The sequence below is a fragment of the Oncorhynchus mykiss genome, chromosome Y (genome assembly GCF_013265735.2).
Source record: "Oncorhynchus mykiss isolate Arlee chromosome Y, USDA_OmykA_1.1, whole genome shotgun sequence".
Lineage (NCBI taxonomy): Eukaryota > Metazoa > Chordata > Actinopteri > Salmoniformes > Salmonidae > Oncorhynchus > Oncorhynchus mykiss.
In genome coordinates, this window is record NC_048593.1 from 29579095 (window position 1) to 29638040 (window position 58946).

Consider the following 58946-nt stretch of genomic DNA (forward strand, 5'->3'; position numbering starts at 1 on the left):
TGTTGGCATGACACAGGACTGATGGTAGCGCTCACCTGGTCTTCTCCGGATAAGCTGTATTCCAGATGCCCCAAACAATCGGAAACGGGATTCATCAGAGAAAATGACTTTCCCCCTGTCCTCAGCAGTCCAATCCCTGTACCTTTTGCAGAATATCAGTCTGTCCCTGATGTTTTTCCTGGAGAGAAGTGGCTTCTTTGCTGCCCTTCTTGACACCGGACATCCTCCAAAAGTCTTTGCCTCACTGTGCGTGCAGATGCACACACCTGCCTGCTGCCATTCCTGAGCGATCTCTGTACTGGTGGTGCCCCGATCCCGCAGCTAAATCAACTTTAGGAGACATTCCTGGAGTTTGCTGGACTTTCTTGGGCGCTCTGAAGCCTTCTTCACAACAACTGAACCGCTCTCCTTGAAGTTCTTGATGATCCGATAAATAGTCGATTTAGGTGTAATCTTACTGGCAGCAATATCCTTACCTGTGAAGCCCTTTTTGTGCAAAGCAATGATGACGGCACGTGTTTCCTTGCAGGCAATCATGGTTGACAGAGGAAGAACAATGATTCCAAGCACTATCCTCCTTTTGAAGCTTCCAGTCTGTTATTCCAACTCAATCAGCATGACAGAGTGATCTCAAGCCTTGTCCTTGTCAACACTCACACCTGGTTGTTTTGTGGCAGGGCTGAAATGCAGTGGAAATGTTTTTTGGCGATTCAGTTCATTTGCATGGCAAAGAGGGACTTTGCAATTAATTGCAAATCATCGGATCACTCTTCATAACATTCTGGAGTATATGCAAATTGCCATCATACAAACTGAGGCAGCAGACTTTGTGAAAATTAATATTTGTGTCATTCTCAAAACTTTTGGCCACGACTGTATAAATGATCAGCAGGCTTACGTGATGTGATTTTCTTCTATTTACTTGGAGCATGCACTTTCAGATCAGTGCAGAAAAACAGTAGTGGAGGAGTGAAAGCCACATGTAGTGACTCCATAAGTTTCTCAATGTAAAGTTCTTCCTCTTATTTTTCAACAGCACTGTAAAATATTTTACAGGTATGAAAAAGCAATATGAAGAAGCCCCATCATTAGGCTAGCTTTCACCAGTCCTGGGGTGTTATTTCGTGAAGAGAAACGTTCTGAACTTTGCAGATGGAAATGTCAAAAATAGGATCTCTATACTGTAGCAAAAGATCTGCAATAAAGTGAAAATAATTAGTCTCACTCATAAACAAGTGCAATTGTTCAGTGCATTTTCTTCATTCGTCAGCAATATGTGGGCAAATTAAGCAGGCTGGAGTTCCTTCCCATCCATGACTTACAGTTGAAGTCGGAAGTTTACGTACACCTTAACCAAATACATTTAAACTCAGTTTTTCACAATTCCTGACATTTAATCCTAGTAAAAATTCCCTGTCTTCGATCAGTTAGGATGACCACTTTATTTTAAAAATGTGAAATAATAGTTGAGAGAATTTATTTCAGCTTTTTTTTCTTTCATCACATTCCCAGTGGGTCAGAAGTTAACATACACTCAATTAGTATTTGGTAGCATTGCCTTTAAATTAATGTTTCAGGTAGCCTTCCACAAGCTTCCCACAATAAGTTGGGTGAATTTTGTCCCATTCCTCCTGGCAAAGCTGGTGTAACAGAGTCAGGTCTGTAGGCCTCCTTGCTCGCACACGCTTTTTCAGTTCTGCCCACACATTTTCTATAGAATTGAGGTAAGGGCTTTGTGATGGCCACTCCAATACCTTGACTTTGTCCTTAAGCCAGTTTGCCACAACTATGAAAGTATGCTTGGGGTCATTGTCCATTTGGAAGACCCATTTGCAACAAAGCGTTAACTTCCTGACTGATGTGTTGAGATGTTGCTTAAATATATCCACAAAATTGTCCTTCCTCATAATGCCATCTATTTTGTGAAGTGCACCAGTCCCTCCTGCAGCAAAGCACCCCCAAAACATGATGCTGCCACCCCCGTGCTTCACGGTTGGGATGGTGTTCTTCGGCTTGCAAGCCTCCCCCTTTTTTCTCTCCAAACATAATGATGGTCATTATGGCCAAACAGTTCTATTTTTGTTTCATCAGGCCAGAGGACATTTCTCCAAAAAATATGATCTTTGTCCCCATGTGCAGTTGCAAACTGTAGCCTGGCTTTTTTATGGTGGTTTTGGAGCAGTGGCTTCTTCCTTGCTGAGTGGCCTTTCAGGTCATGTTGATATAGGACTCGTTTTACTGTGGATATAGATACTTTTGTACCCGTTTCCTCCAGCATCTTCACAAGGTCCTTCGCTGTTGTTCTGAGATTGATTTACATTTTTCTCACCAAAGTATGTTAGTCTCTAGGAGACAGAACGCATCTCCTTCCTGAGCGGTATGACGGCTGTGGTCTCATGGTGTTTATACTTGCGTACTATTGTTTGAACAGATGAACGTGGTACCTTCAGGCGTTTGGAAATTGATCCCAAGGATGAACCAGACTTGTGGAGGTCTACCATTTTTTTCCTGAGGTCTTTGTGGATTTCCCCATGATGTCAAGCAAAGAGGCACTGAGGTTGAAGGTAGGCCTTGAAATACGTCCACAGGAACCCCTCCAATTGACGTCAATTAGCCTATCAGAAGTTTCTAAAGTCATAACATAATTTTCTGGAATTTTCCAAGCTGTTTAAAAAGGTACAGTCAACTTAGTGTATGTAAACTTATGACCCACTGGAATTATGATACAGTGAATTTATAAGTGAAATAATCTGTTATAGTAGTCTGTTAACAATTGTTGGAAAAATTACTTGTGTCATGCACAAAGTAGATGTCCTAACCGACTTGCCAAAACTATAGTTTGTGCACAAGAAATGTATGGAGTGGTTGAAAAATGAGTTAATGTAAACTTCTGACTTCAACTGTATATAAAACAGATTAAACAACTGAAGAGCACAAGCAAATAAATCATCCAACTTTGTTTATTCTTAATAACAATATTAATAATTATTTTCTCCAGAGAAAGGCAAGGGAATTCAGACATTCCAGTGCAGCACATTGAAACCAACCAGCAACTCTTAATTACATTACAATCCACCAATAATTATCAATTGGCCCTTAATTAGTTCATCAGATAAATTACTCCTGCTGTAGAAAAACAAAAACTAATTGAAGGGGCTTGGGGTAAAGGGTGGTGAAGGCTCGTAATCAGAGCAAAGAGGTAAATCCAGTCTGCACTTCCACTTTACCATCAAGTAAGACATTGTGCTGTGATGTAAAAATGGCTTTCTGAACCACCACACTGAAGCAGAAACCTTGTGCAGCCTTCATTAGCTGATCAGAATCAGAACATGATGTCAAATCCAATTTACATTGTAGTGAATATGCGTTGTACCTAAGATACATCCGTCTAATCATGTTGTACATTCAGAGTGTCAAACTGCAGGTCTCTTCATCTGTTCAAAACAGACAGCTGAAAGTAGGGGCAAGATGCAGTAACATGGTGTTTAGACCGTTTGTCCTTGGTGCAGGATAATGGAGAGAGAAGGGCCTGAGGGTTACAGCTGGCTGAGTCCAGGGCTATTTTGGGCAACAAAAATATATATAATTAAACCCACAATCAGTTCATTGCTTCATTTCCTTTCATATTTTCCATCAATGAATTCCTTTTGGAAAAAGAGGATCGTGAGGTTTAAGGTAGAAACAAAACTGTCTTAGAAGACAACAGAAAAGTCAGAGGGAGAGGATAGAAAACCCAAACGAAAAGAACACCCACTCAAGAAAATTAACAATCCCCTTAAAAGGTCTATACACGCAACCTCCCCTAAACTCTTTGCACCCCCTCCCCAACCCAAAAGTCTCTCCATGCTCCTTTGTCGCCCTCTCAACTCAGTTCTGTGTCAAAGTTTAGCCTCTCTGCCTGCGTGCTCCAGTCTGTCTCCTTCCACCAGCCGACTCCTTGTTAATCATCATCATCATCATCATCATCATCATCACCACTACTCATCCACAAGCTCAAAGTTTGAGCTCATTGGCAACCTTGGAAGCGATGTTCTTGAAGGCGATGGACGTGCCAGAAATGCGCTTAAAGCGAACCCCGTTGAGGGAGAGGCGGGGCAACTTGCAAACCTCCATCTCCCACTGGACAAAGTCGTCACAGGCGGGATTCCCAGACACGCACAGCAGCATGTAGCGCTCCCGCAGCTCATACTCGCAGCTGTTCGAGTCCAAAACCTTCCGGATCTCCTTCATCATCTCATTGGGCTCCATGGAGGAGGTGGTCTTCATGCTCCAGGTGAAGCGCAGCGAGCGGGGCTTGTGGTCCTTGGAGGTCAGGCTTGAAGTCGGGGTGCTGGGTACCGTAGAGGTGGAGGACAGGAAGTCCTTGTTCTCGTCTCCTACAGAGCCCAGAGTGACCTTCTCCAGCTTCTCAGCGGTGGTCAGCATGGGTCTGAGTTTACAAAGAAAGTAGGAAAGGACAGTAATATAATAAAAAAGGAGCGAAACAGAATGGGGAGACAGACAAAACAGGAATCTTATGGGCTGGTTAACAATGCATTCAATCACAGGGGAAGCCAAAGACACAGCATGAGCATGAACATGAAAAGCTTCACTAAGCTGCAGAATACATGTCTCCTGTTATTAAAATATCTATGCTTGCATTGTCAAAATTGAATGAGCTATATGATCACAATCATGCTTTTCTTTACACCACCTTAATCAATGAATGTAATGATTATTTGATTAAAAAAAATATATATATATAAAAAAAAATATTAAAAAAAAAATCACTGAATCAACAGATTGATCAAATGTTCACTATTGTATTCCTCACCTGCTGGCCTCATCTCGACCCTCTCCCTCATACGGGCTCCGCAAAAAAAATTGGCACAAGTTTAGTCTCCCAAAATTCCAATTAGGCTATTACCAGGTTAGAACAAACACTACCAACTCCCATGGCAACCCCTGCACCTTCCACTTCCAGATTCTATAGTATTTTTCTTAGAAAAATGCTGCACATATCCATAGATTTACTGAATGTGAGCGCCACTACATTTTTTGGGGGGGGGCTATGAGAGAATAACTAGGTACCTCTACAAATTCAAATGCGTTTTTGGTCACCCCCCCACCGCAAAGTGGACTCACACAATCCATGGAAACTGTTGTTTTTTTGTTTAGCATACAACTGGAATGAAAGGTCAGAGATCACATCTTTGTTATGTTAATACATCCCATCACCACCATATAATAACCCTCTTCTCAAACTCCCACAGCAAGGCATCAAAAACAACAAACAGCATCTGTCAGATGCATATGCAGGCATTCTGCAGACCTGTTCTCAGTTTCTCAAGGTGCCCAACATCCTTAAGTCTGCACCCACAACAATAAGACTTAAAAATACATACACCCCTTGATGCACATTTTTGTAAACGTCAAAACTTTCAATCTTCACTTATTTTTCTGATTGAATGGACATCTTGGGCGCTGAGAATATCATATGAGAGCCAAGAAATACACGTCTCTAATGACTCTGCAGTCAACTCACTCAAAATAGAAAAAATACATCTAAAAAGACAAAGTATTAGCGGATAAGCCATGGTTAAAAAAAAGATGAAAAAGAAATTGCAGAACGTTGCTGAAAATAAGGTTGTTAAGCACAAACTGCAGTGCAGCCTGGACTGTGGTCTGGTATCAGACTAGAGAAAGAAAGGCAGGAGATATCCCCCCAAAAATATGACAGCGATGCTACATTGCCAACAAACACTTCACTGCCCCCCCTCTTCCACAAGGCTTGGGCAGTATACCACAGACCGGGGTGTTTAGAAATAGCCACAGGATGGTTTTTCAATACCATTGAAAATATTTTAAAATAAAATAAAAAAATGTTTATCCTGCAAATAGTTCAGGACTGAGACCAAGTCACTATTATTAGTCACAAGCAAGTCTCAAGGTCCAAGTCTCAAGTCGAATCCCAGGTAGAATGGGTTGAGTCTTGAGTCAAGTCCAAGTCGTGAGTTGAAAAAATATATATAAACACACAGGCAATAACTTGTCTATTAAGGCTACAACACATTTTGATTATGTAATAATGTATTTTAGCAAAAAATTCAAAATGCAAGCTTCATAAGTAAATTATCAAAATGAAATGCTAGGGCGGGCCACCTAAGCATTTTTTTTCAGGTTACCAAAATGTATCTTCGGGATGGAAAAACCAAGTGTAAACGTAAACTAAAAATCAGAAAACATTTTTTAAAAGATGAATGGACCTAAATACTTTTTTTTAATAATCTTTGAGAACTAACGATCCCCAAAATAAAAGCTAGACAGTTGGGAAGAATTGAAAATTCCCAAAACATTGAATTTAGTAATATAGATTATTATGTTTGTGCAAAATAACAGCATTAGCCATGGCAAAATGCATAGAATTGCAGGAAAATAGCTATAGCTACTGTTTCTCAGCTCCAAGGGAGAAGATGTAGAATATGTCCTTATAAAATAGCTCTACAACGCCAAGATGGGGGGGGGGGGCATTAAAAATGTGGCCGCGCCCCACGGTCAGACCGCGCCCCCTGCCACGCCCGTCACCCCCTAAGCCCCTTTTTCATCCAGAAAAAACCTTGCTATCACTCCATGCTTTGGCATATGACACGGAGTACAAGGAGTGGAATGTTAGCGAATCAGACTGGTACCATTTATCTGTGCTCTATGTTCTCTGTACACTGGGCAGCACGGCCACAGGCTGGGCAGCACGGCCACAGGCTGGGCAGCACGGCCACAGGCTGGGCAGCACGGCCACAGGCTGGGCAGCACGGCCACAGGCTGGGCAGCACGGCCACAGGCTGGGCAGCACGGCCACAGGCTGGGCAGCACGGCCACAGGCTGGGCAGCACGGCCACAGGCTGGGCAGCACGGCCACAGGCTGGGCAGCACGGCCACAGGCTGGGCAGCACGGCCACAGGCTGGGCAGCACGGCCACAGGCTGGGCAGCACGGCCACAGGCTGGGCAGCACGGCCACAGGCTGGGCAGCACGGCCACAGGCTGGGCAGCACGGCCACAGGCTGGGCAGCACGGCCACAGGCTGGGCAGCACGCGGCCACAGGCTGGGCAGCACGGCCACAGGCTGGGCAGCACAGAGTGTTTTCTATTGACTTGTCCAAGGACCCACAGGATGACATTTGATAACACTAACGGAGTCAAAAAGGAAACAGGGATGCGAGAAAGAAGGGAGGAGTATCATTCACTGAGGGATGAAGAGAGCCGAGCAGCAGACGAGGGTGAATCAGGCGATGGCGAGAGCAGGGCGCGTTAGTATAAATGGCAAATGGTTAAAAAATAAGTGTAAAAAAAAAATCATGAAAAGGGTCATGACACATAAAATGATAGCCTTACAGAGGATAGACAGGACAGGACACAAGGTAATAGTTGACAGAATCAAGTGTGTGGTTATTTTTGCCTACCTTCTGGGGAATCTGAATGTGAGATTTCTACAACGGAGGGGAGGGGGAAGAAAAAAAAACGGTATGTACACAAACGTGCCCAAAACAAACCACAGCCAATCTGTTATACATGTCATGTGCATGTCAGTCAACTCAAATACATGAATACTCCCCCGGTGTCCCTCAGGAGGTGAGCTGCTTGGGCAAAACAGGTGGTCACAAAATGGCTGTTATTGTAGCCTGACATTACCATAGTATTCAGGATGTTCGGGGCAGAGCAGTTACATGAACAATGGACTCAGATTAGGATTAACATTAGCACTGGATGGGAAACATGCATGCCAATTATGATGTTATATTTACTTAGTTTTAATTCCTGGTGTTGTACAATTTATCATTAAACAATTAAACTATTGTAGGATATTCCAAATTGTATTTCAAGGTACACTCACACAGTAACTTCCCTACCTGCTTCAACTATGTGCTAACTAACCATAGCCACAGAAATATGACCTGCTTCAAACCAACTTAACCTGAAAGAGGGGAGTACTTGTAGTCAAGCGCATTGCGTGCACAAAAAACCCATCACAGGGACACACAAATGCTAATAAAACAGTCCAAAGGTCACGCTGCACAAACATGAACACCTAACTGTAATTCACTAAGCCGTTCAACACCAGGATGTGATCAGCATATCATTGGATTCAACACTAGTCATCTTCCCCATCACACATCTCAGATTCCCCCATTCGCTCACCTGCGCACAAATTTAGAAGTGAACTTTCTGAAGATACCAGTGCCCCCGGCTCTTCGGGCTTGGCTGTTCCCGTAGGAGAGGGAAGGGGATGATGGGGGACCATTATAAGTGGAGGTATGTTGGTCCCGTGCCGCCCTCTGCTGGCCGGCACTGAAAGTGCTTCTGCTGGTCACATTTCTGGGGAAGTTGGAACGGTCTGTCGCCGTGGAACTGCCGATGTTGTGGGCAGAAGGAGACGCCACCGGTACTCTCTGAGGGGCGGTGCTGTTTTGATAGTTTTGTGAGTAGGAAGAGGAGAGACAATTATATATTTCATTATGATTATGCACATCAAAAGTTTCAACTGCTTTAGCCATTTCCCACAAAGAACTTATGATAAAAACCTTACTGCACTTCAGAGTAAACTAAAGTTTAGTGAATGAAACGCATACCATTTCTATACAAATGCCACAGTTGCAAGGAAGCCTGATTAAGCCGTTTGCAAAAGCAATGTGTAAAAGGCATATTTCTATTGGTCTAAAACATGCACCCCAACTGTGGTGCCATCCACTCAGCAAAATTCAGCATGACTGAAGTCAGTAAAATAACATCTTACAGCCTTGTGACCCACCACGGGCAGCAGGTATAAACCATACTTAGAATGTGAGGCCAGTGAAGCCTTGTTGAGTGTTAAATCATAGGCACACAGCATGAATCACACAATTAGCATGGCACATTAGGATCAGCCAACAGGACAACGATGGCTGCAGCATCACAACAAAGAGGGAAGTATGGAGAAGGGTCATGGAGCTGTGATACCGTTGATTTATGTCATGGACCACACACATGATCATATTGGCAGAGGTTATAACACCCTTTCAATTGAGAAAATAGCTTCCACAGTATAAGCTGCGACTATTCAGTGATAATGGATTACACGTAAACCAATTGACATGTGAAGGACATCCCAGCATTATAGCTAGTTCATGAGGAAACGTATATATTTTTTTTTTTATACAAAATGGAACAATGTGCATGGGCCACGAGATGTCAACTTGTGTTTGGGGACAGGGAGTTGCAGAACGTATTAAAGGGGATTACATGACATGCACACACCAGCCAGGAGCTGAAACGGTTCAGGCTCACTGCAGCCAAAAACATAACGGCACCGGATGGGCCAAGATAAAATTGTGATGGTGTGTGATGTGTAACTGAGGGTTTTGCAGGATCTGGCTTTCTAGTGGAAGATTAGTGATAGGACTGGTTGGACAAGGACAGTGGTGGTGGTGGGGAGAAAGATATTTCACAAAGAGGCAGGGTGCTTGTGTTTCAGGGGGTGGTGGAAAGTGACAGAGAAAAGTGGGTTGCCTTTTCAACAGCAATATTGCTACTCTTTTAATCCCTACAGCTGATCTTTTAATACCAATTTGTTCCCGATATTGGACACACAATGCTGAGAACTGCAACCAGGAACCATCTAACCCAAAACCTTTCATATCCACTCTACTCTCCCTCCTGCAGAGTGGCTGTCCTTGTGCTCCACTCCCTGGTGCCACTTGCCTGGGCCGGTGTGCATGGATGTCTGGGGGGCTGGGGTGAGCAGAGGTGGACAAGGACTTGTGATGTCGGGGGTGGGAGGAGGAGAGTACGGCAGCTGCCGAGGCTGTGGAGGCACGGGACCCTGGGGTGGTCAGGCTGAGGGAGAGAAATGAATAAACCCAGTGCCGACCATCCCCCGTGAGGGGTGGAAGAGAGCCATGGGGTAACAAGGTTAGAACTGGGGAGGAAGCAGGGACACTGAGGGGGGATGAAACCACACTGATGCACATTATCACAGACAACACAGCATCTCAAATAATGCAGGTTTGTATTGGATGACTAAACATAACAGCCTCAGTGTTTCCCCTAAGATTTGTTTTTCAGCCACGGTTGTAGATGTAGTTTTAAAGCTAGTTTCCTGTAATTCAACACATTTTGCAATGGCTTATGCCGCATTCTAATGCTATCTGAGTGACTCAAACATAAAATCAATGGAGGCCCCCATGCCATGACATTTCTGGAATTCTCCCCGACTGTCTAGTTTATATTTTGGTGGGTGTTACTTATCAAACATTATCTTATCTAAAATATATATAGCTGCATTATCTTTTCTATACTGAACAAAAATAAACTCAACATGCCACAGTTTAAGATTTTACTGAGTTATAGTTCATATAGGGAAATCAGTCAATTTAAATAAATTCATTAGGCACTAATCTATAGATTTCACATGACTGGGAATACAGATATGCATTGGTCACACAAAAAATAAATATATATTAATAGGTAGGGGCAGGGATCCGCAAACCAGTCCGTATCTGGTGACCACCTCACGCAGCGCGACATCTCCTTCACATAGAGTTGATCAGGCTGTTGATTGTGGCCCGTGGAATGTTGTCCCACTCCTCTTCAATGGCTGTGCAAAGTTGCTGGCTATTGGCGGGACCTGGAACATGCTGTACACATTAATCCAGAGCAACCCAAACATGGGCAATGGGTGACATGTCTGCTGAGTATGCAGACTAACTGGGACATTGTCAGCTTCCAGGAATTGTGTACAGATCCTTGCAACATGGGGCAGTGCATTATCATTCGGAAACGTGATGGCAGCGGATGAATGGCACGACAATGGGCCTCGGGATTGCGTAACGTTATCTCTGTGCATTCAAATTGCCATCGATAAAATGAAATTGTGTTCATTGTCCGTAGCTTATGCCTGCTCATACCATAACCCACCATGGGGAAATCTGTTCACAACGTTGACAAATCGCTCGCCCACACGATGCCATACACGTGGTCTGCAGTTACGAGGCTGGTTGGGCATACTGCCAAATTCTCTAAAATTACGTTGGAGGCGGCTTATGTTAGAGAACATTCAATTCTCTGGCAGCAGCTCTGGTGGACATTCCTGCCGTCAGCATGCCAATTGCATGCTCCCTCAAAACATGAGACATGTTGTTTGACAAAATTGCACATTTTACAGTAGCCGTATTGTCCCCAGCACAAGGTGCACCTGTGTAATGATCATGCTGTTTAACCAGCTTCTTGATATGCCACACCTGTCAGGTGGATGGATTATCTTGGCAAAGGAGAAATGCTCACTAACAGGGATGTAAACATTTGTGCACCAAATGAGAAAAATAAGCTTTTTGGGCGTATTAAACATTTCTGGCATATTTTATTTCAGCTCATGAAACATACAACCAATGCTTTATATGTTGCGTTTATATTTTTGTTCAGTACTTTATATCTGGTTTTAGTCGTTTTATGTTTAGACTGAAAACGTTTTACCAACCCCCCCTTTTTTTGCGAGGCGGCAACGATTTAGAAGCAGCGGCCCGCAGCTTCTAAATGAATATAGGGGAAACACTGAGCTTTCATTAGGGGAGTTTAATGACAGACTGCATTATTTCTGGGAAGCATCACACCCAAAAGAATCTTGCTGCAAAGGAAGTGCTGGAAATTGAGGGAGAAACTGTCAGGACAGAACACAAGTTTGGGGAAAGGAAAAACTGCTTAAAAATTAAACAAAAAAAATGGTCAAATGGTTGTTGTGTCAGGAGAATGTGTGCTAGTGACTTGTTCTACCAGTAGCGCTACAGCTGACCACTGTCTGTTCGCCCTCCAATCATCTTTTTATAGCAAACATGTCTGAGTCACTGCTGCTCCCCCTCGATCCCCAACAGAACGTGTTCTTTAAACACTTCCCTGCCTGCATTTTTCCCTTTTTGTGCCTGGAAGTAACCTGCATACAAGAGCAGCCAGCGTCACAAATCCCAGATTAAGGAGCGGGATCTGATTATCAGGGTCAATGTGTTTAATACTGTTAAGTGTCAGAGTGTCTGAGGCCCCTGATTCTGCACCTAAACCTGGCTTTCTACTCTGCTGTATTCTAAACATTTCAGTGAAGGATATGGTAATAAAATGGTAAAATATTAAATAATTGTTAGCAAACTGACCTTGCCATGATTGTGTGAGCTAGAGTTCAAAGATATTATTATTGTTTGAGTTGATTACAGATGCCATGTATTACTGTGTGAGTGAGTAAGCTGGCCTTGAGTACATTCTAAGTCCTTCATAAAATTTTGCAAATGTCACTAATACATTCTAGAAAAATGTCAAATCTCTGCTCTGGTGTGAATGTGTGACTATGTACACTCCATCTTATGGTGGGAAGCTGCTAGCTGCTGTGTTTGATTGTCGGCTGACCAGTGCTTGCCAACACTGCCATCTAGACACGCGACTAGCTCCAAAAAGAGAGCTCCACAGCCATGTGAGCGTGTCTGTGTATGCCTGTGGCTGCAAGGGTGCTTGTGTGTACCTGTCCTTTCCATTCTGGACCCCAAGTGTGGCCCTCTCAGGGACCGGCGAGTTCCGACTGCGACTCGTACCAGTGGACAGGATGCTGTTCTGTATGACCCATTGAGGAGATGTTAGGTACAGTAGTGTACATGCCATCAATCCTAGAGTGGCAGGCATGCCGAACAATAAGTCTACTCACGGTGGAGGGGGTTGGGGTGCTCCTCTTACGATCTGCTGTTGCTAAAGGACTGGGAGGGACTTTAGTGGAGCTGCCAGTGCCAGAACCTTTCCTCCCATAATCCTCTGCTGTCTGCTTGTTGTCGCCCTGGGAACGCTTGGAAGCAGAAGAACCTGGGAAGAAGAACGAGACAGACAACAGAAAGAAAGGGTGGGACAGAGACGCAAAGAATGAGAATCAAATAAGATTATATATCAAAAACAGTCCAACATTTACAGTACCCTCGTCAACCCAAACAGCTTCCTACCTGCTTCTGTTGCTCTCCGGGGCTTCAGATTGGATGAGGTACTGCGCTGTACCTTGTGAGAAGGAGATTGGGCATTGCTGTTTGTGAGGTCACTTCCTGGGCGGGATTTCATTGACAGACTGATACATTCGTCCATCTGAGGGAGAAGAGGAGGGATGGTCATCAATATTACCATGGCAGGAGTAGGACACAGTTCGCTCCTACAGATGTGAGTGTATACACTTTGTACCTCTGTGTTCCTGTAATCCAGTAATAGATATGTGGCCATGACTTCATTGTATTTTTGGTTGACGAGCGAGTCCTGGATCTCCTCTGCAGAGTAGCCCATCTGCAACATGATATCTGGACAGAATGGATAAAATGTCAGCCTTACAACCACATCAAGGACAGAAGAACATTACACACACACATGCATTGTAGACAGGGGCATATCAGAGACTACTTAACACAAGTCTAACATACTAAAAAGCAACAGGTCAATAGTTCTCTAAAACACAGACAGGCGCATTGTTATATGGACAAAACAGTTCTATTGTACAGGCATATCATTTAATAAAACGGAAGGCAGCAAACAAGGACAGAGGTTAACAAAAAGTCTAGCATTTAGTTTGACTAAACATGTAGGCACATGCCAACACAGCAACGGGCACGTTACGTAACAGAGACTAACGCTCAATTCCATTTTAAAGTGCATGATCACGCTGGAAATAGAATGCATGAGTGAATGTGAGAAAACTGACGGGCCGCAAGTGTCAAATTAGACAGCAAGTCTTTTTTCCGAATGTCTACGTGGTGCAACGCTGGTAAAATGAGTGGGTCATTTGTAGAAAAGGAATTAGAGGAATTGTTATGATCTTTCATATGCTAAGTAGACTAAAGATGTAGTTTAAATGTACTGGGATGTAAGCTAAGGTTTGCCAGTCAAATAGGCTACATATTTGAAAACAATTGCAGCCTACATGTATTGATTTCAATGATAGGCATTTAGCCTAAGCAAACTACAGCTGGAAAACTCAAGGACTCCGATATCAAGAGAACTGTTTATGTAGAAAGAACGAGACTTAATTGTTTATAAACGGCTCAGGTTTATTAGCTACAACATCCTGGTGAAGCTAGCAAAACAACAACTGTTAAGCCTAGGTATGGTGGCTCCTGTAGGACATAAGGTGAGTCAAAAGGAACTTGCAACAATAACTTCGAGGCAACAGAGCGAAAAAATAAATAAATATATACACCTTTTTTTAACGGATTTTCATGACAATTATGTCAGCATACGCTACGCAGTATATGTGAATCGACCATTCACTACTCTCGCACGCTGTCTCTCCGTGTAATTTCAGCTTAAGACAGCACGTAAAATAAGACTGAAAAGATTCTGCACCTTCAGATAGAGGAGCCCTCCCCCAATTAGTGTGACCTCTAAACCCCACCCCAGTAACCCATCTGCTGCAACCAGCTCATCCACCAGACACCTGCCCCACCTCTCTTCCACCCCCCCGCTCGGTCGGGGTTCTGACCTGTCCTCTTGGGGTCCTTATAGTCTGGCTGGGGCTCGATGAAGGGCTTCAGCTCCTCCTCCTCATGGCCTACATTCATCCAGCGGTCCTTCATGATCTGCTGCTGGACACAAGCAGAGAGAAGAGGGAGGACAGGGATGTAGGGTTGATGGAAGATGGGAAACAAAGCACTAACAGTAGCGTTATAGTCATCTACACAGTGTATGCAGTGGAGGAAATAGCAGTGACTAGATGAGGTACTATTAACCTCCAGGCTGCCCCTCTTGGTTGGGTTGAGAATGAGGAACTTCTTGAGCAGGTTCTCACAGTCTGTGGACATGTAGAAGGGAATCCTATACTTCCCCCGCAAAACCCGTTCACGCAGCTCCTAAAGGGAAGACAAGCACAAAAGACAAGGATAGCTAGGTATTCAAGAACATTACTTGTTTCCCATGTATCCCTTCCTCTTTCACAGTTCCCTGCTCACCTTGAGGTTCTGCCCGTCGAAGGGCAGAGAGCCGCTGACCAGTGTGTAGAGGATGACCCCCAGGCTCCAGACGTCCACCTCGGGCCCGTCATACTTCTTCCCTTGGAACAGCTCCGGAGCGGCGTAGGGTGGGGAGCCACAGAACGTGTCCAGCTTGTTCCCCATGGTGAACTCATTGCTGAAACCAAAGTCTGCGATCTTGATGTTCATGTCAGCATCTAGGAGTAGGTTCTCTGCCTGGAGAAAGAGTGTGTTAATTATTGATACAAGCTTCTGTAACATTCCTTTAAAAACGTATCCAACATCATACCTCATAATGTAATGATCTTGATCTGTCACTTTGAATTGGATCCATAAATCTCTCCATCTGCACACAAAAAACACCTTCCACATTTCTTGTCTATCCTCACCTTTAGGTCTCTGTGTACAATGCACTTCTGGTGGCAGTACTGTACCGCTGAAACTATCTGTAGCAAGAGAAGGAGCAACAGCTAGGATGACAATTCCCCTTTAAACAGTATTGTCAATAACATTGTCAAAACGGTGTCAAAAACAGAAAAGAAACCAGCAGACAAAAGGGTCTCACCTGTCTAAATTTGGCTCTGGCCTCCTTCTCCTTCATTCTCCCGTGAGCAACAAGGTAATCAAACACCTCACCTGGGGGGGATAGAGACAGAACGTAGGAGAGTGTTGAAGGAACAAAAAAAAGCAGTGGAGACACAAAAGAGGATGAAAGGACAAGTGTGGAACAGAGTGCATGTGAATAGAGTGAGAGAACTGGGATTGAGTGGTGTGTTGAAAGGAGTGTCTTGTGCCTTTACTCACCTCCACTGGCATACTCCATGATCAAGTACAGTGTCTTCTCAGTCTCAATAACTTCAAATAACTTAACTACAGAGAAAAGAGCGGAAAGTTCAAACCAATCACGACAACACTAAGACTGGACGATATGGCCAAAATATCATATCATGGTATTTGTTAAAAAATGGACAGTATGTTTTATGGAGAGTGATGACTCAAGTAGTGAAGTAAACTATAAAAATGGAAGTTACACACAACATACCACATTTAACAAACATTAAAATAACGTTATAGAAGGTAAAGTAAAAACCCAAACCGGTCCGTGCATCAATATTGTTAAAATACGGTACACTGCCCAGCCCTAGACAACACCCATCACAACATAGCTGCCAATTTCTTAGTATATGCTCAATATTCTCAGAAAGGCATCTGCACAAGAATAAGCAGGCAGAACACAAACATGTTTCTGTCATTTGGTTGGGGATTGATGAGAATCTTAAAAAGAGAGGGCAGCACAAAGCTCACCGATATTCGGATGATTCAGCAACTTCATGATCCTCACTTCACGAAACAGCTATGGACCGGAGAAGAAATAGACAAGCCATTAACAGAGGATCAATCAGTTTATATCAAACAAAGTCAGTTTATTCTATATAATTTTTACTCATATACTCCAAAACTATATCTATGCGCACTGTGTGGGAGTCTTCATGCATATACTGTATATACTGAGGACAGTACTGGCACCACACCCAAACCATCACCACAGGAAGTACTTGGGTCTAATTTCCTGTAATTACCGCCATATCCTGCCCTAAGCCCTTCAGAAGGAACTGCCATCTTCATTGATTTCAGCATTAAAATAAATAAAAACACACTATCCGAACACAAATCAAAACAACCACATGACATTACACACAGCATCTACTTGCACTCACCTTTTGGAGACTGGAAGAGTTAAGTTGAGTTTTGTCAATGATTTTCACAGCCACCTTTAGGGGGGGGAAAAACATGTTAGACATGAGTAGAACCGCAGACTTAGGATGAACCACCCATCAGTGGAAAGAGCTGGATGAAGACTTTCCCCCACTCTACTGCACTCCGTTTTGTTTATCCATGTGCTGCCCCACTCACAGCAACCACATCACATGGCACGTTATTAGCATATTAAAGAACTGGCAGTTACATGTTCACAATCCACTGATCCATACTCAAGAGATCAGAATGTTAGGGATATGGGTCAAGTGAAGTAAGATCCTGTACTGCCAACATTGGGCACACAATGATAAAACCACATCCAACAAAAGATCAAACATCAGTCAGTAAATCCAGTGCTTGGACTTGTTTTGATCTCATGGTTTGTCCTCACCTCTTTCCCTGTGAGGACATGCCGGGCCAGTTTGACCTTGGCAAAGTTGCCCTTGCCAATGGTCTTTAGCAGTCGGTAGTTGCCAATGTGTGGCTGCTCGTCTGCCGTCGTGGGGACAGAATTCCGGCACCGCGGCATATTGGCACGCCCGCCTGCCTTGGACTCAGAGGGAGACTGAAAGAGGGGAACAAAGCATTCTCTTAGGCATACGCAACACTTCACTCACAAATCCAGACAATGTTTTTCAGAATCCCATTAAAGGCGAAAGAGCTTTGGACATAAAGGATACCTCAGAAACACAACTGTGAGCATAACTTGATACTGGCCAATAATGTTGACCTGTCAATCTACATTGTCACCCCAGCTCTTAGCTAATGAGGCTTTTCCTGACACTGAGGGTATTGGTCTCTGCTAGCAGCTCAAATCCACACTGACAAGAGGGAGCGAAAGTGTGAGGAGGGAATGACGAGTGACTCACAAGAAGATGAAAGAGCAGACGGAACAGAAGGAAGGGGGTGGGGGCTGATTGAGGGAGTAAAGGAGAGCAGGGGGAAAAAAGGTGAAGGGTACCATATGCATGTGGGCAAAAGAGGTAGTTAAGAGTGCGGGAGCCCCGGAAAACAAGGAAGAGAAAGTGACCGGGGGGGGGGGGGGGGGTTTACATGTCTCTGCATTCATAAACACTGAATTGTACCCCATTTGCACACTCCCTCCCCCTCTGTATGACTGACATGTATGATAATATTGTTACTTTGTGAGCATATGTAAGAGGACAGAAAAGCCATTGTTGACATGGCACAGTTCTATGTTGTGTGTGGTTTGTGCCACATGGACCTTCATTTCCATGTTCAAGTCTGGGCCAGAGGCGTCCCTACTATTCTGCAATTTTACAATTAGAAAATAGGACAGATTCTTCTTAAGACCACAGGATTATGAATAAATTGACAGTTGACAAACAGCATTGTAGTGAAATAGAAGTCCAGTTCTGCTCCTCTCTAGTGGTCATATTCCAAGAGAAATCAAAAAGCAGAGGGGCTATGAGACAAATACAGTACATCACATTTCCTAACAAGCCATGCTCTTACCTCCCTGTAAGAAAGAAAACAGCACTCCACATAAAAATAAATATATATGGAAAACAAAATGCACCAATATCCGCAATTAAAAGATGTGCCGGCTTTGTAAATGTTATATTATGTAACGCCTGTGTGTCTCTGTGTCGTGGGCCTCCCCAGCCAGTTTCATAGAGGGATAAAGCAGAAGCTTGTTGAAAGTCTGCCGGTAGAACCAGCAGAGCCTAACGAGCCAGAAGACATCTGTCACCTAAACGCTCCCTCCCACACACACAAAAGCAGACTCTGGCATAAAAACGCATGAGGAAGTGCCTCATCCCCTCAATGGCTACATACAGAGCAGAACAGGGTAAACCAGACTACCATACAACAACTGGCAGTGTGGTGACCTCGTTTTCATTTTGTATTTGTCTTGGCACTGGCAGACATGGTTTAGCCATCAGTGGGCTTGTTGTGTAAGGGACAGGGACCAAGTGTCTACTGTACAATGTTTATGTCAAAGAGGTGTCTTGCACCCAGCTGATCTGCAAAGGAGCTCTGCAGTTACTGAGAGCGTGTCAGCAATGCAGTCTGCAGTCCTCACAAACACAGCTTTGACCTTCAGCACAGTAGCCAGCACTTCAATCACACTCGCCGAGGTTGGCACACACTGGGACACAGATAGAAGCACATTCAAAAACAGGCACATTGACAAAGATCAAACAAACATGCATAAATAAAAAGACGTTCACAAATACAACATATCATACAGACAAGACCGGACAGAGAGCAATGCAGACATACCGTCAGTCATGGGAAGCTCAGCTCCAGGGCTGACTGACAGCGAGAGACAGAGACAGGCTGAGGAGAGAGCAGCCAGGAGGAGCCTGAGAGACTGGAGGGTCTCATCACATATACATTATAGCCCCATGTCTCTCTGTTCAGATCATGATCAGCCTCAGGTGGAGAGAGGGGCATGACAAGAACCACAAACACTTGAAGATGGCACATTTGAAATTCATGTCTCTACAGAGCCGGTAGCATTAGAGCAAAACCTCACTGATCAGTGGGCTACCATTCTGTCAAAAGACTCATTCAACAATATGCACAAAACATCTACACATGCAAATGTAGTTGACCTGTTATTTTTATGCTTGAATTGGGACTTGGACTCCATCAAGTGCTAACAGTAGTATAAGTACTGACCAGACAGCTGGGTCGTTCCACCTCAAAAAGCACAAGAGTATTGACACATACCATCTGTGTCCTCAAATTGTTTCCTGCAACATTATTTTGTTGAAATATAATATAATTTAAATCTAATTAATTAACGTAATTGAATACACCCCAATCAGCTATTTTAATTTATAGGATTCTTATAATATTGAATAAATATAGTGCCCAACATCCGATTTGGACCAAACTTTTTTTCTAACAATGAGTTAGACATGAGGAATCCAAATAAATATCCAAAAGCCCCCCACGGACCCCCATGCCAATCCCACCCAAACAATGAGTTTATAGTATCAGTTCTCTGTTTGACTAGTATAGAGCTTTGTTTCTTCATCCTATGTAATGTATTCTCAGTGATTTGTCATTTTTTTCTGTTCAGAGAAAGTCATTGAAGTTGTTGGATTTACGTCCCATTGTACATCCTGATATTACCAAGTTCTGACCACTATATGGTGCAGTTCCTGCTATTAGTTCATATTTTTAAGAATCTCCCACCTTCATTGTTAAAGGGATAGTTCACCCAAATAACTTTTTTTTTAATCCTGTAAGCTGTCTATGGACCAGAGGAGTATCCTACGAAGCAGTTGAGGAGTTAACTAGATAACTTTGGTCAACTGAGTTCGACTTGGGATATCCGGTCATTCTAAAGTTGTTCACCTTTCAGCCAGGTAAATTTCTATGGCAACGAATCCTTCAGAACTACCCTGCTCCAGGGAAGGCTAACTCACAGTTAACTCCACTTACCCGAAATGAAATGAGAGCCACAAGTTGAGGACCAATTAAATCAGATCCCCCCCACCCCACCACCCCCCTTGCAAATACTGCGTCATCATCCTCTTCATTTGAGGAAGGCTGATTAAATATTTTATTGATGAATTTGGTTGTGTGTTAAAAAATTACATTACACATTTAGTAATGACAGAATGCATTAAAATTCACACACAGTAACACTTTTGTATGACTTAAATGATTTTATCAATAGGAGTTGGGAAAAAGGTGCTTGTGGTTGTGCATTGATAAGCACACCAGTGTCAGCATTAACGACAAGTAATAAAATAAACACTGCACTTTTAAAAGCCTATTTCACACCATAGCCTGCTGAATTAGCAAGCTAACTTTTCTGGAATGTGAAACTAACTCAAGCTGGTTAGCTTTAGAAAACCCAGAGTCGATCTAGCTTGATTCGTAGGATACTCCTCTGGCAGGGACTCCGTTACAAAAATGCGGTGCCGGACATTTGACCAGCAGGCCTTTTACGTTTACCGGACCCATATGCATTGGGTACGTAACCTGATCAGGGATTCCACCCAGTGCTCAGAATGACAAATCACATTTAGATTATGGTCATTCGTCTTAACAAAACATGCAATGGCGTATGTTCTTACCGAATTCCAAATGGTAATTTAAAGATGTTATAATAACTGTCCACATTTAGTTTCTCAGCCAACAGGACGAGTACCAAACAGCAAAATCCCTAGCCTAAATTAATCTACTATCCCTCATAGTAGAAAAGTTTACCTATTCTATCGGTCAGCTTGTCATTCTGAGCGAGAGATAGTCACCCATTCCAAACAGACTCTGGGACAGCTGTGGAATGATAGATCCCAAATTCATTCAACCAGTTGGCCTAGGCTACATCCAAAAAAACAAACCACAATGTTTAGCTTAAAAAGTTAACATTTCTTCACATTAAAAACACAGCATGGAACACAAGGCAGTAAGCTACGCACAAATGTTCATTCCATAATGCAATTAATGGGAAAACACTTGTCAAAAGCGCACCACACGTAAGAGTGGTTTCATGAGACAAATGAAAATATACATTAGAAATTGAGAAAGATAGGAGATCTAAAGATGCAACGATTAACATTGGTTGCTAATATGATTAGGACTGTGCTTTTGGCTACTGGACAATGAAAGACAGTTGATTTGAAAACCAATAGAATGACAGAAATAGGCTACTGGTTTCAATGGCATATGGAAGACTTAAAAAAATAATTGTCTGCACGTTTGGTTGGATTATGACTAAGCCACTTTGAAGCAAGTGAAGACATGCCTCAATATGAAGTAAAACGTTCAAGTTTCAAACAATTAAGTACACGTTTTCAAAATGCATACTGTGTGAGACACACTGAAGCCTGCCTACTTACCTATGCACTTGAATTGCAAATGGGAAGCGTACTTTAAAGGTTGAGAACAAAAATAACAGCTAATCTTAATCTTGGCCATCAAAACTGTTTAACACGCAATTGCATTTAAAAATGTTGCACAATGATTGGGCTTATAAAAGCACGTTTCACTCCAGCTGCAACGAACGCGCTGTGTGATGAGCTGTAACAGCAGTTCTGGCGCTACATTAACTACTTGTTCCGGACAAAAGCTGGCTACTACCGGCTAATGGAAACCCTGCCCTCTGGAATGACAGCAACTAATGCTTTGGTTTTGTTTACTTGGCTACTGTTTCAAATGCTAACTTTTTAACATGCTTGTCAAGTATACAATGCAAGTCAATGGTACCAATATTTGCATTTTCACGCTTCATGCCCAAATGATCCAAACAGTGGCTAGGTAAACAAAACCAAAACATGGGCTGCTGTCATACCTGGTCCATAAACTGCTTACAGGGTAAGAAACCAATATGTAAATGAAGTAATTTGGGTGTACTATCCCTTTAACAATGGGCAGGGTTCTTAAAAAAGAATCACCTTATAGCATGAACACCACCATCTAGTGGACAGAACCTGGCAATATCAGGATGTGTTAAGAAGCAGTGCGGCTGGTTGGGTTGTGTATCGGAGGACGCATGACATTCAACCTTCGTCTCTCCCGAGCCCTTACGGGAGTTGTAGCGATGAGACAAGATAGTAGCTACTACAACAATTGGATACCACGAAATTGGGGAGAAAAAGGGGAAAAACAAAAAAAACAATGAGTATATATAATGACAGTTACAGAACCCTGCCCATTGTTAAGTACACCCAAATTACTTCATTTACATATTGGTCTTCATCTTATCTAATAGTTTTTTTTTCATTGAAGTTGGGGTCCCCAACTGGGGACATATGCTCTACGACACTGGTGTGGACAAAAGTTCAGATTCACCCTGATCAATCAGGCTACAAATTCTGTCAAAAGAATCATCCACATAGGCAAAAAAGTTTACCTTCTACTCTACATTAATGCTTGCAGTGGGACTTGTGTACTCCATGGTTGACAGTAGCATTAGCACTGACCAGCCTGCTACCATTCAGTAGGTTTCAGAACATTGTCACTTCCTGTATAAAGAAAGATGTCAGCCATGCTCTATGACGAAGGTGTAGACCGAGTTCAGAGTTAAAAATGTAAATTTAAATGTTATTAGTCACATACCCATATTTAGCAGATGTAGTGAAATGCTTGTGTTCCTAGCTCCAACAGTGTAGTAGTATCTAAAAACGAATCATAACAATACAGGTCTGTGTCCCCCTCGTCACAGACTTCAAAGCATAAAGGGGTGTTGAGTTGATGGCTTGGATAGATGACCAAGAACAGGGACACAGGGGGCCATGAGGTCTCAGGCTAAAATAGGACACGGACACATGCAGCACGCACAGCCAGGCTCTCCAGAGAGCCAGAAAACACCTGTCCGTCCCAATGCTGAAGACAAAGTAGGTTTGGTTCATTTGAGGAAATATTGTAATTACACCCCCCCCCCCCCCCCCCCCCAATTAAAAAAAAAAAAAAGTCTGAAATGGCCGACAAAGACGAGGTCAGGCTCCTAGTGCAGATGAGACATGTCTGGGTTTGTCTGACTGAGGGAGCAGTAGCCCTGGTGAGAAAAGGCAGGGGAGGGAGCAGTCGATGGACAAGAGCTGACATGCTCAGACAGCTGTGCCCTAGAATCAAAAGAAAAAGGGGATGAAATGAGAGAGGGAAAGAGATAAGAGGAAAAAAAAGAGGGAAGGTCAAGGATTCCCCATGACTAAAGAGAAAACAGGAAGTATAACTTGGTGTTGAGTTTTAAGGTTGAGGTTGGTTGTAGTTGCGCAACAAATGAGCAAATCAGTGTAGTACCTCTGTACCACACCCTTAATAAAACCACCCAAAACCTTTACCTTGTGTCAAATCACCTAATGCACTTCCTTCTCCCTCTTACTCACACACAGACAAACAAGATGAATGTGCTCAGTAACTAGTACTGTAGCAACTCCTACCAGAATTTAACCTGAAAACCTTGACAGGATGAACACAAGGGTCTGCTCTGGTCCCTCCACACATCAAATCAAAGTTTGTTGGTCGTGTACACATATGTTACAGCGTGCGTGTTACTAGCTCGTAACAGAGTGCAGTAAAATGTCAAACAAGTACACAAATAATAAAGAATCAAACTCGAAACAAGTACGTCAGAATTAATCAAACTATCAGTAATTCCAATGCAATCTGTGTGAAATCATAGACCCATGAACTGGCTCTACCCATCTCCCTTGGCAACCAATCTCCATAGCCCAGCTTAACCCATGTATCGCCTTAGCCTTGCAGTCGCTTTACATATAGAGTTGACTGTACGATTCAATCAATAAGACCGCACTCAACAGGCTGTATAAGGTCATAAGCAAACAAGAGAATGCGCGCTCAGAAGCGGTGCTCCTATTTGCCGGGGAATTTAATGCAGGAAAACGTATATCCGTTTTAACAAATTCTACCAGCATGCCACATGTGCAACCAGAGGGGAGAGTGGAAGAGATTATTATTTTTATTTTTTATAATAAACTCTACCACCTTTATTCCACACAGAGAAAATTACAAAGCTCTCCCTCCATTCGGCTTCATCAATAAGTACATATCCCAACCAGAAGCCATGGATTACAGGCAACATCCGCACTGAGCTAAAGGCTAGAGCTGGTGCTTTCAAGGAGTGGGACAGTAATCAGGACGCTTATAAGAAATCCCACCATACCCTCCGACCAACCATCAAACAGGCAAAAAGTCAATACAGAATTAAACTTGAATCCTACTACACCGGTTCTGATGCTCGCCGGATGTACCAGGGCTTGCAAACTATTACAGATTACAAAGGGAAAACTTTTTACGCTGCTGCTACTCACTGTTTATTATCTATGTCTATGCAGTCACCTTTAACCCTACCTACATGTACATATTACCTCGACTAACCTGTACACCTTCACATTTACTCGGTACCGGTACCACCTGTATATAGCCCGGTTATTATTTTATTGTGTTACTTTTCTTATTACCTTTTAGCAAATATTTTCTTACTTTAAAAAAATTATGCATTGGTGCCTAAGAGCTTGTAAGTAAGCACTTCACGGTAGAATACCTGTTGTATTCGGCACATGACAAATAAAATTTGACCCTCTAAAACGTGGCCTGTTGCCACAACTGCACTCATGTTCTTTTACACCTCATTACGTTCAACAATTGAGAACATAAAATGAGTTGTAGAAATGTGCAAGTTTGCTATGAGAGGTTGATAAAATGCTTTAGTGTTGCTAAGATCAGATGGAATAGTGCTTCTAGGACAAAGTAGTTGTGCTGTGGTAGTGTTTCCATGGCAACCTACTGCCTAAAGTACCCAGATAATGTTGACTCATCCTATACTCCTATGTGTCCAAATCATAAAATTGGAGAAAAAAAGAAAAAAACACTTCAAGAACCAAACCTCAAACAGACTGTTTCAAAAATACTTGATTTCCTCAGCGGATGATGTCATCCTCCTGAGGAGGATGAGCTGGCCAATGAACAGTAATTTTTTTAAATAAGCCTACTAGATAATTAGAAAGTGGGTGTCCACGCTGTATCCTGGTTTAAATTCTGAATTGTTTTAGCAAATGTTATGCTACCCTTCAAAATGAAAACTATTTCTTGCCTGCTTCAAGAAAGAAGAGGGTAAACAAAGTAAGACTGGCAGGGAGAGGGAGAAGAACTGGTAAATAAAGGAGGTGTGTGAGCCAGCTTGTCAGTTATCTGGGTATTAATATCACACCATGGTTATTTCCAGTCAGGGTAGAAGCAGCAAGAACCACAAATAGACACCAACTGAGCTCTCCCTCCAGTCACCTCTTCTTCTCCATACTCTACTACTGTACACTTCTGTCAGAAGCATTTAACTCAAGAACATGACAGTAAAAACATCCTGAAATCAAAATGCATGGCATAGTGGAATTATGGGGGAGAGAAATGTTAATTTTCTACCCACTGGGGCTCTGGTTTTGTCAATTCTAGGACAATACATTAAAAGGGATACTTCAGGATTTTAATCTACATCCCCAGAGTCAAATGAACTTGTGGATACCATTTGTATATCTCTGCGTGCAGTTTTAAAGAATGATGCTAACTAGCGTTAGTGCAATTACTGGAAATGTATGGTAACTTCTAGCATGCTAGTAGATACCATAGACTTCCAGTCATTGCGCTAATGCTAGTTAGCATTGGCTCACAAAACTACTTCCAACTTCCTTTATACTGGATGCAGAGACATAAAAATTGTATCCATAAGTTCATCTGACTGTGGGGAAGTAGATAAAGGGCTTCATTGCCAAAATCCCAAAAGTATCCCTTTAACAAGGAATCGTAAATGTAAATATACTTAGCTACTTAACTAAAACCTGTCAACTTTTTCCTCAGACAACAGCACAAGCTACAAAGCTGAGAAATAAAATAAATACTGATGAATCCTTTCAGACAAGAAACCGAATCTACATTTCAAACAAAGCTGGAACAGTGTTGACAAGCTTTTAAAAATCAGCCCACCACCCTCATCCAACACCATCCCACCCCCTCCTATGTGAGCTATTAATACCTACAAGTATATGAGAGTGTGGTTAGAACATGACAAAGACCAGAGAGAAACCAAGATCACTAGGGGAATGGCTGGTAAAAACAAAGCCACTGTTACATAAACCACATAGGCCTATTGAACTGAATTTGTAAAAACCTACAACCAAATGGAGAACTAATCTCTTCATCTTTCATTGATGATCAATCATGAACATGATAATGACATATCCAGAACGAGAAACACACACAGGGAAACGTGTGCATACAAATAATGCTAATACGGACAAAATGAAGAAAAGGAGCACTCCCCTCAGCCTCCACACAACTCCTACACACCCAGCTCAACTGGAAATGCTGGTTTGAACAAACTGAGAAACTGGGGTAGGAAGAACTTAGATTCGCCAGCTGGGCCCAGATCAACAGCAGTCTGTATTCAAACAAGCTGGGCAGGGCATGGCTAAACCTTGCCAACTCCTTGCTTCAGACAAATTCAGTGGCTAACAAAACCTTGGAATTAGTAGCCTGTGTAAGTTAGGGAATTTTCACCACAATGACCACTATGGGATGCGTCAGCATCTCTGCTACCCATGTATACGTATCAGCAATTTGTGATTTGTACAGACAATTGTCAGAATTTAATTAAATGACTAAAACACTAATCTCACTAGAGAACCAGTTTTCACTGCAAGCAAATGTGTTCAGGACTGAGTGGCTCCTCAAATGCGCTGAAGTCCGGTGTCCGCTACTTACACCTGATGTGAGCTATTCCTACTAAAGTATATTTGGAATGCCGTCAGACAATTTGTATGATGGAATGCCCATCATACAAGTGGCAATAGCTAGTTGGGCCTACCACTTCGCGAACTAACAGTGGATATTCTGTTGAAGACAGTCAGTCAAACAATGTGGGCAATAGAGCATTAAGATTTGAGATAACATATATTCAATATGTTAGAGATTACATCATCTTAGCTCCTGTTGACAAATGACAAGATTTGAAGAAGACATGGAAAAGTGAGTTTGAAAATCATTGGCATTTCCTACTGAGATGTGTTATCCAATTCCATAAAACTCACAGCAACTAAAATGTGTCTATGGTAACAATTTGTCCTAGCCCTCAAAGTTACATGCCTAAAAGTTAAGAGGGCTCTGATCATAATTAGCTATCTAGTTATAAAAAGCCTTAGATTCTACTGCATGACCTCCTATCCACATAACTACAATGTGTAATTAGCTACTTATAAATATAACATTGGATAGCTGGGGCCTAGGAAAAATAAATTATTTTTGTGGTTTAGGTTGGCTATAGTTTGGATGCCAACCGCTGTTAAACCCCATCGAAGAAGTATAAATCGGCTATAGTATTTCTGGCTAAGGTTGGATATATTGGCTAGCTGGATCTCTGAATTGGCCTACCGCCATTACATTAGCTGCCATCTAGCTTCTGCAGTTGGCTTACCTGGTTTGAAGAATGTTCAATTGTTAATAATGCCGTCCTGGTTACTGTCCGGGTTGACATCTTAAATTTCCGGGGAGGGGGTAACAACTTTACAGAATCTCAAAACTCGATGTTCATCTGTCCTCTGTTTGTTTTTGGGGGCTATCTTGTTTCTTTAGCTAACGTTAGCTAGCTAGCTAACTTATCAAAACGTTTCTCATAAGTACCCTTGTCTGGCGGCTAGCTGGCTACGTGTCGAAAGCGTAAACTAGCTAGCTAGTTAGCAAGCTAAAGCTCTAGCTAGCTAACTAGCTAGCTAACCTACTAGCTGAAGTAGTTAATCGTCAGTAAAAAAAAAATAGCTACCTATCAATAATATGTAAGTAGAGTTAAAAGCAAAGTTATCGATTCACACGTATCTGAATAAAGTAACGTTATCACTGCATTCACAAGCTAGCTACAGTACCTAGCTACGTTAACGTTACATTGGTGCGCCTATTCCACTCTCTGGATGTACAAAAGTGCTTCGCCAATAACACTGAGCTGTGCAGTGGGTACGATGAGCTGTCAAGTTATAGGGCTCTGTTAGTTAACGTTAAAGCGTTACCCAACGCGAGGTTTGTTCCTACAAGTACGTTATACGGTAAAATCTAGTCCGGGGATTAGCAAACTTTTTCGGCCACGCCGATATATAGCAACAACCCGAACGTCCTCTTTGGATGAAGGAAAGTCAAACGCTAGTTACATAGCATGAACTATAATAAACAGTCAACCCTCAGCTGTAATGCGAATGAAAACAACATAATAGTTGACAATGCAGCTTGCTGATGTTAGCTAGCGTAGGCTAGTTTCTCTTCACTGCACAGGTAAGAATCCGCGAGTTTAACGAGTAAAACAACCAGCGCAACGTCCTGACCAGCTAGCAACTAATGTTAGCTTTCTAGCTCTCCCGTCCGTCTTTAGCATTGCTAATAAAATGTGAAATAGGTTGAAGCTAGCTATCTACACTAGCATGTTTCAAGATGAAAATAGCTAGATACAGCGACTAGTAATCAAGTTGATTCAGAGTTTGTCCCCCCCCGCTCTAGTTGAGTATGATTGCTGCTGGGTCGCCGAATCTCGGGCGGACAAGAATTGGAGTTTAGCCCAGGTTTCGACGGCGTCTGCGCTGATTATTTTACAGCCGGCCACCTAAAAACAAACAATCCTGCGTTAATAAATCAAATACTATAGCTAGCCTACACATTTTCCGCAATATCAGATAGGTGTAAGCAATATGGTGGAGCCTACCAGATGGCTAGATGGAGTTTATTTTTTACACTCATCCGATTATTCTTTCAGATCTACTATAATGTCTGGTTTGACTTCATGTTGGACTAGCCACAAGTTTTATGTTCATCTATCTCTACACTAGAAGTAGTGGGTTCATATCAATAGTCTTAAGTGAAACCCTTTCCTCGTTTCCTCAGTCATTTCTTCTGTCACCTCCTTCACTACTTGTATAAAAAAAAGACATTGTCTTACCAATTCTTTTCACATCAGTGTGGATGAAGTAAATGAGAGGAGAAAAATAAACGAACAAGAAAACATTAGCCTGGGTACCAGTCTGTTTATGCTAATATTCCACCCCTTACTCCATGTGTTATATGCCAAACTAGTCCAATATGTACTGTGTAGGGGTAGGCTAACCTACTCCTATAATGTCCAAGGCCTTTTTCATTACAATATGTTATGTTCAGAGGTAAACTGGCTCTGGAAGCCAAAACAGTCCATCTAAATGTTAATCAATTCTCAAATGTGATATGGTTCAAGAAACAAAAGGCCCTCTACTTTCATATCACATTAAAATAATTTTACAAATGCAAAATATACACTAACTGTTTAACAGTTGTGGCCATAAGTATTTTTCCGTTACAACACTTTTCGGGCATCCCTCCCTCACATACAGGTGTTTGGAGATGCTAATTAGAAAAGGTGGATGCCTCTCTCTTCCGTAAACAAGCCGCAACAAGGAAGTATGGCCATGTGGAAATCGTGTTAAAAAGGTGTATCATAATTGTACATTTCGTTTTTTTAAATTATTTCTCGATTATAAAAACGTAAAGTTCCCAAGATTTCCAAACCATATTGCAAGTTGTCAAACGTGATTCTAAATTATTTTCACATCTCTCTCTCTCTCATACACTCTCACACAGAGAGAGGTAGAGAGGGAGAGGCATAAACAGTGTTATTCATAATGAGGGATGACGTTTTTCACCTTTATTTAACCAGGTAAGCCAGTTGAGAACAAGTTCTCATTTACAACTGCGACCTGGCCAAGATAAAGCAAAGCAGTGCGACACAAACAACAACACAGAGTTACACATGGAATAAACAAACGTACAGTCGATAACACAATAGAGACGTCTATATATGGTGTGTGCAAATTAAGTAAGATTAGGGAGGTACGGCAATAAATAGGCTGTAATGGTGCAGAAGATGAATGTGCAAGTAGAGATACTGGGTGCAAAGGAGCAAAACAAAAAAGTATAAATAAAATAAATAACTATATGGAGATGAGGTAGTTGGATGTGTACAGGTGCAATGATCTGTAAGCTGCTCTGATAGCTGATGCTTAAAGTCAAGATTACGTCAGCACTCATGATCTTGTAAAGGGGTAGACAGAGCGTCGGTACTGTTGTATACATTGGGCGTGCCGTCGTCCATGCTTCAATTGAGAACCCAAGATGCCCCCCCTCTTGGGTGAACAAGAGCTATAAACAAGGATTGGAAATATCGCACAAACAGATCTGGGACCAGGCTAAGGAATCATGGCTGAAAAATCTATTGGGACTGACAGTTCATTTTCTATCTGCAACACCTTGAATCTTTTGTCACATTAAAGCCCTCCAGAACAGCCCCTAACCCACTAATGGCAAATGTTTATCCTAGCTCATTGTTTGAATAACAGTGGAGCTAGCTAGAGGGGACGTGGGCATCCCAATATCAAATCAAGGCTCCTCCTCAATGTGAGCCCCACAAAAAAGTATAATATTTATACACAGAGTAGCCTCCAAGAGACATTGGGCTCCCCAAGAATCAATGTGCAAATCGAACAAATCACATTTCGGAAACTACACAAGTGTAGGGCCAAATATGCTTTTTTAGAAACTCTGTGGCAGGGCCCCAATCAACTTGAAACCCCAACACAGGCATTTACTAGTTTTTGCTGCCACCTGTTGGTTGTTGTTTAAAATAACAGCATTTCAAGCTTTTATCCTAGGCCTATGCCATTCTGAAGCTCTGGGCTGAGAAAATTATGTTAGAGAGTGGTAGGGATGGTGCTCTTTGGATGAAAGGGTCCTAGCCCAAAAAAGAAAGGCACTATTCGACAAGCCTTCATTATTCACACACATATATATATATATATATTTATTCCCGAGACAGTGTAAAAATGCAATAAACATTCTGTTGTATGTGTGGCAAGGTTGCCTTTACAAAGGCAGCCCAATTGCTGACCTTTTTCCCCCACAAATTGGTATTTTGACCAATCAGATCAGCTTTGAAAAAGATCTAACGTGAAAAGATAAATTAGTGGAAAGGAATATCAGCATTTGTCTACCTGTGTAAATGCAGCCTCACAGATACAGTCCTAATGTGTGGGATATGTAGGCAATAGGATATGTGAAGAGGTTGAACAATGGCTGAAACAACATTCTGTAGTTGTACAACTACAATGAAACAATCGATTTGTATTCAAGCTTTCACTGTTCCATAATTTCACATCCAGTACAACACTGGTTTATAGAATACCTATCACTTTTATCACCAGCTCCCACCCTGTCGAAAGACATAAGAGCCTACCTACCATGTTATACTTCACACTGCTCAAGACGAGGCTTAATTTGCTGGCTGCCTTATCATATATTACTTGCCATTGGTCTGGAATGATGTCATCCACTGTACAGACCACAGACCCCACCTCCTTACACCCCCCCCCCATTTCCTCCAGCAACCTCTGTCTTCCTCTCACGCATAAATCCGAGCGCACATTTACTCACGCACAAGCACTGACACTGGTATGGTGTAAGCACTTTTTCTATGTTTTTTTTATTTTAATTATTAATAATAGATGGTTAGTGTCGATGGTCCTATATTTTTCTATGTAAGCTTATACCTGCACCGCACACGGATCCGAAAATATGATAGGTCCTGCAGTGCAAACAAATGTCTGGACAACAACAATGAAAACGTAAGGAATTGTATTACACGGAGAGCATGAAGATAAAACGGAATTGTCACTCCTAACGTAAGTAAGTTTATTTTAAACACTTTAGCCAGCTTAGCTTGACGAACAATATGTCATGTCTGATATTAAATCACTGATTATTATAGGCTATTGTTGCCACATGATGATCCAGCACTATGGCTATGTGTTACACATTTATATGCATATAAGAAACGCTAGTGCGTTAAAATGCCATCCAAATTAGAACAGTGACGTCCTCGAACTAGGATCCCCTTCACTGATACATCGGACACTTACCATTTTTTACGCGACACTACGAATCAAGAGTGATTAAATTCACCTTCATTACTTATTAACCGCCTGGCAGTCTTTGCCTAAATATCTGCAGTCTTTGCGAAAATACTTTCTATTATTGATCAGGACCAAACATGAGAGTGAAAGTGATACGAGACGATGACGATTCCTTTTCCATGGCCTAATTTGGACTACCAAACCGGGCTATGATGCTGGAGTTGCAGGTCATGCAGACTAAGCTATAAGGCCATAGCCATTATTTATTGCACATTATTTTACCTAATTCTTTGTTGTTGCATGGTTTTTAATGAATTATTTACATGATATGCGTTTTCTATATTACAATTTATTATTATCTTGGTTATTTTTATATAGCCCAGGCCTAATAATTCTAGCATAGCCTATATGCGATCAAAGTGCAACCGTAAAACGCCACTCATGGAGATGAGAAGAGACTGCTTCTTATTTCCTGCCAGTGACACACAGAGACCGAGACGGGACCCTGAGCATAATGATGTCTGACGATGCGCGAAATAATTTCACTCTTGTATGATTCCACCTTATTTATGGGATTCCTCTGTTATCAGCAGTCAATTCATTAGTGTTATTTCAACCATGCCTGTTGTTATTATTATCCTCTTCTCTTGCAGGCGCAGCAGGCCTTTATTTGTCCACAGAAAACCGGGATAAATACTATTGCAGGTAGGTCTGTTTGTGAACGTGTAGAGACATGAATAAAGGTCACTGAAGGCTTCAAATAGAACCTTACAATTTCAGATAATTTCAGCAGTAGATTGATAATAAGACCCCAAAGATACATACAGTGCCTTGTGAATCTCACATGGTCCTCTACTTCAGAGTCAGAGTAATCATCAGGTTACCTCTTTCACCTTTGTGACATGAGGGGACAGAATTTCAACAGTTTCAACATTTTTTTAGCCACTCTTTCAATCATTATAACAATAATCACATAATGGTATAATGGATGGACTTCTTTTGCACATCATAATATTTTAATGTAAGCCTAAGTTCTAATATTTCTTTGCCCTTTATCAAGCCTCCAAATTCAGAACCTCTTTTCCAAAATGTATGAAGACCTACTGGCTGCAATTTTAGATATGGTGACAATAATGTTCAGAATGGGGCTGATGAACAATGATGATAATGATCTCGAGGCATAGCTTCAAGCATTTTCTTAAGTATGTTTTTTAGGTTTGCAATGTGTGTTTTTGGTCTGACTGTGCTTAGATAGTATGATTAATACACCGCTACACTGTTTTCATGTACAGTGGGGTCTGAAATTATTATACAATAAACAATTTAAATACTGAGCTATATTGTATGCTAAAGAAATTGGTATATTATATTATTTTCTACTAATACAGTTGCTCAGAGAAAGAGATTTAGTTTTACAAGTTATAAAAAAAAATCTCAAAACTCTGGGGGTCAAAATGATTGACACCCCTGTCTGTTATCAATACCTTTTAATACATCACCTTGCAAGGATAACGACATTGATACCTTTTAGAAAATGTGTTGGAGAACACATTTGAAGGGATTTTAGACCATTCCTCCATACAGAATCCATCCAGATCCTTGATATCCTTCTTCATCTGCGCTTATGGACTGCCCTCTTTCATTCTAACCACAGGTTTTCAATGGTTTTCATGTTCAGAGTCTGAAATGGCTAATGCAAAATGTTGATTTTGTGGTCAATTAACAATTTCTTTGTGGATTTTGATGTGTGCTTGGGGTTATTGTCTTTCTGGAAGATCCACTTGTGGCCAAGTTTCAGCCTCCTGGCAGAGGCAACAAGGTTTTAGGGAAAAATATTCTGGTATTGGGCAAAGTTCATTTGACTTTAACAAGGGCCCCAGGACCAGTGAAAGCAAAATAGCCACATAACATCAAAGATCCACCACTATATTTTACAATATGTATGGGGTTATTTTCTGCCCATCCATTCTGATTTCAACACCAAACCCACCACTGGTGTGTGCATGGCCAAAGCGCCATATTTTAATGTGATCTGACCAAAGCATCAGTGCCAATGCTGTTTGGCAAACTCCAGGGGCCTCATTCATCAAAGGTGCGTGCGCACAACAAAAGCACTCTAAACCTCGCATGCACCAGTTTTCCCGCAAAGGTTGGTGTTTATCCATTTCGAACTTGACGGGAAGGTGTGCGTATTTCACAAATGTTTAACTATGCATGCGCACAACTTCTAGAGGGTTGATCCACTGTATTGCAAGCAAATATGCTTATTGTTTATTTGGGGAAATGGGAGGTGTTTGATGCTTTTATTTATTATAAGCCTAAATCATAATCATATTACAGGACCCCACTGGGCACCGGTGTCAGTTCAACTCAATTGGTTGAGTTGTCAACTAACGTGAATTCAACATGAAATCAACTAAACATTTTACCATATCAATGGATTTAAGTTAAAAGTTTGGTGAAAAAAATACGACATTCCCTTACGTTGATGACTTTTTGCAAACCCAATCAGTTTTCCACATTGAGTCAACGTCATCTCATTGAATTGACATTGAAATGACGTGGAAACAACATTGATTTAACCCGTTTTTGCACAGTGGGACATGTCTCTCCTTTTCTGACAGAACTGGTTTAAATTATTCATGCTACACAACAAATTGTAGGCCACCATTTATCAATCGCTCATTCAATTGCCAAGCATGCTCGAAATGAAGTAGCTTTGACTGTATGTGACAGTATGGGTAGGCTACATTATTGCTGTGCGATAGAGCGCAACATCATAGGCTAGCCTATTTCATTTCAGAGCCTATACCAATGAAGGAGATAGAAGCAAAATCATGTATTGATAAACAAAATATTTAACATCAGTTTGTCTTTTGCATAGAAGTGTGGGCTGTAGCATTTACTTTTAATTTGTTCGAAAGGACAAGCAATCTTTCACAATGTACAACCAGTGTTTGTCACTCATTAGGCAGCATGCATTTTTAGTTTGGAAAAGTCACTGCAGAGTTCGGCCCACACATCTACAGAAATGTAATAAAATGTTCCATTGCGCTTTCTTTTAGGAGCTGTCATGGCCCAGTTCCAACATCTCCAAGCCAAACAGCAAATGATGGTGTTTTTGTTCCCATAACATATTCATTGAGGGTGTTTTCAAGGTGGGGTTTTAGCACAAATATAATATGGCTCTGATTTATCAATGAAAACATGTTCCATCCACATTTTGATAAATCTCAATCATTTGTGGTGCCACGTACACCAGAATTTAGTAGGAAATAGTTGATAAATGAGGCCCCACCCACTGGACACAGACGTCAATTCAACATCTATTCCACATTGGTTGAACGCAATTTCATTGAAATTACATAAAAACAACTTTGATTCAACTAATGTTTGCCCTGTGGGCGGGCATTTCCATTTGTTGGATGATGTGAAAATACGACAGCATCATGATTGGTCACAAAATCCAAATTTTGCAACGGCCGTCTCCGGACAGGAAAACCATTGAAAACCTGTGGTTTTAAATTGAAGAGGGCAGTCCATAAGTGCAGATGAAGTATATCAAGGATCTGGAAGTATTCTGTATGGAGAAATGGTCTTCGATCCTTCCAAATGTGTTCTCCAACTCATCAAACATTTGAGAAAAAGTCTCAGTGACATTATGCTTGCAAGGTGAGCTATTGAAAACAGGGGTGTCAGTAATTTTGAACCCAACTTTTTTGAGAAAAAAAAGTATTACATGTTAAACCAAATCTGTTTCTCTGAGCAATTGTATTATTATATTTGAATTATTTATTTTAAACAGTCTGCTCATCTTTATCAAGGGTGAATATCATTTCAGATATGTGCTGATGAGGTGTTTACAATGTGTGATCAGAGTGATGTTGACTTCCACCATTACAAAACTGGGTCAATGTAACCCCCACCCCCTCCACCACAGGCTACAAAGGCAAGGCTGAAAAAGGAAAAAAGATGAGGATACCATCACCAAGCTGTGTGCGTTGATGTATGCATGTGGAAATGCAAACATGGTGTGCTTTGTCTATGGGTTGGTGTGCGTGTTGCGGGGGTGTGAATACGTCCTCGGTGCCTTTTTGCCATGTTTCTTCCTCCCCTCTAGTCTGTAGTCTACCCTGTCACATCATATTCTGTCTCTTTATATCTCTGTCCTCCCATCTCTCTATTTCTCTCCCGACCTCTCCCTCTGTATTTCTTCTCCCCCTCTCTCTCTCTCTCTGTCTCTCTCTCTCTCTCTCCCTCCCTCCCTCTCTCTCTCTCTCTCTCTCTCCATTGCCCTGTCCCAGAGAATCTTCTTTAATGCAAAAAAAAACGAATTAATGGGTTTTGTCATAGTAAATAGGGGTTAGTAGATGACAAAAGCAAAGTCGTTACTACAAATGAGAATTAGGCATCGATTGACCCCATGTTTTTATTTAAAGGGTAGAAAAAAATGATAATGAAAATAATACAATATCTAAAGTTTTGCCCAGAATTCCCTCTCTCCTTCAGTCTTTATTCAAGTATTTCATGACGAAGTGCTTATTTATAGGTTACGTACATCGATGGTCAGTCAGTGCCTCAGGCAGTTACAGCTGGCTCTCTAGTTTGCTGTGCTATGGCAAAGGGCCTTTTCTAACAGGGAGACATTTGGTTCTACACCATGTCTCCCACGATTCTTTTGACTTCAATTTCACCAAAATATTTCACCAAAATGTTCTTAAAACATATCAAATCATATCAAATGTTATTTGTCACATGCACCGAATACTGACGCAAGCAGTAAAATTACATTTAAAAAACAGATAAAATAAAAACCTTGGAACAGCGGGGACTGTGAAGCAACACAAACATTGGCGCACACACACACACACACACACACACACACACACACACACACACACACACGATAACATACACACTATGCATACACATGGATTTAGTACTGTAGATATGTGGTAGTGGTGGAGTAGGGGCCTGAGGGCATACAGTGTATTGTGAAATCTGTGAATGTATTGTAATGTTTTAAAATTGTATAAACTGCCTAAATTTTGCTGGACCCCAGGAAGAGTAGCTGCTGCTTTGGCAACATCTAATGGGGATCCATAATAAATACAAATACAAATACAGGTGTAGACCTTACAGTGAAATGCTTACATACAAGCCCTTAACCAACAATGCAATTTTAAGAAAAATAAGTGTTAAGAAAGTATTAACTAAAATAAACTGAAGTAAAAAAAAATAAAAAATTAAAAATAATGAAACAGTGATGTCTGCCATGTTTTGGCAAAATCATAAAGACTGTATTTTGGTCTTTTTGTTTTGATTTAATTCCTGTGTGTTTTTGGTGTATATTTTTTCCAATCTAACGGTGACTAACCGAAATATGCTTCACCTATTCTTCTGAGTGTTCATCACGGTGGTCGGCAGCAGAAGTCAAGGAACAGTCATGTGTGTGTTCATCTTGAATTCGAACTCTGCAACAATTTCAATTAATAGGCTTTATTATGCATTATCTATACGGGGTTATAAACTGGGGGGTTCCTGCCCTGAATGCTGCTTGGCTGACAGCTGTGGTATATCAGAGCGTATACCACGGGTATGACAAAACAGTTATTTTTACTGGTCTAATTATGTTGGTGACCAGTTTATAATAGCAATAAGGCACCTCAGCGGTTTGTTGTATATGGCCAATATACCACGACTAAGGGCTGTATCCAGGCACTCCACGTTGTGTCTTGCTATATTGGCCATATACCACACCCCCTCTGGCCTTATTGCAGAAATAACACATGTAAATATCTTGTGTACTAGGTATGTATACACAGACTGTTTTATAGTATTTCCCAAAGTGATGTTTTTTTCAAGCAAAAGTGTCCATAACTCCATACCTAGTCTGTTGCGAGGTAGTTACATAGCTTGGTGTAGGACCGATGTGATGTAAATATGTCTCCGAATTGTAAAAAATGTGATGATGTTGATGATGATAGTGTTCCACAGTGTTGTGGAAGCTACTCTGAAAATATAGTTTGCCAAGATACCAATTCCTTCACACTGGAAGAAGTTCAGCTACACTACAGCTACCCTTAAGAAACCTATGTATAGTTTACTGAACTAAGGTTACTTTGAAAAAGTAGTTCACTATATCGAAACTACTTTGTGATAAATGATCATATCTAAATCTGAAATGTCATAGACTACAAATTGCAGAACAGATTACTAAAATGTTAACAGAATGTTTAATTTAGCCTATTAAAAACAAAAACTATGTTTCAGGTGAGAATTAGGCTGGTTTGATGCTGAAAAGAAAGTACATTCTTGCCTACTTCACCCATGTTTTCTTTTCTTTTTGCAAAAAAAGTAGTGTAGTTCCAGTAGTTAGTTACATCGCTACATGGCAAAAAAAGTAATGAACTACTGAAAACACTACCAATATTTAAATTTAGTTTAATACCACCAAGCTACTGTAAAATGTAATTAAATTACTAGTAGAATTACATGTAGTTTTCTACTCCCCAACGCTGTGATACCAAAAGTCAGTAAAAAAAATCTGTGACCTTAATTTGATATTTTATCTGAATACAATCTTAACATTGTTTCTCTGTTTCTTTCTCCCTCTCTCTCACACACACAGCTTTGTGTAGACCCAGATGCCTCCTCTCCCTATTGGCGAGCGCATAGTGGTTATTCAGCGCCCTAAAAACTTGGCCCTACGTGGGCCCTCCCCACAGACCACACCACAGCCTCACTCCCATATAACAGCCCTCAGCAACAAACCTCTCTCCCGCCCTTCTCATCCCCACCCTCCTCAGTCCCACCCTAATCCTCCCTCCCCGAATTCACTGTCTTTGGAATGCAAGAGCAGATCATCATCCCGTCTGCAGAAAACCAAGGGCAACAAGGCTATCGTGTCAGAGGGTGTCAGACACACCGCTAGCCACTGTCACAGCAACGGGACTGTGACTCTTGGCCCTAGACCCCACCAACACACACACACCATTGACATCAAGTTATCCGTGAACAAAGGAACAAAAGGACAAGGGCACAGCAACACTTTAGGTCGCAGTGGGAGTGTGAAGGTGGGCAAAAAAAGGGTCTCGTTGTGCTTGGATCCCGGATACGGGGAGAGAAAAGCTGGGGGAACATCAGGGAAGCCTGCAGTGCAGCAACTCCAAAACCACCCACAGAACCAGATCAAGGCCTCACTAGGGAATCACCATCAGAATCATCTGGCTGTGTCTCCAGGAGGGGTTCTAGAATTTGTCCCAGCCCAGAGACAGCAGTCCAAGTCCAGAAGAGAGAAGGTACAGGACGCAGCTTCCAAAGTCTGCTCTGCCAGCTTCCCCCCCAGAGGTGCCCGGGAAGTGCCCTGCGTGGGTAACAAAGAGAATTCCAAACTGGGACCTGTCCATGAAAACCCCAACGCCCACAGCCTGCCCCGCCACCACAACTCTGTCCCTGTTCCCCATGCCTCCGTCCTAAACTCCCATTACCCTGCTTCCCCTCCCTCCCACCAACCCTGTGCTTCTACATCGTTCCAGCAACCCCTCAACAAGCCCCATCCATCCCGTGGCAGGGACCATCGCCCTCAGATCCTCCACGGCCTACCCCTCTCCCCCTGTTCCTCTCGTGGAGGTTTCCCCAGCCCAGACCACACCTGTACCATCGACTTCTCCCATCCTTTCAGCTGTGGCTGCTGGAAGCTGGTCCGCTGCAGGGGGGCCAGGGGACGTTCTGCTGGCTGTCAGGGGGGTGGGGGGAGTCCATCTTCTTCTTTTTCCTGCGCCCACGGCCACGGGGTTGGAGGGGTGAACCACAGAGGGGGCTCAGCAATGGGTTTAAGAACTCTGGGGGGATGTTTGTCCACAGCCTCCACCACCAACACCTCATCCTCCAACAGCACTGTGTCGGACTGCCGGACGGGCTTGCTCAGACCCCTGCGATGTGCCTCCTGCTCCGGGGAGGCTGGTGCCTTTGAGAGTCCTGCTGCATTCCGCAAAAAACTGGTGGGGGGATGCCTGCCCTGTACCCCACTATCCTCCTCAGCCCCGCTGCGAGCCTTACAGAGTTGTGTGAGTGGCTGCAACCCCAAAGCCAGTCAGGGCGGCAGCTCTACCTGCAGTTATTGTAGCAGCGACCCCATAGTGGTGACCTTCAACCCCCACCGGGGCAGAAAGCCCCCCGGGATGGGGAGGGGTGTAGTGTCAGGGCACCCCATGGGGGTATTCCCCGCCGATGACGATGATTACAGTGTGCGCACAATCTGGCCCGAGGAGCTGGCGAAGAAGATGACCAGGTCTAAAACTCAACAGAACCACCAGAGCTGTGCCGGGATGGGGATGGGAATGGGGAAGACATGTGCCGGTCAGAATCATAACAGCAGCAACGGAACCAGCCCTGTTATCCTGGACTGTAAGAACCTGTTGGAGTTCACCCGGAATCAGATAACAGACCACGCTGGCCGCCGCCGGCTTCAGCAGGGCAAGATGGCCGTCCTGGATTTCATTGGGTCTGGGTCTGGTCCTGGGCGAGATCCAGGCCGGGACTCGCTGAAGAGGCTCTGGAAGAAAGGTGGGGAGACAGGGATGGTGGATGGCATGGGGCAGGAAGACGATATGGCATACCCTCGCACCCCCTCCCCCCGCTCCCCCTCTCCCCAATCCCCTTCTTCCTTCTCAACAGCACCGTCAGTTCCCAGCACTCTCCTCAAACCCAAACCAAGACAGAGAGATGCAGAGGGACGGTATTCCCTCCCCTCCGCCCCGTCCCTCCACCTGGTCCTAAACTCAGTCAACAGAGAGCAGGATGAGGAGAACGGCAGAGGTAAGGATGTCATACACACTTTTTTTGTTTCAGTCTTTTATTTTATACTATATGACCAAAAGTATGTGGACACCTGCTCGTCAAACATCTCATTCCAAAATCATGGAATGATTTGGTCCCCCCCTTTGTTGGTATAATAGCCTCCACTCTTCTGGGAAGACTTTCCACTAGATGTTGGAACATTGCTGTGGGGACTTGCTTCCATTCAGCCACAAGAGCATTTGTGAGATCGGACACTGATGTTGGGCAATTAGGCCTGAATTGCAGTCGGCGTTCCAATTCATCTCAAAGGTGTTCGATGGGGTTGAGGTCAGGGCTCTGTGCAGGCCAGTCAAGTTCTTCCACATCGATTTCGATAAACCATTTCTGTATGGACCTCACTTTGTGCATGGGGGAAATGTCATGCTGAAACAGGAAAGGACCTTCCCCAAACTGTTGCCACAAAGTTGGAAGCACAGAATCGTCTAGAATGTGATTGTATGCTGTTGAGTTAATATTTCCCTAAGGGGCCGAGCCCGAACCATGAAAAACATCCCCAGACCATTATTCCTCCTAGTTGGTCCTATGCATTGGGGCAGGTAGCGTTCTCCTGGCATCCGCCAAACCCAGACTTATCTGTCAGACTGCCAGATGGTGAAGCGGGATTCATCATTCCAGCGAACGCATTTCCACTGCTCCGGAGTCCAAGCTCGCCACGAGCTTTACACCACTCTAGCGGACGGTTGGTATTGCGCATGGTGATCTTCGACTTGTATGCGGCTGCTCGGCCATGGAAACCCATTTTCTGAAGCCCCCGGTGTACAGTTATTGTACTGACGTTGCTTGCAAAGGCAGTTTGGAACTTTGTAGTGAGTGTTGCAACCGAGGACAGACGATTTATACGTACTACGTGCTTCAGCTCTCGGCGGTCTCATTCTGTGAGCTTGTGTGGCCTACCACTTCGCAGCTGAGTTGTTGTTGCTCCTAGACGCTTCCACTTCACAATAACAGCACTTACAGTTGACCAGGGCAGCTCTAGCAAGGCAGAAATTTGACGAACTGACTTGTTGGAAAGGTGGCATCCTATGACAGTGCCACGTTGAAAGTCACTGAGCTATTCAGTAAGGCCATTCTACTGCCAATGTTTGTCTATGGAGATTGCACCTGTCAGCAATGGATCTGGCGGAAATAGCTGAATACACTAATTTGAAGGGGTGTCCACACACTTTTGTACATATAGTTTACTTCTGATGGTTTTGGACTGTTGTACATTTTTGACAGAAAGTTATGGACACTTAGATAGTTTCAGTAAAAAAAATCCCCAATGGATAAACCAGCTTTCATGTCTGACTGCAGAAATTACCATTTGTTTCAGTAAATCTCTTTCCTCCTATTCTCATTACTGTCTCTTTCTTCTACCTTTCCCTGCTTCCCTTTCTTTTAAATCCCCTGCCTATCTCTATTTATATGTTATGGTGTTCTAACATGTTGGTGATTTAAGAGGAACCTGGGGATAATGACTGTTAATTATAGCCTAGGCTCTGGAGAAAAAAAGAGACAGAGAAGAGAGAAATGGAGAAGAGCGCTGATAAGAGGGGGAGATTAGAATAGCTGAATGAATGTTATTTTTTCCTAAGGGAAATGGTGTCACTGACGCTGAACCCTGTCAGTGGGAGATTAAGCTGTACTCGTTTAAATGATGAAGACCCAAAAAGCTATAATGTATTCTCTATTCTTAATAGTTACTTAACTCCAGCCTCCTCCCACTCCATTAAGTGAGTGCAGGATGTGTTGATGACATACAGTATAGAATGAAGAGAGTAGTTTCAGACATCTTTTCATGTCTGTACCTTTCCCTCTTCCTGTTAGGAGAATATGTATGAAATTATGTAAGCATTTGAGCAATTCCTCAGAGCTGCATACTTCTTTGCCCTGCGTGTGTAAAGTGAACGCCAATGATACTCATGCTCAAACAAGAACTATAAATGAGATAAATTGTACACTTTCATTGTCTCTCCTTCATTCACACATCTCTTCATAACTCTTTCTGTCTCCAATGCTTGATCTATGTTGGCATGCTTCAGGGTGAATGCATGTCAGCCAGTGATCCAAATCAAATGAAATTGTCCTTTCTAACAGCAATCTCTCACTGTGTTGTGTTGCCCTCTCCTATCCCAGTGCACCTCACTCTGCCGCTCTCCTCCTCGCTCCCGGCTTCCCTGTCAGATGAGACTGGGATGACCCCTGACGTGGAGAATGCGGTGGTGAGCCCCATCCTGCCCTTCCTTTTCCTGGGCAACGAGAGGGACGCCCAGGACCTGGACCTACTGCTGCGTCTCAACATCGGCTATGTGGTCAACGTCACCACACACCTGCCCCTCTACCACCTCGGCTCCAGCCTGATACACTACAAACGACTGCCGGCTACCGACAACAGCAAGCAGAACCTGCGTCAGTACTTTGAAGAAGTGTTTGAGTTCATTGGTGAGTTGAACAATATTTACTTTCATGTTCTACGACACTCTCTATCCTCGTTCTTGTCTTTCAGTCTTTTTCTCTCTGAGCTTAGAATATTTGACACTTGAAGTATTTTAGCAGTCAGATAAGGTAAGGATCATGATGAATCATATGTTAAGTTTTTCCTCTGATCTCGATCTCCTATTTCAACGTTTTTGACTGGGGAGACAGTTAGGGAGCTATAAATGGATCAAACGGGAAGATGGGAGAACTGGAGAGTCAGATCCAGAAAAAGCTGTGTATTTGATGAATTTCAGCGATCTGATAGCCACCTCTTTTTATGCACAGAGGAGGCACACCAGAGTGGGCGTGGAGTGTTGGTTCACTGTCAAGCAGGCGTGTCCCGCTCGGCAACCATCATCATCGCCTACCTGATGAAGCACACCCTGATGACCATGACGGATGCCTACAAGTACGTGCGGGGCCGTCGTCCTGTGGTGTCTCCTAACCTCAACTTCATGGGTCAGCTACTGGAGTTTGAGAGGGACCTCAATTCCGGGGTCACTCCTCGCATCCTGACCCCCAAACTCAGCGGCCTGGAGACCCAGGTCTGAGAGTGGGAGACTGATTAGAGGGACAGAATTGAGGGATGGATGAAACCCGCATTGGGCGAGCCATAGTTTTGTGAAGGAGAAATGAAAGGTAGAATGATCAAGAAGGGAACACTGATTAACAGATTGTCCCTATTGGCATAGATTATCAATTGATGATTGAAATAGTGCACTTCAATAGATTATGGGAGATATAATTTGATTGGTTATTTTAATTTTGACCATTTTTATACAATGCTTAGATATCTGGCAGATAAGGGAGCAGGTAGCCTAGCGGTTAAGAGCGTTGGGCCATTAACCGAAAGGTCACCGGTTAGAATCTCAGAGTTGACTCAGTGAAAAATATTCTGATGTGTCCTTGAGCAAGGAGCTTAACCCTAATTTATCCTGTAAGTTGCACTGGATAAGAGCATCTGCTATATGACTTAAACATGTAAATATTATCTCCAATGATCCACTGTGATCAGATGACTCATTTGATGCTTCTGGTTTATAGCATTACAGAAACCAAGGAAGTGCAATGAGTCCTGGTCTGACACAAGTCCATTTACAAAATCAATAATGCATGCAGAACCAGAATAGAAACAACTATAGTGACACCCCACCATTAAACTATGATAACCCTATACATAGCTCCAGAAAGGTCATTCCAATGCATTTTACCCATCAAAATGTTTGGTCGTTTAGAATATTGCCTCTCAACTGAAGTGACACAGTCCCAGAGGACAGCTGATCTTGCCATATTGTTGGTTTAGTTCTGTCTTTCCTAACTGGATTGTAAATGTCAATGTCATTTTTTTTTTACTCTTGTGAGAATTGTTCAATATAGTGTGACGGGTGGAGGAGTGAGCGGATTTAATTGTGCCAATTCTTAGAGAAATGGGTTGAAATCAGAAAGCTACAACACTGTGGATGAAACCAGAGCTGGTGTCAATAGAAGGATGGTAAATAGAAGCAGCAATGATACACAGGCAACGTTGAACAGATTCAGCAGACTGTTACTGAACTGGACTTAGTCATGGATCTATCCATGTTGTCTTTCCAACAGACAATGGTTGGAAAGATATAAGAAGATGAACCCTACACTCTTAGAAAGATGGGTTCCAAAAGGGTTCTTTAGCTGTCTCCCCCCTCCACCCTTTTGGGTTCCATGTAGAACCCTTTTTGGTTCTAGGTAGAACCCTTTTGGGTTCCATGTAGAAACCTTTTTGGTTCTAGGTAGAACCCTTTTGGGTTCCATGTAGAACCCTTTTTGGTTCTAGGTAGAACCCTTTTGGGTTCCATGTAGAAACCTTTTTGGTTCTAGGTAGAACCCTTTTGGGTTCCATGTAGAACCCTTTTTGGTTCTACCCGGAACCAAAAGGGTTCTACCTGCAACCAAAAAGTGTTCTTCAAAGGATTATCCTATGGGGACAGCCGAAGAACCCTTTAAGGTTCCAGATAGCAGGTTTATTTCTAAGAGGGTACATAGGTGTGTGCTTAAATTAAGACAAAACTGCACCAAGATATTCTTTGAGTGTTCTCCTCGTTTGTGGAATATTTTGCCTGTATATGTTTACCATTACAGAGTATTTATTTTTATTTATATGTTTTGTCATTTATTTTGCATTGTTTGTCACTGCTTAAATTCAACTTAAAAATATATACATTCTATACGTATGTGTTCAAATTTAACATGAATTACAGAGAAGGAAATCAAGACGACAGAGGGAATATAGAAAATACTCTTGATAATTTCTTGCAATTGTGAAACATACACTAGTAATGAAAATCAGACTTGAAAGATGAGACAGAAAGACAATCCAACTTCCATTTCATCCATGGCCTAAATAATTATTGTTTTAATTTTTTTTTGTATTTTTAGACCAGTTTATTGATTTATATTGAATTAATTAAATCCAGTGATTGCCAAACTGTGGACTTTTGAGGTCCACAGCCAAACTATTTGGTTGTGTATGAAAATGTAATACAAAGTTGAACTATCCTAATGTTTAGATAGTATCCGTGTTTCAAAGTTCAACAATCCTAATCTTTAGATAGTATCCATGCCTTTATCTGCCTTGTCTGTCTTCCTGTTTATCGGCTCATCTATCTTTATCTATCCATTCATGCATCCATCCTGGTCTTCATTTAATTTGTTCTTCCTGATCCGTTTATTTCCTCAAGCTGTTTTCAGCTATACCATGTTTCTGTATACCAGGGCTCTCCAACACTGTTCCTAGAGAGATACCCTCCTGTGGGGCTCCAACCACAGTTGTAACTAACCTGATTCAGCTTATTTTTTATTTATTTTTATTTATTTCATATTTATTTAACCAGGTAGACAAGTTGAGAACAAGTTCTCATTTACAATTGCGACCTGGCCAAGATAAAGCAAAGCCGTTCGACACATACAACGACACAGAGTTACACATGGAGTAAAACAAACATACAGTCAATAATACAGTAGAAACAAGTCTATATACGATGTGAGCAAATGAGGTGAGATAAGGGAGGTAAAGGCAAAAAAAGGCCATGGTGGCAAAGTAAATACAATATAGCAAGTAAAACACTGGAATGGTAGATTTGCAGTGGAAGAATGTGCAAAGTAGAAATAAAAATAATGGGGTGCAAAGGAGCTAAATAAATAAATAAAATAAATAAATACAGTAGGGAAAGAGGTAGTTGTTTGGGCTAAATTATAGGTGGGCTATGTACAGGTGCAGTAATCTGTGAGCTGCTCTGACAGCTGGTGCTTAAAACTAGTGAGGGAGATAAGTGTTTCCAGTTTCAGAGATTTTTGTAGTTCATTCCAGTCATTGGCAGCAGAGAACTGGAAGGAGAGGCGGCCAAAGAAAGAATTGGTTTTGGGGGTGACCAGAGAGATATACCTGCTGGAGCGCGTGCTACAGGTGGGTGATGCTATGGTGACCAGCGAGCTGAGATAAGGGGGGACTTTACCTAGCAGGGTCTTGTAGATGACATGGAGCCAGGGGGTTTGGCGACGAGTATGAAGCGAGGGCCAGCCAACAAGAGCGTACAGGTCGCAATGGTGGGTAGTATATGGGGCTTTGGTGACAAAACGGATGGCACTGTGATAGACTGCATCCAATTTGTTGAGTAGGGTATTGGAGGCTATTTTGTAAATGACATCGCCGAAGTTGAGGATTGGTAGGATGGTCAGTTTTACAAGGGTATGTTTGGCAGCATGAGTGAAGGATGCTTTGTTGCGAAATAGGAAGCCAATTCTAGATTTAACTTTGGATTGGAGATGTTTGATGTGGGTCTTGAAGAAGAGTTTACAGTCTAAGCAGACACCTAGGTATTTGTAGTTGTCCATGTATTCTAAGTCAGAGCCGTCCAGAGTAGTGATGTTGGACAGGCGGGCAGGTGCAGGCAGCGATCGGTTGAAGAGCATGCATTTAGTTTTACTTGTATTTAAGAGCAATTGGAGGCCATGGAAGGAGAGTTGTATGGCATTGAAGCTTGCCTGGAGGGTTGTTAACACAGTGTCCAAAGAAGGGCCATAAGTATACACAATAGTGTCGTCTGCGTAGAGGTGAATCAGAGACTCACCAGCAGCAAGAGCGACATCATTGATGTATACAAAGAAGAGAGTCGGTCCAAGAATTGAACCCTGTGGCACCCCCATAGAGACTGCCAGAGGTCCGGACAGCAGACCCTCCGATTTGACACACTGAACTCTATCAGAGAAGTAGTTGGTGAACCAGGCGAGGCAATCATTTGAGAAACCAAGGCTGTCGAGTCTGCCGATGAGGATGCGGTGATTGACAGAGTCGAAAGCCTTGGCCAGGTCAATGAATATGGCTGCACAGTAATGTTTTTTATCGATGGCGGTTAAGATATCGTTTAGGACCTTGAGCGTGGCTGAGGTGCATCCATGACCAGGTCTGAAACCAGATTGCATAGCAGAGAGGGTATGGTGAGATTCGAAATGGTCGGTAATCTGTTTGTTGCCTACACTTTCGAAGACCTTAGAAAGGCAGGGTAGGATAGATATAGGTCTGTAGCAGTTTGGGGCAAGAGTGTCCCCCCCTTTGAAGAGGGGGATGACCGCAGCTCCTTTCCAATCTTTGGGAATCTCAGACGACACGAAAGAGAGGTTGAACAGGCTAGTAATAGAGGTGGCAACAATTTCAGCAGATAATTTTAGAAAGAAAGGGTCCAGATTGTCTAGCCTGGCTGATTTGTAGGGGTCCAGATTTTGCAGCTCTTTCAGAACATCAGCTGACTGGATTTGGGAGAAGGAGAAATGGGGAAGGCTTGGGCGAGTTGCTGTGGAGGGTGCAGTGCTGTTGACCGGGGTAGGGGTTGCCAGGTGGAAAGCATGGCCAGCCGTAGAAAAATGCTTATTGAAATTCTCAATTATAGTGGATTTATCAGTGGTGACAGTGTTTCCTATCTTCAGTGCAGTGGGCAGCTGGGAGGAGGTGTTCTTATTTTCCACGGACTTTACAGTGTCCCAGAACTTTTTTGAGTTAGTGTTGCAGGAAGCAAACTTCTGCTTGGCGTTTGCTTTTCTAACTGCCTGTGTATAATTTTGTCTAGCTTCCCTGAAAAGCTGCATATCACGGGGGCTGTTTGATGCTAATGCAGAACGCCATAGGATGTTTTTGTGTTGGTTAAGGGCAGTCAGGTCTGGGGAGAACCAAGGACTATATCTGTTCCTGGTTCTAAATTTCTTAAATGGGGCATGCTTATTTAAGATGGTTAGGAAGGCATTTAAAAAAAAAGAACCAGGCATCCTCTACTGACGGGATGAGATCAATATCCTTCCAGGATACCCCGGCCAGGTCGATTAGCAAGGCCTGCTCGCTGAAGTGTTTCAGGGAGCGTTTGACAGTGATGAGTTGAGGTCGTTTGACCGCTGACCCATTACGGATGTAGGCAATGAGGCAGTGATCGCTGAGATCTTGGTTGAAGACAGCAGAGGTGTATTTAGAGGGCAAGTTGGTTAGGATGATATCTATGAGCGTGCCCGTGTTTACGGCTTTGGGGAGGTACCTGGTAGGTTCATTGATAATTTGTGTGAGATTGAGGGCATCAAGCTTAGATTGTAGGATGGCTGGGGTGTTAAGCATGTTCCAGTTTAGGTCGCCTATCAGCACGAGCTCTGAAGTTAGATGGGGGGCAATCAGTTCACATATGGTGTCCAGAGCACAGCTGGGGGCAGAGGGCGGTCTATAGCAGGCGGCAACAGTGAGAGACTTGTTTTTAGAGAGGTGGATTTTTAAAAGTAGAAGTTCAAATTGTTTGGGTACAGACCTGGATAGTAGGACAGAACTCTGCAGGCTATCTTTGCAGTAGATTGCAACACCGCCCCCTTTGGCAGTTCTATCTTGTCTGAAAATGTTGTAGTTTGGGATGAAAATTTCAGAATTTTTGGTGGTCTTCCTAAGCCAGGATTCAGACACATCTAGAACATCCGGGTTGGCAGAATGTGCTAAAGCAGTGAATAAAACAAACTTAGGGAGGAGGCTTCTAATGTTAACATGCATGAAACCAAGGCTATTACGGTTACAGAAGTTATCAAAAGAGAGCGCCTGGGGAATAGGAGTGGAGCTAGGCACTGCAGGGCCTGGATTCACCTCTACATCCCCAGAGGAAAAGAGGAGGAGTAGGATAAGTAGGATATCAACCAGCTAATTATTGGAATCAGGTGCGCTAGATTCGGGTTGTAGAGAAAACCTACCGGACGGTAGCTCTCTAGGAACAGGGTTGGAGAGCCCAGCTGTATACAATGTTATACAGTGCTCAGGATAACAGAAAGGGGCAATCCTTTGTAGCAGACTTAAAATGATGCCCCTTTTACTCTTATCTTCTGACGTGACGCCTTATCCCTTCTTTAGCCCTACAGTGTCTGCTCTGTGCTCCTATCTGCCTCTATAGGTTTGAATCTCTTTTACTACAATACTATGCATTGTTCTTTTAGAAATATTGATTTCATCTGTGAAAACGATAACAAAGCTTTATCATTGAGTACACTGTGAATCCCACTCTTCCTGCATTTTGGTTATAGTTCTCAGCCTTGGTCCTTAAGGTTAGACCCATCCTTGTATTTAATACGGAGGGTTGTTAAGTCGCCCATGAGTTCCTGTCTATCTGACTATGCCTTGGTTCCCTTTCACAAATTTTAGATTTACTGATCATTATTGCAAATTATGATCTATTAAGGTGCTGTTATGTATGACATGTGGACATATATTATATTAACGATCTCTTGGTGTTCACACACACTTGTCTGATTATTTGACCCCTATAGATGGTTGTTTCATTTGATTTAGGTGCAGAAAGAACTAGTTCGTCCCCAACCTCAAGACATACCAAAGGGTTCAGTTTGATGAGGGTGCTCTGTGATTGGCTAGACAAAACCTAGCGTGTTGCTGCTGTAAAAAACACCAGAAAGGCCTCCCGGGTGGTTAAGGGCGCTGTACTGCAGCGCCAGCTGTGCCATCAGAGTCCCTGGGTTCGCGCCCAGGCTCTGTCGTAACCGGCCGCGACCGGGAGGTCCGTGGGGCGACGCACAATTGGCCTAGCGTCGCCCGGGTTAGGGAGGGCTTGGTCGGTAGGGGTGTCCTTGTCTCATCGCGCACCAGCGACTCCTGTGGCGGGCTGGGCGCAGTGTACGCTAACCAAGGTGGCCAGGTGCACGGTGTTTCCTCCGGCGCATTGGTGCGGCTGGCTTCCGGGTTGGATGTGTGCTGTGTTAAGAAGCAGTGCGGCTTGGTTGGGTTGTGTATCGGAGGACGCATGACTTTCAACCTTCGTCTCTCCCGAGCCCGTACGGGAGTTGTAGCGATGAGACAAGATAGTAGCTACTACAACAATTGGATACCACGAAATTGGGGAGAAAAAGGGGTAAAATTAAAAAATAAATAAATTTAAAAAAACACCAGAACAACAATATGTGTGTTTAAAACTTGAACTTTTGTACTTGAGATTATGGCTTTCATATAAGTGTTCTATAGGATGAAGAGGTTCAACCTGAATCAGTTTATGCTATAAGTGTTTTGCTATAAAAGCATAATTTCCCTCAACACATTTTGGTGGAAAGACTGCCAGTAGCCCTTTTTCCAAATTTGTAAACACATTAGGTAAGAAATGCAAGAAATCTGAAATCTTAAAACCAAGAATGCCTTTGGTTAAGCTGTGTATAGTTTGGTCTTCCAAAGCAATGTAACATCCATTCATATTCATTTTGCAGTTAAATAGTTTGGTCTCTAAATACGTAATTGATTCTGGGAATTTTTTCCTGCCTACTTTGTAATGATGTGTTGATCTATATTTTTCTACATTTCTGTTTGTTCATGACGTGCACACATTTGTGTGTACGTGCATCTGAGTGAGTTCTTGACTGTTGATGTCTGGAAGAAGCACATCCAGTCATCTTACCTTTACCAGGTATTTCCGAAACAATGACCTCCAGCTGCGCTTAGTTTTGCTCTGTATTATTCAATCACTCACCAGACCTCACTATAGGTGTGCTGTGTGTCAACATGCCGTACTCCACTGTGACCTCCACAATGAGTTTCTCTTCCTGCAGTTCTTTTAAGTTAATCTGAATTACATCTTTCTAATGGGATCTTTTGTGAATGAGCCTTGTCAAAGAGATGCAGGGCTTACGCAAAGCAGGCATCCACACAATTCAGAAGCTTCCCTGAGGTAAAATTATTAGTCATACATTAGATAAAGAAAATAAAAGCTGTATAGACGTCACTTTAATCTCTGACTGCTTCTTGAACGTTCTCCCTGTAGTTCACGCAACGCAAAGGACTTAATACAGAACTTGTCACGTGATGAGTAAAGAATCTTCCATTTGTAGTTTGCACATGAAAAGAAGCAAACAATTTAAACAAAGATCTGTTGTATGATTTCCTTGGAACTTGTAAATCTGTGAATTGATGATTTGTGTGATTTTACATCTATTCATGTATGTATTGAATGCTTGTTTTCTACTGTTCTCTTATTTCCTGTTCCAAATATTGACATCTAGGATGATGCTGATAACCGTCTGATGGAAAAATGACAAATGAGAGACATCCTCCTTTATTAATGAGGAGGGTAAGAACTGTCCATAAGATGTGGGGAAACTATCAGAACTGTTCTGTAGTGTTCTCACCCTGTTGCTCTGCATCCTTGGGAGATCAAAAGGTCAGTTCCGACAGCCTCTGATGACTCTGTTGTAACACTCTCATTTTGTCCAACCCGTTGAACAATTGATTCTCATGAACAGATAATACTATTTTCATATTGTAGTAATGGGTCCCCTTCCCTGTATGTACAGTTTAATCTTCCTGGACCTTTGATTGGTGATCTTTGTATGGAGTGCAATGTGATTAATATGATGCTGCTTTGTTAGGCAGGCGTGATCAGCGCATCACATTCAGCTGATGGAAAGTTGTGAATTTTACTAAGAACAACTGATACGATCTGGACATGCATGTTCTCTACCCTGCTTATATTTCCTCTGATCAATCCAGACTGCAGTGTACCTGCTCAATGCCATGGTGCATGAGAAAGGATGTGGCATGAGGTAGCCTAGCGGTTAAAAGCATTGGACCAGTAACCGAAAGGTCGCTAGATGAAAAAACAAGATGAAAAATCTATGTGTGTGCCCTTGAGCAAGGCACTTAACTCTAATATCTCCTGTAAGTTGCTCTACATAAGAGCATTCCACTAAATGACTCAAATGTAAATGTGTTGATCTATATCAGTATGACCGTGTGCACACGCATACAAACTGTATGGTTTTCACCCTGTTCATAATTGATGGCTCAGGGGGAGAATCTTTATGTTTGAGAACATTCTTCTGTCCTACAACTTACTGTGATAAAGAAACTGTGATATTGCTGTTCAGCGACAATAATAATCAGTGATGTTAATACCAACAATATTAATGGTTGATTACAGGATTACAATGCTGTATGTTATGAGAATCATCTACCCATTGTATATGAAGGACAAGTAAAATGGAGAGGATAATGATTCTGCAGCCACTCCAAAACATGTGCAGGACAAAAACAGATCGCTGGAATATAAAATCATCCACTGTGTATAATTTCTGGAAAATATGAAAAACCAGAACCGTTTATTGGAATACATTTTTTTTTACATCAAACCATGTGAATCTGTTGTGACAATACTTTCTAGTATGACTTTTTATGTATGAATGGCACACACATGAAAAATCCATATCTATACTGAACAAAAATATAAATGCAACATGCAACAATTTCAACTATTTTACTGAGTTACAGTTCATATAAGGCAATCAGTCCATTTAAATAAATAAATGAGGTTCCTAATCTATGTATTTCACATGACTAGGCAGGGGCGCAGCCATGGGTGGGCCTGGGAGGGCATAGGCCCACCCACTTGGGAGCCAAGCCCAGCCAATCAGAATGAGTTTTTCCTCACAAAAGAGATTTATTACAGACAGAAATACTCCTCAGTTTCATCAGCTGTCCGGGTGGCTGGTCTCAGACGATCCCGCAGGTAAAGAAGCCAGATGTGGAGGTCCTGGGCTAGCGTGGTTATAAGTGGTCTGCGGTTGTGAGGCCGGTTGGACGTATTGCCAAATTCTTTAAAACGATGTTGGAGGCGACTTATGGTAGAGAAAGGAACACTCATTCCTCTGGCAACAGCTCAGGTGGACATTCCTGCAGTCAGCATGCCAATTGCACGCTCCTTAAAAACTTGAGACATCTGTGGCATTGTGTTGTGTGACAAAACCGCACATTTTAGAGTGGCCTTTTATTGTCCTCAGCACAAGGTGCAGCTGTGTAATCATCATGCTGTTTAATCAACTTATTGATATGCTACACCTGCCAGGTGGATGGATTATCTTGGAAAAGGAGAAATGCTCAATAATGTAATCAAATTTGTGAACAACATTTTTGAGAAATAAGCTTTTTGTGCTTATGGAACATTTCTGGGATCTTTTATTTCAGCTCATGAAACATGGGACCAACACTTTACATGTTGCATTTATATTTTTGTTCAGTATATATACACTGAGCATACAAAACATTAGTTATTAGTTTATGTCACCTGTTAAACCCACTTCAATCAGTGTAGATGACAGGGAGGAGACAGGTTAAAGAAGGTTGTTTTAAACCTTGAGACAATTGATACATGGATTGTGTATGTGTGCCATTCAGAGGGTGAATGGGCAAGACAAAATATGTAAGTGCCTTTGAACGAGGTATGGTAGTAGGTGCCAGGCGCACCAATTTGTGTCAAGAACTGCAATGCTTCTTTTTCACGCTCAACAGTTTCCCATGTGTATCATGAATGGTCCACCACTAAGGACATCCAGCCAACTTGGCACAACTGTAGGAAGCATTGGAGTCAACATGAGCCAGCATCCCTGTGGAACGCTTTTGACACATGGTACTTCATGCCCCGGTGAATGAAGGCTGTTCTGAGGGCAAAAGGGGGTGCAACTCAATATTAGGAAGGTGTTCCTAATATTTTGTACACTCAGTGTATATATTGTGGACTTTGTTGACTGGAAATGTGCACATGTGAAGGTGAAAGGTGAAATCAACACAAAAAAGACTTTATCAATATAACGGCACATTAGTGAGTGATACTCTGAAGAAGCACAGAGGCTGCTGCTCTCTCCCCAGTGACTGTTAGACATTCAAGCCATGAGTGCCAATTTGGAAATTATCGAACAGTTACATTATACAGTCAGTGGGACTGTCAGATTGCCATTGATGAATCAGATTTTCACTGAACCCGGATACACCCTGTTCACCATTACATAAGTGTTGGTTGGGAGGCAGGGTGGTGTGATTAGGTACCCTGGGGGCAGATCAATCAGCAGCCCCACTCTGGGACTCACATCCACTGCATGTGGTCTGTGTGACAACAGCCTCTCCAGCCAACAATAGTAGACAGGTACAGGCATACTGAAACTGGGAAACACTTGATGTTGCCTTGCCAAGGACCTCTGTCCTTGGTCAAACTTTAGTTCCATCGTTGCATACAAACTGATGATGTCAGGGAAGAGAGGGAGTCGGCCATGGCAGGTTTCGGTGAGCAAAAGGGACAGGGCGAGAGGAGGGAGGGCCATAGACCGGCAAGGAATCAAGGGGTAGAGAAATTATACTGATACAGGTGTCCCTCAATGCAGTTAACACGACAGTGCTAAAACTAAAATGGCCTTAGAGGGAGGGAGTTTTATTCAGGTTTGTACAATGTGTGTTTTCCGTGTGTGTAAAACTAAAGAGAGAGAGTGGTGAAGCTTGAGGCAGTAGGCTATATGTTCACATTCCATTTCATGAGAAAATAAGTCAATTTTGAAGTAATCTTTTACATTCAAACTCAACTTAGCCTATGACCTTATAATTGCAGACATGTTTTCCTCTATAGGCTGATGTCCTCTAAAAAGTATGATATATTATTATGAAGCTGCCCTTTTTATGTCTATATCCATCAATCAAACCATATAGTCAAATACAAATCTGCAATCAGAACAATGTAAATCTGAATGTATATGTTAAACAGCTATGCTGAACGGAACTATGTGGTCTGTGATTTGTAAATACCATGATTTTTACAATAAGCCTACTGCTTGGAGGAATTTGACTGTTTGTGTTTGTGGTGGCCTCATATTTCAAACCCTCGTGACAGATGTCGTAGGCCTATGGGTGTGGTTTGTCTTCTACCTTGTTGCCATCCATCCATGACTTACGTGCAAATGCTGACTTGTGGTGAATTCACCTGCGGAGCTTCTCCTGCATTCTTCAAGCTCTATGAATGATACCTATTGAACACAATGCTAACCAAAGCTAAGAATTCATTTAATTATTTTGATTCAACTCAATGGGACGGTAGGAAAGAATATGGGCAATTTTGGTTTTCCTTTTCCTACCAATGGATAAATGAGGCGTCATGATTTTCTTAAATCTTGGGATGTTGACTAGCCTATGAACAACCTATGCAGCTTGCTCGATTATTGTACTTTGCTGCTGTTCATTTTCTAATTCAATGTTTAATATTAGTTTATTATGTATTCGACTTCTTAGAAGACGCCTACTGTAAACCTAATCTACAGCCATCACTAAAGGAGCAGAAAAGCATAAGAGGATCGAATAGTCAAAATGATGGATCTTCAATAACGTTTTCTTTCCTCTACTGATACTCACGTCTTCTCCACGCCTGAGCCTACAGTACTTTTTGTAAGTTACTCCTGACCTTAGTCTTGTTATAAAATGAACAACAGTATGCTAATGTAATCGGTTGTAATGGAAACCTTATTTTAGCTAATAATGTAGATCTACATTTTGTCTTTTGGATATTATTCCTAATGTATTCATTATAACCTCTAAGTTGTATGTGATTGTTGATCTTTTGGGGGGTTCATGATGGCAAACATACATTCACAATAGCAAAATGTAGACAAAACTATGTGGGTTAATAACCTTGAAACGAGTATTACATGGAAGTTGTTATATCTCTGGTAACTGGATGTTTGTTCGTTTATTTTCACCAACTTTTAGAGGAATAGGAAACACGGTATACCTTCAGGTTTCCTAATCAATGTTGTGTTGAAAGGTACATGATGTAAATATCTTGGGCTGTGTGATGCTCTGAGTCCTTGGCCAAGCACAGATAACAAGCCTCTCTGGAGCATCACCTAGGACACTGGCCCTCAGAGACCTGCAGTTGCCTCTAGTTATGACTGGCTGTATCCCCTTATTGGTCTCACATTAATAAAACAAAGTACCTCATTTTGATAAATACTTATGCTCTTCATTTAACCAGTTTATATGCTCATGTTTTTTTTTGCCGGTGAGTTGCTAACCCCCCCTCTCCTCTATTTCTCTCTCTCTCTTCATTCTTTCTATTCATGTCCTACTACATACAGCAGCCAATGGCCCGATGCCGATGCAATGGAACGATCTTGTGCCTCTGCCTCATGCCCTGTGTGATGATGGGACATCTCCTGGTTTATATCATGGTGTCCATATTTGTATCCATATCCTACTCCCCTCCCCACCTACCTGTCCACTTTGTTGCCCCAGGGGTCTCTGCCAACTCTGGGGCACTGGCCTCCCATCCCCTGGGCCCCTTCTGGAACCTTCGCCTGGAGGACAGTGCTTTGTGGAACCAGCTTCAGCATCTCTGGGACCGGCACCATAACCCCATTTTGAGGGGCAACTCAACTGCAGGTATGATCACAAGGCTTAGCACTCAGCCACCAGAGATGGAGGTCTCCTCAGACTGTGGCCCAGACAAGTGCTGGCTGCCTCACCTACCTGACTTCAATACCCTGCCAGAGCAGATGAGGGCATTTGTCCAGTCCATGCATTGCAGGGTGTACCCCTTCCTCATGAACCAGCCCAGAGTGTGTGCTGGCAATGAAAGCACTGGGCCGGAGCTACCTATGCTGCTAATGGCCATCAAATCCCAGGTGGGTAACTTTGAGAACAGGCAGGCTATCCGGGAAACATGGGGGAGAAGTGGCTGGGTGAAGGGGGAGCTCGGGGGGAGAGGTGGGCTGGTGCGTACAGTATTTCTGCTGGGTAGACAGGACTCGACAACGGGCCCTCACCCAGACCTTGGGGGCCTCCTGATGCTGGAGAGCCAGCAGTATGGGGACATCCTGCAGTGGGACTTCAGGGACACTTTCTTTAACCTGACCCTGAAAGATCTGCTTTTCTGGCATTGGCTTCAGAACCACTGTCCAGGGGCACAGTTTGTCTTCAAGGGTGATGATGATGTTTTTGTTAGGACAAGTTCCCTCCTGGACTACCTGCATAAACAGAGGGAGGAGAACGGCATGTGGAGCGCAGATAGGAACAAAACTGAGAAGATAAAGGATTTGTTTGTGGGGGATGTAATTCAGAATGCAATGCCAAACCGACAGCCAACCACCAAATACTATATCTCAGAGAGTTTTTACAAAGGTGCATACCCACCATATGCTGGTGGAGGAGGAGTGGTGTACTCTGGTGCACTTGCTATGCGTCTGAGACAGGTGTCAGAGAGGGTGCATCTGTTCCCCATCGATGATGTGTATCTGGGCATGTGCCTCCACAGACTTGGGGTGGCCCCCATCCATCACCCTGGATTTTATACCTTTGATCTCCCAGAAACAGAGAGGGAGAAGCCTTGTGCTTACAGCTCTGTGCTGCTGGTTCATAAGCGAAACCCTAAAGAGATGCTCACACTATGGAGGAGGCTGCAGAGTCCACCCTCACCATGCTGAAGAAACTGTAAAAGGGTGGGGCATCAGACCACGGCCATTAGGCTGTGGTGTAAAGTACTTAAGTACAAATACTTTAAAGTACTACTTAAGTAGTTTTTGGGGGTATCTGTACTTTACTTGACTATTTATGTTTTGTCAACTTTTACTCCACTACATACCTAAAGAAAATAATGTACTTTTTATTCCATGTTTTCCTTGACACCTAAAAGTACTCGTTACATTTTTTATTCTTAGCAGGACAGGAAAATGGTTCAATTCATGCACTTATCAAAAGAACATCCCTGATCATCCCTACTGTTTCTGATCTGGCGGACTCACTAAATACAAATGCTTTGTTTGTAAATATTGTCTGAGTGTTGTAGTAAGCCCCTGGCTATCTGTACATTTAAAAAAACAAGAAAATCATGCCGCCTGGTTTGCCTAATATAAGGAATTTGAGAATATTTATACTTTTGATAATTAAGTATATTTGAGCAATTACATGTACTTTTGATACTTAAGTATATTTAAAACCAAATATTTTTAGACTTATTCAAGTAGTATTTTACTGTGTGACTTGCACTTTTATTTGAGTCATTTTCTATTAATGTTTTTTTTTATTTTTTTTGACAATTGGGCTCTTTTTCCACCACTGCCATTAGGGCAGTGACCATAGCTTCAACCCTCGATGCTTAAGTTAGTTAATTTACTCAGAACATGTCATCAAGA

At 42.5% G+C, this 58946-nt stretch overlaps 3 protein-coding genes across 12 annotated transcripts; 2 read left to right on the plus strand and 1 right to left on the minus strand.

The window, feature by feature from the left end:
• Positions 1-2942: 2942 nt before the first annotated feature.
• LOC110509965 (serine/threonine-protein kinase MARK2) lies at positions 2943-29040 on the minus strand. Of its 10 annotated transcripts, none has more exons than XM_021591208.2 (20): positions 28922-29040; positions 27653-28822; positions 17132-17305; positions 16701-16754; positions 16288-16336; positions 15787-15852; positions 15548-15618; positions 15372-15428; positions 14962-15198; positions 14743-14862; positions 14496-14598; positions 13208-13320; positions 12979-13114; positions 12693-12844; positions 12513-12601; positions 9713-9847; positions 8174-8437; positions 7438-7464; positions 4814-4849; positions 2943-4429 (listed from the first exon to the last, which is right to left on the minus strand). In XM_021591208.2, exons 2-20 carry the CDS (start codon positions 27710-27712, stop codon positions 3994-3996), a joined length of 2379 nt encoding a protein of 792 aa, XP_021446883.1. In that variant the 5' UTR covers positions 27713-28822; positions 28922-29040; the 3' UTR covers positions 2943-3993. The 10 variants fall into 10 exon arrangements, with proteins under 10 accessions (XP_021446883.1, XP_021446880.1, XP_021446885.1 ...); XM_021591205.2 differs by having other exon boundaries at positions 14460-14598; XM_021591210.2 differs by having other exon boundaries at positions 14496-14595; positions 28922-29039.
• Positions 29041-31632: 2592 nt separating this feature from the next.
• LOC110509967 lies at positions 31633-45186 on the plus strand. Its single transcript, XM_021591216.2, has 5 exons — positions 31633-31919; positions 32804-32855; positions 38782-40970; positions 43128-43433; positions 43755-45186. The coding sequence occupies exons 3-5, from the start codon at positions 38798-38800 to the stop codon at positions 44018-44020; spliced, it is 2745 nt and encodes a 914-aa protein (XP_021446891.2). The 5' UTR covers positions 31633-31919; positions 32804-32855; positions 38782-38797; the 3' UTR covers positions 44021-45186.
• A 9110-nt stretch (positions 45187-54296) lies between these two features.
• On the plus strand, positions 54297-58399 carry LOC110509968 (N-acetyllactosaminide beta-1,3-N-acetylglucosaminyltransferase 2). The gene is made up of 2 exons (XM_021591217.2): positions 54297-56205; positions 56895-58399. The coding sequence occupies exon 2, from the start codon at positions 56901-56903 to the stop codon at positions 58236-58238; it is 1338 nt and encodes a 445-aa protein (XP_021446892.1). The 5' UTR covers positions 54297-56205; positions 56895-56900; the 3' UTR covers positions 58239-58399.
• The last annotated feature ends 547 nt before the right edge of the window (positions 58400-58946 follow it).

What these genes read in the sequence shown, in the direction of transcription:
- LOC110509965 (XM_021591205.2), bottom strand. Translation starts at nt 27,712, where the DNA reads ATGTCAACCCGGACAGTAACCAGGACGGCATTATTAACAATTGAACAT. An exon ending in CATGGAGTATGCCAGTGGAG is followed by an intron (nt 15,619 to 15,786) that starts GTGAGTAAAGGC and finishes TATCCCCCCCAG; the next exon opens with GTGAGGTGTTTGATTACCTT. An exon ending in CCAAGAGGGGCAGCCTGGAG is followed by an intron (nt 14,599 to 14,742) that starts GTTAATAGTACC and finishes GCTTGTGTCCAG; the next exon opens with CAGCAGATCATGAAGGACCG.
- LOC110509968 (XM_021591217.2), top strand. Translation starts at nt 56,901, where the DNA reads ATGGCCCGATGCCGATGCAATGGAACGATCTTGTGCCTCTGCCTCATG.
- LOC110509967 (XM_021591216.2), top strand. Translation starts at nt 38,798, where the DNA reads ATGCCTCCTCTCCCTATTGGCGAGCGCATAGTGGTTATTCAGCGCCCT. An exon ending in GGATGAGGAGAACGGCAGAG is followed by an intron (nt 40,971 to 43,127) that starts GTAAGGATGTCA and finishes CTCCTATCCCAG; the next exon opens with TGCACCTCACTCTGCCGCTC. An exon ending in AGAAGTGTTTGAGTTCATTG is followed by an intron (nt 43,434 to 43,754) that starts GTGAGTTGAACA and finishes TTTTATGCACAG; the next exon opens with AGGAGGCACACCAGAGTGGG.